This window comes from Mauremys reevesii, linkage group 7 (assembly GCF_016161935.1).
Source record: "Mauremys reevesii isolate NIE-2019 linkage group 7, ASM1616193v1, whole genome shotgun sequence".
Lineage (NCBI taxonomy): Eukaryota > Metazoa > Chordata > Testudines > Geoemydidae > Mauremys > Mauremys reevesii.
In genome coordinates, this window is record NC_052629.1 from 40,510,402 (window position 1) to 40,582,117 (window position 71,716).

Here is a 71,716-nt window from a genome sequence, read left to right on the forward strand (position 1 = left end):
CCCCTCTGATACTTAGTCTAAGTGGGCTGTTTTAAACTGGGCCAACTGCCCGTAGCCCCCAGGAGCTGTGCCGGCTGCAGGAGCAGAGCACCCCTGAGGAAAGTCGGCTGAGTTTGTCATCTAAAAACTTGAACATTTTCAAGCAGCTGCAACCCCTGGTAAGCGCCAGTCTGTGCCCTGGCTGCAGAACGAAAGGGTAGCCCCTGACCTGCTGTGCTAGGTAAGGGGCAGGGAGAACCCGGCCAGGGGGGCTGGTTGCAGGAGAGAGATGACACCAACCCACCGTCCCGTCAAAGCAATGCCAGGCTGAGGCGCTGTAGGTTCTGCCCTGTCTTGGGGCGAGGGGTTAACGGGGGGGGCCCGCAGGGCTGCCTGGGGGCAATTGGGTGCCCGGCGGCTGGAGTGTCGTCGGATCAATTCTGCCCCAGCAGGGGGCGCTGCGGCGGCCGCCTCCCTGGTGGCGGGCGGGGCCATTTTCTCCGAGCGCTGAGGCAGCGGAGCCCGGGCGATGGGGCCATTTCCGGGCCGGCAGCAGAGGCACCGCGAGTGGCGCTGCTCCCAATCTCAGCCTGGCCTGCGCGCCGGGGCCAGCCGCCGAGCCGAGCCGAGCCGCAGCGCCCGGGTGGGCTGAGCGTGGGGCGGGCCCGGGGAGGAGGCGAATCCCGTCCCGAGCGGCCCCTGCGCGGAGCAGCCGGGAAGGCGGCGAAGATGGTGAGCATCGGCCCTTTCCCCCGCTAGCTGGCGGCGAGGATCGCCGTGAGCCGGGCCGGGTCAGGGGCCGCGCCCGCTCGGGCTGTCGCCTGGGCTTTAGGGGGGTTTCAGGGGCAGCCCCGGCCCGGTTGGTCGTAAGTGTCCGTGTCTCTTGCGGCGGTGTGACCCCCCCCCCCGGGTGCTGTGCCGCCCCCCAGGGAGAGGGGGCTCTCGGGGGGAGCTGGTGACGACCGTGGGGTTAACCTGGCTTCTGAAAGGTGGTAGCGTCTTTACTTTCTCGGTCACACCAGGAGGTTATGCAGTGAGGTTGTACCGGCCGAGCTCTTGTCTAGACGTAGAAGTTGTACTGGTTTAGTGGAAATCTGATTTTAGTGAAATCGGTGCGAGTTTTTGTGTATCTCTGCACGCTCTTACGTTGTTTTAAAACCGGATGTGTTGGTGTAGCTTGCACCTGAAATAAACTGGGGTTAAACCAATATAAGTGTGTCTACCTGTGAAGTTACATGAGTTTAACTCTTGTTAAACCAGTGCAACTTTGTGTGTAGCTGTGGCCTTAGAAGAGTAAAACATATTGGACAAAGGCAGTCCTGCCCTGTTGCTACAGAGCGATTTCAGGCTCTGATGAGGATTTGCAAACTGCCATTCTTGTATATTTCACACAAGGCACAGTCAACCTGTGTGGAACTCTTTGCCTGAGGATGTTCAAAAAAGAACTAGATAAATTCATGGAGGATAGGACCATATATTGCCATAAGCCAGGATGGGCAGGGATGGTGTCCCTAGCCTCTGTTTATCAGAAGCTGGGAATGGGTGACAGGGATGGATCATTTGATGATTACCTGTTCTGTTCGTTCCCTCTGGGGCACCTGTCCTTGGCCACTGTCAGAGGACAGAATGCTGGGCTAGATGGACCTTTGATCTGCCTCAGTATGGCCATTCTTATGTTCTTAGATTCAGGAATGGGAAGTCATTGGAACTTCTGGGGCTTGTTAAATGTGTGAATAATTAAGTCATGCTTTGGAGGCAGTAGTTTCACAAAGCATTTCTAGTGGTGGGCTTGTTCAGTAAGGCAAGAGCACCTATCAGAAAGAATATATCCTGTGTTAGAGTTAACTGGGTTGGGACCCCTGCCATCTTCCTCTCTCTCCAAGGGATTTGCTTCTACAGCCGTTTCCCCGAAGTGTGTTTGCCCATCTAGACAATTAACACAGAGAACTGATCTTTTTCATCCATTGTTCCCCTTTTGTCCCCCACACCAGTATATATCAGAGAAACTGATCTCTTTGAAGAGTGATTCCTCTTTATTTCAGACACACCTGCACCTTCTTCATATTCTAGTTTTATTTATTAAGTGTTGTGGGATAGTAAGCTGTCATTTGACCGTGTCATGCGTTGCTCATTTCTGTGGCTTGTTGTGTGTTTTGTGTACTTAATTATTTAAAAGGTGTAATTTTGCAATGTTCCCTTGTATTAGGCTCTCTCAATCTGACTGCTCTCTTGGGGCTGTGTTCTGCTGCTATAAAAGTGAACTTTTTCTATAGCAACAAACAAAAGGGTTTTTGTGTGGTGGCCTGGGGAGGATCAGATAAGATGATATCCAGAGGAGATTAAAAGCAGGGCTAGAATTTGGGGATTGGGGCTGAAGAACAAGCATGTGGGTTGTTTATAAACCTGATTGCCAGGAACTGTATCCTAAAACTCAAAATCCTGTCTTTCCAAAGACAGCTATTACTTCTTGGATGTTACTCTGTTGTAGTTCAACTTATTTTCACATAGGGCTTGTCTACATTTGTCACCTCCCTGAGCACAGCAAGTCTGAGCACTTTAAAGCGCTAGTGTAGACTGGCTGTGAGCGCTGGGAGCTAATCCCCTCATGGAGGTGGATTACCAGGAGCACTGGGAGAGCTCTCTCCCGGTGCTCACGCGTGACCACGCACTTTCACTTTAAAGTGCTGCTGCGGGAGCATTCCTGCGACAGCGCTTTGAAGTTTCCATTGTAGCCATGCCCATACTCTCTTATATGACTCTGATCTCCTTTTCTGTATATAAGGTAAATATAGTGATTGGCAGACTTGTTTGACATTAAGAGTGGGATGGCTGGTTTTACCTCCCCTTACTTGTGCTGGGCAGCATCCTTAAATACGAGTTTTACAATGTTCTAGGAAGAGTGTTTCTGAGAGAGTGAAAATGCTCTGCAGAGTTTAGTACAGTGATTCCCTTGGGTAGATTGGTGATGGGGAACTATATGCAGAAAGCAAAGAGCTCAGATGTATGTGTGTATGCATGCGAAGGCACTTGCTATGCAAACTGCTTACCTTTTAGTGAAGTTTGGATTGTGGAAAAGGGAGTCTGAGAGACAGTGTGGGATTTTCAAAATCCAATCAGCAGTCAAAAATGCATTACGCAGTAGCTGTTCCCTCAGTACTAGTGTTCTGATTGTATTGTATGTATACCAGAGTATTTTGCAATAGCAGTGTCCTGGGTATGCATTTAAATACTAAATGCATGACCAAACATCTTCCTAAACCAGTTACCATGCTCTTATTTTTTAGCCACAGGCCCTTTCAAGGTAAAATATAGAGTATTACAGAAGGTAGAACAAAAGATTTTATGGTGACTGATATGATCCTACTTGTTGATTCTCTTATCTCTCTCTCTCCTCGTCTTGTGATCTGGTGGCCGGATCTGCATAGCAGGGGAATGTGACTTGTGGTTTCTGTTTAGTGTTAATTTCAGTGAAGTAATGTCTGGTATTGCCTATATATCCATTTATAGGATATGAGCAATACCACATTATATTGAGGAAACTTTGCAATAGCAAGGGCTGACACAAAAGTATGGCATGTGCAAGAGGTCACTTGACACAAACAGAACCTATTTTTTCTTTTGCCAAAAGTGATGGAGCAAGTAACTTCACCGGTTAGGCTGCTCTTGGATCAGGATCTCTTGAAAAATTGCTAGGTGTAGCATATTACTTACAGATTGGCATACCTCTGACTCTCTTCAAACTTGTAATATGTGGACTCTCTTCCACAGAACTTACATTCTAACAGCAGAACAGCATTTAACTGTCCTGCTAACTTTTTTTTGAACTACATAAACACTTCACAATATGACCAGGGTGTGACGATCTAGACTGTCCTTGTGTTCTAGAAGCCATACTGCATGATCAAAGTCTGTTTTGCTCTTAGTCCCTTTTTCTAAGAGTGCATTGAGAGTACCTTATCTTAACTTGTTCTTGAAAAGGCGGGACAGAAAGGACAGTGAGGCGCTCATTCTAAATGCCCGTGAGCAGATAATAAGTGGTGGAGGAGTAAACAGAGATGTTGAAGGCTACGTCTATACTACCCGCCCGGGTTGGCGGGTAGTGTTCGACTTCTCGGAGTTCGATATATCGCGTCTCATCTAGACGTGATATATCAAACTCCGAATGCGCTCCCGTCGACTCCGGAACTCCACCACCGCGAACGGCGGTGGCGGAGTCGACGGGGGAGCCGCGGACTTCGATCCCGTGGTGTCTGGACGGGTGAGTAGTTCGAACTAAGGTAGTTCGAGTTCAGCTACGCTATTCGCGTAGCTGAACTTGAGTACCTTAGTTCGACCCCCGCCCCCCCGCCCCAGTGTAGATCAGGCCGAAGTCCATAATCATGCTACAGTCAGAACAGATGCATGCTTGCTGGTGCGCCCTCCCCCCCCCCCCCCCGCAGGCGATACAGAATTGTTTTCCATTCCTTCCCCAAGCTTTTCCCTCACATTCCTTGCAACTGTCCAGAACATTTCGGTATCCCGTTCACTGCACTTCTTCAGACAGCTTCCAAAAAGATAGTTGGACTTATGCACAGCTGTGAGAGCCTCCAGTGCCCTGCACCGTTACCTCTCTTCCCACCAAAGCTTTTGTGTGTGTTAATTGGTGTTTAATAAAAACAAACTCTCTGAAAGGAAACCAATCTTTATTTGTGTACTACACATAGTGATTGCTGCTGGTAGTAAAACATACGTGCAGTTTCATCATTTGCTTATTACAAATCCTACTCAGGAATCATCACAAGTTTTAGGCAAAATAAGATAAATAAAATTAATGAAGCATGGAAGATTTCTGTTACTGGTGCTCATTATTGAAATGTTGCCTCAAAGCCTCCCTGATTTGAATTGTACCCCTGCGCCCCCCCCGTTGCACCTCTCTAATAGCCACTGTCTAGGCTGCTCAAAATCAGCAGCCAGGGGACCTGCCTCAGTGCTCCACTCCTGAGGCAAGTTTTCCCTTAGCCTCAAAAGATTATGGAGTGAGCAGCAGGCTCCTGTGACCATGGGAATATTTTCCTCATTTAGATCTAACCTGCCATAAAGGCAGTACCAGCGCGCTTTTAATCTGCCAAACGCACATTCCATGGTCATTCTGCACCTACTCAGCCTGTTGTTGAAGCGCTCCTTGCTGCTCTCCAGGTTTCCTGTGTAAGGCTTCATGAGCCATGGGAGTAAGGGGTCTCCCAGGATCACTCGGCATTTTAACATCCCTCACTGGACTCTTCTGATCTGGAAAAAAAAGTCCATGCTTACCATTTTCTGTACAGGCCAGTGTTCCTGAAAATGTGTGCGTCGTGCACCTTCTTCGTCCACCCCAGTGAAATGCCCCTGGTGATCAACAAGCACCTGCAGTACCCTGGAGAAGTACCCTTTCTATTGATGTACTCCTTCGCAAGACGGTCCAGAGCCAGAATTGGAATATGTGTTCCATCTATCGCCCCACTGCAGTTAGGGAATTCTATTTCCGCAAAGTTATCCACTATTTCACGCACTGCCGAGAGTCACGGTCCTTTGTAGCGGGATGCAATTAATGGCCTTGCACGCTTGCATTAACGCAGCCCCAACACTCGACTTCCCAACTTCAAACTGATTTGCAACTGACTGGTAGCAATCTGGAGTTGCGTGCTTCCATGCTGCAATCGCCACGTGCTTCTTCACCTAGAGGACTGCTTTCATTTTGGTGTCCTTGCACCGTAGGGCTGGGGCGAGCTCCACACATCGTTCCAGGGAGGTGGCTTTTCTCCTGAAAGTTCTGTAGCCACTGCTCGTCATCCCAGACCTGCATAATGATGTAATCCCACCACCCTATGCTTGTTTCCAGAGCCCCAAAACAATGTTTCATTGTGTGCAGGTGCTCCATGAATGCCAAAAGTAATCTGGTGTTGTTTCTTTCCATGGCACACAACAGTCAGGCAACTCTGATTCCTGTTCATATTGGGAGCTCATGATATACTGCATGACCGTGTGCAGTGTGTTAAGTTACCACAACAGTAGAGAGCAGTGCAGGATCCATCCTGTCACACAGAGATGGCGAGTGCACAGTAAACGGGCTGTTGAAAAATGCGAAAAGCAGTTGGAAATCCATGGAATGTGGGGACAGAAAATAATGGATCATGGGATGTTGAGCCCGTACCTATGATGTGTTGTGGTTCACTCCGCCTTCCCACATGTGGGATAGCTACCCACAGAGCACTGCTCTCATTGCCGATGCTAGAGCACCAACTGTGGTTGCACTCTGGCCACAGAGGGAGCATAGGGTGAACATGCAATAGTGATGTAATTATGGCACTTTTTGGTCAACATAAATTTTGTTGACAACTCCGTGTAGACAATGCCTTGGTTATTTCAGCCATTACAGGGTGAAAGCAGTGAGTCTCACAGGATTATTTTGTTCCTTAGAAAAATCTTTTAAATTGTCGAAGTGCTGCAGAACTTAATGAAACCAGCATAGACGTCTCCCTCTTCCTCATACTGCAGAGCCCATTTTGGAAGTAAGACTAAATTAGGAAACTTAATTAAAAAACTTAAACAACATAATCTCTCTGAATTCTTATCTGTGTTTCCCCATCTCTTTGTAAATAATCGCATACTCAAAATATTTTAATTCTTTCCCCTTCTCTTAAGAGATTAAAGAAACTTTTTTTTTTTTTTTTAAAGTTGCCAGTTTTGTTCTAGGGTATTTAATGGCCCGGCTGCTCTTTCTATAGAATAAATGCTCTCGTGGTATTTCTATCAAATGGGCTCTCTCAGAGAACTATAAGCAACACTTTTATGTTTTCTTCAGTTTTATAATGAAGTCTGTGGAGTGGAGAAACTGAAATTAAGGCTTCTCAAAATTGGGTGGTTTTTTGAGAACAGCATATGGCCTGGCCTGTTGGCAGCTGGCATGATTTGTAGTGTCTTGGGTTTTTGTTGTTGTTGTTTGTAAAAGAGCAATGAAATTCTTATTTCATAAAATGTGCATGCAAATATAACTTGGAAGTTTTGCATTTTGAGACTGTGTCCCTTCAAGCTGAGCAAGGAATGATCCATGTATGCAAAATGTCAGTAAGGGCATATGACCTGCATTGAGGCGTATTGCAAAACCTCTTGTTATTATGACAGTATCGGTATTTAGAAGGGAAGGTTTCTGTGTTGTGATTGTCACAGAGAAGGTGGATACTTAATATATAATAGTTTCATTCAATTGGAGATTATATTAATGGTTTTGCGTAACTACAGTAGTGCCTCAGGGTTATGAACACCAGAGTTACAAACTGACCAGTCAACCACACGCCTCATTTAGAACCGGAAGTACACAATCAGGCCGCAGCAGAGACCGCCCCACTCCAAGCAAATACAGTTCTTTGTTAAATGTAAACTACTGAAAAAATAAAGGGAAAGCAGCGTTTTTCTGCATAGTGTAGTTTCAAAGCTGTATTACATCAACATTCAATTGTAAATTTTTGAAAGAACCATAATGTTTTGTTCAGCGTTACAAACAACTTCCATTCCTGAGGTGTGCGTAACTTTGAGGTTCTACTGTATTGGTTAACTGTGCCAGGCCTTGTGCTAGAATTCATCAAAAAAGCACAATTACAATGGTCTAGTCTGCTTTACAATTGTCTACTACTAGATTTCAGTATCTAATGCTGCTGATACCTTTGCATGGTGCTGCATAAATGGTAAAGAGTTTTGTGCTCTAGAGAGGCATGAGAAAGTACATTATGATCCACAACACGCAAAGTGCAAACCAAATCAGTCAACAGGTTTCTACAGATAAGTCATAGAAAACAAAACTGAACACACTGGTGTTCTGTATCCGGAGAGCTTTCAAGTCTCTGCTCTTCTGTGACCTGGGAGAATGGGTTCACTTTGGGAATCTAGAGGTAAAGTCAATAGCCCTTAAATCAATCAAGAGCGTTATCCTCCTATTGGTAAGAGCTGCCACTTGGAAACCCATCAATTTTTTTCTTAAGAGACTTGGGGTAAAATTTTCAGAACTGCCTAAGTGACTTTGGCTCCTATGTGCCTTTTTCAAAAGTGAATTAGGAGCTTTAAAATGTTACCAAGTCTGTTGAGAGAGGATGTGCCACCTAGAAAATCATAGCCTATCAAAATGAAGCTGAGTCCATTTTCATAAGTAACTTGGGCTCTGTCCTTTAGGTGCTCTTGAAAACTTTACCTCTGAGAAATGTATGTTTTTGTAAATGCAGTTTATTTTAGTAAATTAGCATACACAACAATTTGCTGCTGATTCAGAGTAAATGCTGTCACTTTGCAATTGGAGTGTAATTCTTGTTTATCTAAGGTGGTCAGAATTTAATCTCTTGTCAGCTTTCTAGCTGGGACAACTGTAAGGGCTGACAGGTTTCTGGGGTTTGACTTTTTGATCAAAATCTTTGGTTTTGCATGTGAAATCTTAGCCTTTACTTATCTTTGTCTTGCTCTTGGGTTCCCTTGGGCACTTCATATAATTACACATTCTTTAGGACATGCTTAAAGTCGGCCCCTGTCTCGCTTTTAATGGTTTTGTTTTTCCTTTGTAAAGTGGAACTTAGAATTCTTCTGTTTTATTCTTAGTTACTGCTCTGTTTATTCTGCCTCAATATATTTTTGTGCTTGACCTATAATAGGCCTTTGCATAGCCAGTGATCCTGATTTGCTGGAGCGGTTGGTACATATGGGGGTTCTTTCAGTTTCTGTACCTTTACCTTTAGTCTAGCATAGAATTTAATCTGGCAAAGAAGTTTTTCTTTCTAAATGATAGCTTTTTATATTCATTTCAGTGTAGTGGTTTTGGGAATAAATTTAACATTCACGTAACTGAATAAGTGGCCGATCATAAAATCTAAGACCAGAAGAGACCACTAGATCATCTAGGCTGATCTCTATATATCACAGGCCACCAATACACCCAGCACCCACACACTAAACCAGGGGTGGGCAAACTTTTTGGCCGGAGGGCCACATCTGGGTATAGAAATTGTAGGGCAGGCCATGAATGCTCACGAAATTGGGGGTTGGGGTCTGGGAGGAGGGTGAGAGCTCCAGCTGGGGGAGCAGGCTCTGGGGTAGGGTTGGGGATGAGGGATTTGGGGTGCAGGAGGGTGCTCCAGGCAGGGACCTAGGGGTTTGGAGGCTGAGAGGGGGATCAGGCCTGGGGCAGGGGGCTGGGGCATGGGTGCGGGCTCAGGGGTGCAGTCTCCGGGTGGTGCTTACCTCAAGCAGTTCCCGGAAGTAGTGGTATGTCCCCTCCGGCTCCTATGCGGAGGCGCAGCCAGCTGGCACCACCCCGCTGCTCCATCTGCAGGCACCACCCCGCAGCTCCATTGGCCGTGGCTCCTGGCCAATGGGAGCTGCGGGGGGCAGCATGCAGAGCCCCCTGGCTGCCCCTACACATAGGAGCTGGAGGGGGGACATCCCACTTTCGGGAGCCACACAGAAAGCATCTGACCCCAGTTCCTGGCAGGAGCTCGAGGGCCAGATTAAAAGTTCTGATGGGTCGGACACGGCCCACAGGCCGTAAGTTATCTACCCCTGCACCAAACACAACAATCAAGACCAAGATATTACAGCGCACAGGAGACTAGACTGTTATGTACCACAGGCAGAGAACAGGAGAGACCGAGGAGCACCAGGGCCTGCGTCTCGCACAATGACAGCGAAACGAGTGTGAGAAATACCCAGATAATTCTGGCAAGATACCTGTACCAAGGTGCTGCAGGTGAAGGTGAAATATTTCCCAAGGTCACTGTCAGTTTGACCTGGGGGAAAATTCCTTCCCAGCCCCACCTATGGTGATCAATTAGACCCTGAGCATTTGAGCAGGAACTAGCCAGCCAAGCACCTGAGGGAATGCTCACTGTCACCTCAGAGCCCTGGCCCACCCCCTGAATGTTCCGTCTGCAGCTGTGGCAATCTTCTGATGCTTCAGATTTAAAAAAACAAAAACATCCCTCTGAGAATCCATTGGTGGGGACAGGAAAAATCCCTCCTGACCCCTGCTGGTGGCCAGCTGGAACCTTGAAGCATGAGTTTTAGTAACATAAACTGAAAGTGACCAGGGTTGTTGAGCCCTGCCCCCTACTATCACAAACAGCCCTGTCATACAGTTGCACTCATGAATTTGTCCAGCTCTCTCTCTCAAAATGAATTAAGTTGTTTGCTCCCAATTTCTGTTGGGAGGCTGTTCAAGAATCTCTCTCCCCTGATGGTTAGAAACCACCTTCTAATTTCCAGCCTGAATATATTCATGGCCAGTTTATATCCATTTGTTCTTGTGCCAGCATTCTCCATTAATGTAAATAGCTCTTCCTCCTCCCTGGTGTTTACCCTCGATGTATTTATAAAGAGCAATCCTATCTCCTCTCCGCCTTCTTTTTGCAAGACTAAACAAGCCAAGCTCTTCCAGCCTTCTCCATTCTCCTGATCATCCTAGCAGTTGTTCTCTGCACCTGTTTAAATTCATCTTTCTTGTACACAGTATTCCAAGTGAGATCTTACTAGTGCCTTGAATAATAGCATTAATACTTCTCTATCTTTATTGGAAATGCCCCGCCTGACACATCCAAGGATCACATTTTCCTTTTTCACAGCTGCATCACGTTAGTGGCTGCTAGTAATCCTGATTGACTCACACAACCAGGCCTCTCTCCTCCTCTGTTGCTTCCAATTGATTAGTCCCCAGCTTGTAGCAAAAATTCTTATTAGCTCCAAAGTGCATGTTCTTGCAGTTTGTACTATTGAATTTCATCCCATGTCTGTCACCATAGTCTTCAAGGTCATCCCCATCTTCATGTATGACATTCCAATCTGTCTTTGTATTGATGATGCCTCCCAGCTTAGTATAATCAGCAAACTTTACTAGCGCACACCTACTTTTTGTACCAAAGTCACAATAAAAATATTGAATAAGATTGGTCCCAAGACAGATCCTTGAGGAGCTCCACTGGTAACTCCCTCCAGGCCGATAATACTCCTTTTAGCACAACCTGTTGCCTTCTCCCCTTACACATCTTGTACTGATCCCCATCTTCCCTAATTTATCTATTCATTTCCCATGTGGCACCACGTCAAATGCTTTACTGAAGTCCAAGGATATTAATCTATTGCATTTTCGTTATCTAAAAAATCAGAAAGAGATCACGTCAGAATAACCTGATTTATGTTTTGTAAACCCATGTTGCATTGCATCCCCCTTTACCATTTACTTCTATGAATTTAATTATTCTTTCCTTCACAATATGTTCTAAATATCTTAAATATAGGCACAGTGTTAGCTATTCTCCAGTCATATGGCACACTGTTCAGAGTTAGGTGGCGCACACACATGAAGTGCACATGCTTTTCCTATCAGAGTTGCTTCATTCCTGGGGAGCTGGGGCCTGACATACCAGTTTTACCTACAACGTGTAGCCCCAGAATTAGAATAATACTTCTTCAGCAGACTAACAAATGTTTATTAGTTTTTATATATTTAAGATATTGCTTAATTTAATTAAAGACCTTGGGTAGGCATTCCTTGAATTAATATACAAATTAGATACAATTAACTTAGGTTTGAACAGAGACTGGGAATGGTTGCCACTACACTAATTGAATCTATTTCCCCATGTTAAGTATCCTCACACCTTCTATGGGTCATCTGGATTATCACTTCAAAGGTTTTTTTTTTTTTCTCCTACTGATGATAGCTCATCTTAGTTGATTGGCCTCTTACAGTTGGTATGGCTACATACACCTTTTCATATTCTCTGTATGTATAAATATCTTCATGCTGTATGTTCCGGTCTGTGCATCCGATGAAGTGGGCTGTAGCCCACGAAAGCTTATGCTCAAATAAATTTGTTAGTCTCTAAGGTGTCACAAGTACGCCTGTTCTTTTTTTAGGAATACAGTTGTTACTCAGGCATAATTCAGTGTAACATATGCAACTCCCTTTGGAATAGCAGACAGCATTGAACAATCATTATTCTAGTTTTATACTCTTAATTTCTGGCTGTCTGAGGCAGACAGTCTGAAAACCTGGTTAGATCAGGTCTTCACTAGCAACACTTCACTGGTATATTGTACTGGCAGAGCATTCCTACTATGGATGCTTCTTACATCTTTTGCCAGCATTGCTTATACCAGGCCTCCCCAGGGCAAAATCAACCATAACTGCAGTTTTGCCCGTATAAGCTGTGGCTAAACTCTTGGGCTTTTGCTGGCACAGCTGGTCAGTTAATCACACCCCTGACCAACACAGGTGTGATGACAAAAACTTGTAATGCAGACCTGGGTTTATTTTTTAGCTCCAAATAGAGGTCACTTAGCTAGTAGGGTCAATATTTAGGCCAGTATATGTTTTAAATTCTTACTCTGAGTAGTCACATCTGATACAATATCTGTTTAAAAAGCAAAGTTTGTTAAAGTGAGACAATAAGGAACATGATCAACTTAAATCTTAATACTCAAACATAAGAAATGTCTGATCAGTTAATATACAAGCTTGAAAAATAAGTGAATATCATTTAGCCACAGTTCATGAAATTTTCGACTAGCAATAATCACACCTCAGATTAACTTTATTGGCTATGATACTGCCACTGCACTATGCTGTCTTCAACATTGATCCAGCTCTGTTTACTGCTGACTCTCCTTGGCAGCAACAGACAGCTTGATGTGTAAACAAGGCTTTCCTACTTGAAAACTACAGCATTTAAATTGGAGTTTACGAGTTGACAGGTGAGTAGCATTTTCATGCCTGTCACGTGTGAAGAATACATCATAGTTCAAAACAGGCTAGTTTGTAAACACATGACCAAAACTATTTCTACACTTGCTGTCTTTAATTTAACCCCAAGGAGCCCAATGACATTGAACTGAAAAATAATAGCACACCGACCAAATAAAGTATGCACAAAGTCCTAGGTATTACACATGGTAACATAATCAAGTTAGGGCATAATGTCTAACAAACACTGCTTCATACAACATTCATTAGTTAGCTTGCATTCATTTTTGTCTAAAGTCTGTGTTAGCCATAATGTCTATTGAAACATCAGAAAATATTATTCAGTTCCTCTTTTTCAATGTTTTGAAGAAAAAGTATTCAGTATTTTGAGATGATTGTAGGAATTATAAATGGGCGCTAAAATGAGATGACTTAAGTATTCTGTGTATGCCAAGCTAGAAAATGTGCCTCCCAAATGCTGAAATTGTCATTCTATCATACTGTCACATACTTTGAGATGTGGGTATCTGCAAAATATACAATTTGGACTTTAGAAGTGGATCTAAACATACCCTTAATGATGTAATGAGCACAGAATTTCTCTTAGTACTTACAAAAAAAACCCTATACTTCTTTAAAAAGCTAGTCTTAGTCCTCAAACAATTTTATTGATCCTACCGGGGGGGAATCCTGTTTCCTTAAGAGACCTTATTTTTAGCTCTTCCTATAAGTGAATTTAATGTTAGTAAATGCTGTCATTTTGATACCCATGGAAACCTACCTTCTAGTTATTCACTGTGGCAGCGCAGAGCAAGGTTATCCACATTATCACTTGTGTGGTCTGTTAATCTGGTGCACAGGGACCTACTGAAGTTTTAAACTTCATTGCCAGGAAAATACTTTTCTGGCACAACTATGATGTCCAGTCTGGTTAGCTTTGGCTCAGATGTATAATTTCCTTTTGATGGATTTTTACTGTGCTGTCTGAGTGTAATTCCCTTTGAGGTGGAAGATGGTAACAGTTAATATGTTTGTGATAGCATGAGTGCTACACCTGGAACGAACCCAACCAACTAATGGACTTTAAAAAGTAGGATCATCAGGATGTCTTCCCCATCTTTATTGATAAAAGCTCTTCAATTGCCCAGGCTTCTGAATGCCTTTACATTAAAAAAAAAATGAATATTGCAAGTCCTAACAATGTAAATAATTGAATGTTTTATCAAATATTTGGACATTCCTTCTGGAAGGCAGGAATAAATGACCTCATGGTGAATTTCTCCTTTAGGGGACTGTTTCAGGCAATTAGAAACATAAGAACGTATCCGTGTGCTCATGAGTTTTGAGTGACTTGGAGTTTTTAAGGCATAAAATCATCACAGAAGCTGACTGACTCACGCCCTCAAATATAAAGCCTCTTGTGTTGCTCCCACAACACGCAAATCCGGATAGAACGGGTTTTTGTTTTTTCCACAAGGTTCTATAGTTATATAAAGATTGATTTAAATTCTGTCCAGGCCACTAAGCTTACCCAGCCTGGAGAGTGGGTTATGGAGGAGAATGGGGTCGGTTGACTTTTGTAAAGCTAGAAATATATTCCCTTTAAGCACATATGGTCAGTAGTTCCAGTGTTGCTGGAGGAAGAAGCAGCAAGAAAATAAATGCAACCAGTCTGTGAAAGAGATTACAAGGGAGGGGATTGTTATCTCTTGTATTCAGGCAGAGGACTGTGGTTTGCAGGATTTAATCAGTGCATTTCTGTACTAGTGTCCTGAAACTAGCAAATGGTACAGTTGTATCTGAACTTTGACCTCAGTAAAAGTAGAACTTGACTTATTGCTAAGGATACGATTTAGTCACGGAGGTCGTGGCAGTCATGGATTCTGTGACTTTACCAGACCTTTGTAACTTCTTTGGCTGTCAGCAACGGGACCTGGGGCTGGAGCTATGCACCTCCCCTCCCCTCTGGGACTGGGGTCAGGGCCATGTGCCCCTGGCCCGTGGGTGGCTGTGCACGCTCCCCTACTCTCCCTGTGGCTGAGGCTGCTGGAGTGAGGGCTGTGCCCCACCCACCCTGCATGGCAGTGGGACTCCAGCTGTCATTCCTCCCCCGGAACCCTGTGTCGTCCCCCCTCCCCATCCCCAGGGTTATTTTTTAGTAAAGTCACAGATAAGTCAGGGGCTCTTGTGACTTTTTGTCTATTGCCTGCAGCCTGTCTGTGACTTTTACTAAAAATAACTGACACAATCTTAACCTTAGTTATTGCATAAAAGACAGAATGGAAGACACACAGAATCATTGTCTAGGGCCTGTGCAAACCTGCCTCCTTGTATGCTCTGCTCAGAGGAAAGTGCGAAACGTGTGGGACTTGCCAAGTGTTGCAGAGTGCAGGGTTAAAAGGGCTGTGTGGATCAAGCTATTTAGCATTGCTGCTAGGAAACGGTGTAGAACTATGGTAAGGTTGAAAATAGCATTGCTACACTGACTTACAAACAGTCCAGTGCCAATTGGAATGAATTAGTGTGGACTCTGTCTTTCCTTTTTATACCGTTTGGTTTTATCCCGTTAAACTCTAAAATTAGTGATACATTCTAATTTGCTGATTACTTTTGGGCAGGGAAGCCCAATATATTATCAGTTGACATATTAAAAATGCTCAACACTTTACCATCCAGGAAGCTCAGAATTAATAAATAATGCTTGAATTACTTACTCCATATACACTCCCTCCCTATCCTGGTCTCCACCTGCCTTGTTTTTTGTTTTTTTTTTTTGGTCCCCTTTTCATGGTTCTCCTGACTGAATCAGCATTTCTTTCCTGAACTGAAGTTACTTTTTAAAGGTAGTAAACCAAAGGAAAATGGTTGGGGAGTAGGGGAAAATCCTCTTTCCCCCCCCCCCCCCAGTACTTGCTACCTCATTGCAGAGCTTTAGTTTTAGAAATGGAAGAAAATCTTGTGTGAGGTAAGGTTAACAGCATCAATATTAAGTATTAATAGTTGATAAAAATAGAACTGGAAGTGTAGCTCTGGAAATACTGTCCTGTAACAATGCACTGGAGTTTTTGCAGCAAGTACCACACCCAGGCATGCAATTGCTTATAATGACTTGAATTAGGTTGAGAGTTAAAGAACAAGTCTGAGCTGCGGAGCAGAGCACGGACTTGCTTGGCTATGGTAAAGTGGACCAGAGGCAGTGCTGAGCAGGCCTTTGCAGCATTATTGTGTATGCCTGTAGCCATCCTACCACTGACAGTGACGTCTTTCAGTATTGTGAGCTCATTGGTATAGTACCTTGTTAATACTTAGGCCTGTAGTGTAGACACTCCCTAAGTTGGTGGCTGATGTCCATACACACTCTCCTTCTGTTGGTGGTGTGTATCCTCATCAGGAGCGCTTCTACCCACTGAAGGGGAACGCGGGGGGAAGTCCTGGGAGCCAGGACTTTCAGCTCCCCGGTGGGGGTCCAGCTGCCCCCCTGGGCTCTTGGCTCTCTGCTCCTGGATGAGAGTGGGGGAAGGGGGGCATCCACCGGAATTTCTTGGCTCCCTGAGCAGGGAGCCTCGGAGCAGCAGCCTGTGTGGGGAGCTGGGCTCTAGCTGTCCTGCTTTCTTATCAATTTCATGGTTCCATGCTATATGACCAATTTCAGGGCTCCAGCATGGAGCCCTGAAATTGACAAGACAGCCAATGGCCAATGTAAGTAACACAGTGTCTACACAGGCACTGCGTTGCCCTACGTAAGTCCTATAACTCTCGTGGCAGTGGAGTAGTTATGTTGGTGTAGTAGGGCACTTACGTCGGCAGGACAAGGCTGTAGTGTGTATGCTGACATAATTAGGTTGACGTAAGGCAGCTTATGTCGACTTAACTGTGTAGTGTAGATCATTCCTTAAATAGAGAACTCTAATCCTTCTTGCTCCCTGAAACTCTAGAGTACTGCAGAATGTGGTAATTTCAATGGGAGTAGCTAGATGTTCGGCGCTTTTGAAAATTAGGCCACTTAATGTTGGTGCCTAAATATGGGATTAGGAGTCTAACTTTAGACCCCTGTTTTGAAAATCTTGGTCTGTGTGAGGTGAAATTTGCCACCAGAAATTGTTCCTCCCTTCACAGGCTTAACCGCTCTGGTTCTCTAGGTGTAATCACTAAAGTAATCTGTAATTTTCCCCAAAGAGCTTTATGTAGTTACTGGCTACAGTCTGCCCTTATCTTAAAATGTTTTGTCTTCTGAGAAATAAAGCTGCTGATTGTGGAAACAGAAGGCTTGAGGTCAGGCAAGCTAACATAATTGGAGAACATTCTGTTTAGATTCCACTCAATACAATTTGATATTATTGTATTCACTTAGTGAGTATCCTTGGTTCTAAAACCTCACTTAATTTCTGGTGGTACTCCAGCTTTCTCTTTGCTAAGAGTTTAAAATGGCAATCAAGAAAATAGTGCACTAGCAGCTCTTCCTCCTCTTAATGGTGTTCCAGATCTGTGCAATTTTCATGCACCAGCTACTGGACAATAAGCCAAAAGCATCAGTGTTTGTTTCTGTTCTATTAAAAATCCATGAAGGGGAGTAGATGTTCAAATTTCCAAGAAGGCAGTACAAGCAAAGTAAAAATTAGGGATTTGTGCCTTTACACTGTTAGTTGAACTGAAGATGAGATTAAAGGACACCTTGATTTTAGCTCTAAGTGAAGTAACAACTTTATGGGAACTTGGATAGTGTGAAATGTGACTACCTTCTAAGAGGCCAGTGGTAGTACTTCTAGCCTTTATCAGTAATGATTTAAGCTGCCATCCTTGTTTCTCTACAGGGACATTTGATATGTCTATAGTTTGTTCTTTGTCAAGCAAATAGATATTAATTCCACTACTTGTAGCTAAATGCAGCTCTACTGAAGCAAATAGAAACCTTTCAGCAAAACATTCTCTCCGGCCCACACTGGAAAGTACATGTGCATCCATACATTCCATCAAGTAGCTGTGGTGGATTCTTTTGTTGGGATGGTATGGTTTTGTTTGAGCTGATTAAACATTTCTAATCCATTTGGTGTTGTATGTGCTGCACAGGTTTCCAAAGTATGGTACATGTACGTTAACATTGCTTGCAGGGAATCCTGTCTTCCTTCAATGGGAGTCTCGCAACTAGAGCAGGATGGAAAATAGTTTCCTTTCCTGTGAAAATCTGAGATTTCAAAAATTTTCCTGTTCTGTATTGGAATGAAAGAGACCTTTCCTAATAATAATAGAGAGCTAGAGCAACACCCCACCCACTGCAGAGTAGCCAATACCCTGGCACCAAACTGAAGACTTGAATGTGGGTCACTCCATATCCCAGGCAAGCACTCTAATCACAAAGCTATTGGCTATTTTGTGGTGAATGGGTGTCTTTTATTTTAATTGCTATTGGGCCCAATAGTAAGATTTTCAGGTAATACAGTAGAAAAAGCTTGGTCCCTAATACATACCCATAGGCAGAATGTTGAAGTCATTGGGAAGTGCTCAAATAGAATTTTACTATTTACAGGTCAGAACTGCTCAAAACTTCTTGTTGAAGAGTGCTCCAAAAATGATTCTTTTTTTTTTAAAAGGCTTAACAAACTACCGTATATACTCGATCATAAGCCAATTCATTTATAAGCCGACCCCTCCCAAGATGGATAAGGAAAAATGGAATTTTTTTTATAACCCGTTCATAAGATGACCCTATAATTCAGGGGTCAGCAAACTTTGGCTCCCGGGCCATGGTGGGCTGAGATGGTTTGTTTACCTCGAGCGTCCGCAGGCATGGAGATAAACCTAAGTAAACAAAGTGTCCCAGCGCCCCAGCTGCTTACCCTGACGGGCCGGGACAGCAACTGGTGGGGAAATGTTTTTTGGGGGAGAAGCTGGGAGTCAGGGGAGTAACCCCTGTGACCACCCCCCACCTTATCTGGGGAGGGCCAGGGGAGGATGTCTCTGACCTGGCCGGAGTTGCTCTGTCAGGCTGGGCAGTGCAGCTGCAGCCTACTCCGGCGGGCCAGACCGGCGCGGCGCAGCTGCAGCATGTTCCAGTGGGCTGGGCTGGGCGGCATGGTCACAGCGTGCTGTGGTGGGCGGGGTGGTGCGGCACGGCTGCAGCCTGCCAGCCCTGGAGCTGCAGCTGCTTTGGAGGCTGCGGGGAGAGCAGCGTGGCCAGAAGCAGAGACACTCTGCCCCTGCCTCTTCCTTTCTGGCTGTGCTGCCTCTCCTTGCTCCCTCTGTTGGGGGGAGGGGCTGTGTCCCATCTCTCCCTCTCTATATCCATTCATAAGCCGACCCACTTCTCTGGTGCTTCCCTTTTTTACTAAAAAAAAATTTGGCTTATGAACGAGTATATACGGTACATATTGTAGCACTTGCTCCTCCTACGCTAATCAGGAACACAACTCATGACAATTGACGGCCTGTCCTGCTTGTGGGAAGTATGTCACAGTATTGCCAACCCCGAATGTTCTAAAATCATGAGAGGCAGTGGTGAGCTGGAGCCGGTTCCCACAGGTTCCCAAGAACCGGTTGCTAAAATTAGACCTCCGTGGAGAACCGGTTGTTAAAGGGCCAGGGGGTGGGCAAAGAACTCCGGTCCACGGGCCGGACCATCCTGTTGCTCCCAGGAGTCCCAGCTGGGGAGGTTGAGGCTCCCCGGGCCCTTCCCCTGCTTCCCCCCAGCTGCAGCGTGGCCAGCCGCTGGCACCAGCTGGGCAGCTCAGCTGAGCTCGGGAGTCGTCCTGCTGCCGCTTTTTGAGCGGCCCGGCAAGGTGTGTCTGTGTGTGGGGGGGTCCTGCTGCAAGCTCCAGGGCTGGCTGGAGCGGAGGGGGCAAGTGGCCCCACAAGGATGTCTCCCTCGGGCCCTCCTCCACTTCCCCCACCCCGAAGAGCCACAGCATGGCCAGCAGCTGGGCAGCTCAGCTGAGCTCCTGAGTCGTCCTGCTGCAAGCTCTAGGGTTGCTGGGGGGGTAAGTGGGGCAATTTGCCCCAGGCCCTGTAGGGGCCCCCGGCCCCACGGGTATGTCTCCCCCGGCCCTGGCCCCTTCCCCGCTCCCCCCCCCTTAAATCAGAACTTTTTATAGGGAACCGGTTGTTAAGATTTTGGCAGCTCATCACTGATGAGAGGGGCTTTAAAATCATGAGATTATGTAAAAATAATAGATTTGGTGTGTTTTATTTGCCTTCTTTTTGAGCCTTAGGGTGCACCGGGGTCACGTTTTGAAGTTTTCTCCACAGCCACAAGGGCTAGAAACTTTCTTTTTCTTTAAGAATGGAGGCTGAAATAATCATGTATCCCCTTGACTCTAGGAGCTGGGGCTTTAAGGAAAACAATAATTATCAAGAGGCTCATGATGAAATTCTGAGAGTTGGCAACACTGTAATATTGAATACCTTCTTTTCAGTAGGAGCTCTACCTAACTGGGAGGCAGTTCAATGTCTATTTTAGGAACAACTCTTCAATGCCCTTATTCGTAGTGATTTGAAAAGGTGTGGGGTGGGCTTACCTTCTGTAATATGTTGTGTGGTTTTTTTTCCCCCCCAGGACACCTTTGTTCCTTATAAGGAAATCATCCTCATGTATTTAGAAAAAGCAAGGAGTTTTGTGAATGGACAATGTGCTGGAATTGAACCCTGGCAACTGATTGGCTCGACATTTGCTTCTACTCTGGTGGTGGTGTGGCTGCACGGTATCCTCTTCCAACCAGAGAGTGAGTACCTTGGCACGGCTCTCTGGAGTCGGGTTTTCTAACGCGCTTGTGGGGACAGGGTTATTTCTCATGTAAATATTTTTCTGTTTATACATTTGTGAGATCTCAGTGGGGGGCCAGCCGAGGTCACTCAGTTAGGGGTGGCCTGCAAAGAATGGGGCAGACAATCCCCCAAACTAGTGGATATTTTCAATACTTAGATTTACCAAGCCAGCACAAAACAGCTTCTTTGTTACCTCACTGGTTGCCCAGAAACCAACAACGCAGTTCCCTTAAAGCGACCCAGTCTCAGCCCTCCATCCAGATACCCAAGTAAAATATAATGAAAATTTCTGAAAATCTTATTTCATCATATAAAAGAAAAGGTTCTACTAATCCCAAAGGATCAGACACATTACCTCCCAGGTTAATTAATATTCCAGATCTTACCCACATACACGCTTACAGCTAATTATTATTAACTAAACTAAAATTTATTAAAAAGGGAAGGAGAGAGAGTATGATTAAAAGATCAATATACATAGAGACATGAGTTCAATTCTTGAGATTCAGATACATAGCAGAGATTGTGAGCTTTGTAGTTCCAAAGAGTTATTTTAAAATTTAGTCCAGAGGTTATACGGGCAGTCCTCGGACTTACGACACAATTGGTTCCTGAAAATTGCGTAGTATATCGGAATGTCGTAACTTGAAACCACAATGCACTTCATTGTGGGACCGAGTGTCGTAAAGTCGAAACCAGTTGTCGTAAGTTGAATCAGGGTGTCAATTCAGAAATGTCATAAGTGCCGTTTGTCATAAAGTCGAGGACTGTCTGTAGTCCAATGTCCAATATTATATTCAGGGTGTTTCCAGCTGAACTGGGACCTCAATCTTGCAACTCAAACTTCTCCTGATGAAGCTTAAGCAGATCTGAGATAAAAAGGATTGGGACCCAAGGATTTTTATACAATTTCAGGCCTTCTTTGACAGAGTTGGAGTCCCTCGGGGAACAATAGGCCCCCATTTCCTAAGAATCATTGTTAATTATTCTCACAGATTAACATAAGGCAATGGCCTGTTTCTCCACCATTCACAGATGATTTGCTATACATTTCAAAGAGATGCATAGAGTGATCTCCCATGTTTACAATTCATTTAAATGCTAGGATGTTCTTTTGATCTCTGAATTATCAGAATACAGCGTCTGTTGATTACAGTGTTGACCACTACCCATATTTATGTAAATACATGAAAACACAAACATTATCTCCCCATATGTCTTTAAGGGTTGAATTTAAGTTCTTCATCCTGTAGGATGTTTAACCCTTTCTGGCCATGCATTATGACGTTATAAATAGGCTTCTGACATAACCCAGAATGTACCAGTAAAATCTCTGGTTATCATATTAAGGTCAATACGTGGCGAAGTTTCAGTAGCTAAACCATTCCATATTAGGGAGTGGTGGAAGACAGTCTAGAGTGTGCCTGTGTGATGCAGAAAAGTTGCCCTGCTCCTCCCCTCCCATTGGACTGCTGGTTTAAACACTCATTTGCTGGTCACTCCTGTGGATCCAAAGTCAGAAATAGCACAGAACTCAAAGGTGTCTCTGGTGAGGTTCATGATGGGGAAATCATGACACAATAGCAAAACATCAGGTGTGGAGGATTGTCCGGAACACATCTTGGGCTGAAGAAGGGGGCTCCCTTTCCTTTTCATTAATCATACACATTTACTGTCTGAGAGTCGGTTGTTATTTAAGGTACATACCCACATGTTTTCATCTCTTCTGAGCCTTTTTCCTTGTTTGAACTGTAAAAATTAAATGGGCTCTCTTGGTCTATTGCCATGCATTCTTCTTTATTGTGGCAAGGTGGTGATAAAGATCACTGGTCCTATCTGAGAGAGGAGGTCGTAGTGCCCTGCGAGTCCCATAGGAGTATGTAGTAGTTTCTAGTGGCTGTTATTAGGAGTAACAGCATATTAACTCGATGTTTAATTTTATGCTTCTCCCACAGTTTCCCGGGGAGGGAAAAGTACATTGAATAGCTTAAAACCCTCTTTTTAGCAAGAATAAACAGAAGATTTCTTGGCTCTGAGTTTCAAGCTAGAACAGTACTAGTACCTGAGTTTATTTTTAATATAATTTGTTTTTAAATACTATCACAGTGTTGGGAAATCTTAAATTAAACATCCTGAATTTTATGTAAGTATACAGTAAAAAATTGAAGAAACTTGCATTCCTAGGAAAAAACAAACAAACAAAAAGCAGATTATCAACAATGCATGTAATACAAATTCTTTCCAAAGTCTAAGCTATTATGTATTTACTGCGGAACATTAGTGCTAAAGTTAGCTGAGTTTGTATTCTCCTGCTGGTGTCTCAAGATTGCAAGATAGATAATATGAAGAAAAGAAGCAAAGTAAAGGAGTCATACTAGTATCAAAGGCCACGTCTATACTACCCGCCGGATTGGTGGGTAGTAATCGATCTATCGGGGATCAATTTATTGCATCTAGACAAGATGTGATAAATCGATCCCCGAATCGATGCCCATACTCCACCTAGGCAGGAAGAGTAAGTGGAGTTGATGGGGGAGCTGCGGCAATCTACTTGCCGCCGTGAGGACAGCCAGGTAAGTCAAACTAAGTTGCGTATCTTAGATCGATTTCCCCCCCCCCCCCCCTCTAATCTTAAGTCACTTCTCGGTGGCTAAAGGATCTGTGACATCCCTCTGCTGGATTAAATCCTGATAGCTGTTGAGAGACTGTTTTCCAAAGATGATATTGAGCATAGCTAACCCTATCATTGCTTCTCCAGCAAAGATCAGAAGCAGAATCTGGATTTCAATGAGATTTCTACATAACCCAGATGGAAAATTGGATATGTGTGGCACAAATCAGGTGACTTTGTCCACACCAAAAAGGAGATGATAGTTTAACCAGAACACATGTCCAGTATTCTCCTGGTACCTGGCCACTTGCTGTGGCAACAAAAAGCAGAGATTGTGTTGTCAGAGTGCAATCACTGGCCAGTAATATTCTGCATATGAAATGGAAAAATGCTTTCAATTAGCGTCTACTTCCTTCTCTTCTGAATAGTAGTCCTCATAGAAGTGAGGTGTGTCTCCTCCCGCCCCCCCCCCCCCATTTAGAACTCTGCAGACAGGTGGTACAGGTTGATGCTATTCATGTTTGTTCTCCTCCTGTCTCACCCAAGACATGCTGGACACCTGAGGTGAAATTATGACTCCGCTGAAGTCAAGAGAGAAACTCCAATTGATTTTAATAGAGCCAGAATTTCACCTCTGGTATTCCTCTTACAGCTTTCCTGTCCAGAATGCCAAATAATGCAAGAACATATGTATGTGGTGAAAAGAATAGGATGCACCCGAAGAAGTGAGCTGTAGCTCACGAAAGCTTATGCTGAAATAAATTTGTTAGTGCCACTAGTACTCCTGTTCTTTTTGCGGATACAGACTAACACGGCTGCTACTCTGAAACCTGTATATGGTGAGTTAGACAAAAGCCTACTAATAACTAAACAAGGCTCTTAAATCACCTTTGCAGGTAATCTGAGTCAGATTTGAATTTAATTCTCCAGTGTATTACATCTCTGCACCTCAATCCCTTCTTCATTGTTTCATTTAGCCAAGAATTCTTGCCATATATCAGCAATACTAAACTCTAGGGGTTTTTTTTGGTTTATTAGCTCACAGCAGGTTGCTCAATTTTGATTTTTGTTTCTTGTTTATCTCAGGTTTAACATCACGAAGTAAAAAATGGTTCTTTAAAACTCTAAGAAAACTGCCTTTTGTTGGCGCCATAGTAAGTATCTGAAGAGCTTTCCTTAACATTCAGCCAACTCTGTCTGTCCTATTTGTATTGCAATAACGCCCAGGAGACCTTTGTGCTAGGCGCTGGATAAACATGAAGTCCCTGCCCCAAAGAGCTTGCAGTCCAAGTAATGTTTCTGTAGCAGTATTGGCCTCAGAAAAGGGAGATGACACTTTCATTGCCAGTAATACCAAGTGGCTGAGTTTCTCCAACTCCTTTCTGTATATTATCAGGCTTTCTAAAAATAGCCTTAGGTGGTGGATGAAGGCCACAGAGTTTACTCCGGGTTATTTTTCTGCCTAACTTACCATTCTGTTTGTGTCCTCCACATGAATGTGGTAACTGAATCTTGTGTTATGCAAGAGGAAGAGGTTATTCTCCTTGTCTTTGATTGGTTTAGAACTCCTATCTGTGTTAGGAATAGCTTGGACTCTCCTCTTAAGAGAGCAGAAGCTATGTAATCATTAAAACAAGAAATACAATGGAGTGTTTTACTGAAACTTAAACCTATTTACTACAAGAATCAGCAATTGTCATGAATTCTTAGCATCAAGAAGGGTATAACTTCTTTTAAAATGCATTTGGTAATGACAGTACTGTGTTTGGTGGCATACAAGATACAGTCCCTGCCCTGAAGACATCAGTCACAATAGATAGACTAAATAAAATGAAGGATTCAGGGGCCAGGTTTGTCTTAAGTTTGTCTTTTGATGCAACAGACGAATGGTTTAGCATAGTGGTTTTCAACCTTTTTTTTTTTTTCCCCCTTCTCATTTGCAGACCCCTAAAATTTTTTTTGAATGGAGGTGTGGACCCCTTTGGCAAATCTTAAACATAGTCTGTGAACCCTCAGGGGGCTGGGGACCACAGGTTGAAAACCACTGGCTTAGCATGATAAAGAATGCTTTTTCTCTCAGATCTTCTCTTGGCATTATTACTGATGCGTGGAACTAGTTTTAAAAGCTCTTATCCAGCTCTTATAAGCTACAAGTATCTCCGCTTTTAAAGGGGTTGATGTGCTCATGCTGATGTCCTGACCAATACATTCCATCGTTTGACCTGGTTGTCATAACAAGTGAGTTGTGGCAGATTAATTCATAACTCAATATTGTATTCCATTTATGTCTGTTCCTTGCTTACTGGCAAAGTAGTCCTGGGCTCCCTACAACTGTTCCTTATTTTTACATGACCCACATTTTCAGGATAGTGCTACTGAGATGTTGGCCCATTGCAAAGAAACGGTTTAGTGTCTCATTTGCCTAGTGCGTCCACTGATCAGTAGAGTCTGACACACAAGCCTATCATGTTGCTTACAAGAGACCTTGATGTCCAGGTATTCCAATGTCCAAAAGTCTCTGTTACTGATGATATCTCAACAGCTATATTAGATAATGCTTCTGGGAGAGAGATCTGTGCTGCTGTGAGGGCAGATCTGGGCCTTCAAACTGTAGATTGGGGGAGAAGTGAAAGTGTCCTAATCTTATCTGTGTGTTCTTTCATTGTGTTATGTTATTGGGCAACATTTTTTCAGAGTTTCTAAATGTATATCTGATTTCTGAAGCGAGATGGTCCATAAAGTAATCCGTCTTGAAACTGTAACTGGTATAAAATCAGCTGTTTATATTGTCATGGTCTTTAACACCATAAAAAGGCTGGGGTGGAGGGGAGCCCAATATTTTGCTTTGCTATATTTGACAAACAAAATTATTTTCAAGATTCTAAATAGGCATTAAAGGATGAAATGAACATGCACAATATTTGACGGTATCTGTTTAAGAAGTTAACACAGTTCACAGTGTTGAGCTCACTGTTCCAGGCATTAGCACTGAATGTTCTGTGTACCATAAAATGTGTGCACCCTATTGTTGAAGGCATTTCATTTTCTTTTTAGATACAGAAGCAGTTTAACAAGGCCTTGGATGATGTAGCCTCTGGTTTGCACTTCCTGAATGATGGAAAGGGTTATATCAAAGCTTTGCCTGCGCAAGGCATGAGCCAACCTGTACTACTAGAGAAGATGAAGGAGTACAGCTCTATGGGTATGACAGTGAGCATATACTGGTATATATGCAGGCAGAGGTGCTGTCTTTCTGAATTGCCGGGGGGTGCTCGACCCCCCCCCCCCAGGCCACGCCCTTACTCCACCCCTTCCCACAAGCACCCATCCCTGCCTTTCCTCTTCCCAATCCCTCCCCTGAGCATGTCCCACCCTTGCTCCACCTCATCTCCCTTCCCCCACCTCCCAGTGCCTTCTGCATGCAGCTGATCCGCGGCAGGTGGGAGGCGCTGAGAGGGTGGGGGAGGAGCTGATCGTGGGGGCTGAGCACCCACTGTTTTTTTCCAGGGATGCTCCAGCCCCTAAGAACCCACCGAGTTGGCGCCTATGTATGCAGGTCTACTTCATAGGCCTAATATTAGAATTATGCTATATGCTTACACACCTATAAAGGTAACATGGACTCTGGTGATGGCTATAAATAGTTTCAGCTTAAATATTTTTCTTGGTGTTCATCAAATGTTAATTGATGCTGTCCTGTAAATGACTAATACCAATCCTCATGTTTCTAGTTAACTACAATTATTAACTAATACTCAGGAATCCCATAAAAAAACTCAGGTGCCCGGTGTTCTAATGTTGAAGGTAATGGAAAAGTAATTATGTTCCATCATGGTAGTGATATATAATGCAGACAATCTGGGTTTGAGGGTAATGGTTACAAAGGTAATTGGAAAATCTTTATTCTGTTTCACTGACCAGTCTGTCACAGTAAGGAGGAAAGGATAGTCTCCTGGTTGTCTGAGGTGGAGACGGGCCAATTTGACCACTACTCTTCTTGGGAGCTTTTTTCCAAAACAGATGCATCAATGCACTTTTTTTCCCTTCTCCTCCAATTCTAATCCTAAGGGAAATAAATCAGCTGTAGCAGTCCTGCTCTAATGAGCAACCCCACCGCAACAAATCAGTGAGCGTGCAATGGGGGTAAAACACTTTAACTGCCCTGATTGAAATAGTGAGGTCTCTTTTTATACTGGTGCAGTGTCCTAACACAAAGTCTTTGGCCCAGAAAAGCAAGACAGTTTCTTCTTGATTGACACTTGTAACTTGGAAAATATTTTGGAGTCAGGTCTGAATGTGCTTCAGAGCAATTAACCCAATGCTAAGCTTTTGCCAGAAGTATGGTTTGTTTGTTTTGTAAAGCAAAAAGCAAAGTACAAAACATTGCTTACATGAAATTTCTTGCTTATCTCTGTCACTGTGACTTGTAGTTTATATGCCATAGTGTTTCCTTGGCTTGGTTCCACAGACAGCATCTGAAACTTCACTGTTGAGTTGCTTCTGTCATTTGAAATCTCTACTCCAGTTAATGTATCTGCCACGTTCTAATCAGAAAATGTAGGGGTGGGGGGGGGGGGGGGAGGGAATTACAGCTTCCAAAAGAATCTGGTTAGGAGGACTGGCTAATATTGTACCATTCCTGGCTTTGGGACTTTCTTCTCAAAACAGTTTTACACTGCTAAATCTGAAATAAACAATATTACATGTAGGAAAATTTCAGTAAAATCAATCTTACTATTTTCCTATTCTCCAAACTTCTTCTAGAGCTTGCTGTGTCCTCTTTTTCTATGTCTGTTTTCTATGTCCTCTATTTTCAAAATGCTTTTTTCCTCAGACACCCTCAAAGGTGCTGTTATGCTTATACAAAGCTCACGCGATCTTTTTTAGGGGAGAAGGCAACACACCGCATTTATTGATGATGCAACAATTAGCATATGCTTTTCAGTCACACGCGCACACACACAAACACACCACGCACACTGTCCTGCCAGTCGATGTTATAGTTACCAGTCCGATCAACCTAGTGGCCAGCTAGGCTGGTCACCAGTAGGGAGGAGCCAGGTTCCATTGGTCATGACATGATGCTCCGGGGAAGTCTTGGCAGGACAAACCCAAAGTTTCATGGCAAGGCACCCTGTTTATATAGTGCTTTTCCTTCACTGGGGCCAATGAGTTTTGCTCCGTCATGCTGTAATCAATTGTTGTTTGACAAGTGCTTGTTTTCCTAAATTGTCCTTCTCATTCTTTCACAGCTATCTCTTCCCCATTGATAGGTGCCTGTCTCATCTTTAGAGTTGTCAATCTGCCCTCCTCTGACATTTCAATAGAGGCGTGTTGCAGCCTCCTGGCGCCCTTGCATCTGTCTCTGGTTCCTCCCTCGTACATCTGGTTTAGCGATGGCCTTCACACTTATCTCTTAACACACACATTCCTCATTCACACACAAAACAATTAATTTACACAGAACATTTTGAACAGGAACATTGAATTGCAATGCAGAAGAAAAACAATCATGGCATTCTTTTACTTATTTCAAAATGCTAAACCTACAACAAATTGGTGACCCTTAAAGGTCTGTCACAGCCTTGAAATCAGTCCAGACACAGATTCTCTACCAGTGGTCCATTAGGCCTTCCTTCCTGTTATCCTGCCAGCCACCCTTTTTGAATATGATCAAATCATACACCAATACATTTAATACATGCTACATTATTCTTCTTTATCCTTCATTCTAAATTATATTAATACAAACATAAAATCCTACTACTACAGTTCTTCCCTCTTCCCCCCTCAGTCTGTTTTTACCTTTATTGTTTACTTCTCTTTTCTCCAAAAGCTATTTGTGAGGGAGCCTTGGTCCTGAGTCCTATGTATGCAAGTGAAGTTGACACTCCCTGAGTTATGAAAGTTACCCCTTCCAAGTGGAAGAGGAACTTTTTTTTTTTTTTTTTTTTTTTTTTAGGGTTTTAAAAGGAAGATGGTATTGGGTAAAGCGGGGAACCGAATCCTGTTGAAAACATTCCCTGAAATGGTGTATTTGCGTTACAGCTTTGTTTTAGTGATAGAAGGTTACTCAGTTGGATGCTGGACAACATGTGGAGGTGCTTATTGGTAAGGGCACAGCCCTAGTTCTGCCAGACATACCTGCTATGTTCTGAAGTTGCAGTAATTTGCATGCATTTTTAGGTGAAAAAAGTTGCTGGAGTTTGCATTGCATATTTTAGCAGTACAGATTGGTTTGAACTGTTTTTCAAATATCTTGTAACATTGCTGAATGTTCTGTTGGTATAGTTTCCACCTTCAGTGAATAGAATCCAGCAGTGTGGACAGGTTTTTGGAACTTGAATGGGAATTATTGCAAAGTTGTTTACATTTACTACATATACTCTGGTGTAGTTGCACATTGCTCAACAATTGCATATTTTATAGCCATTGCATTCAGTAAAATGTGACGGAACACTTATGGCTTCTAATTTATTACTATGAAATGTTGTTTGTTCTAATCATCCTGATGCCAGGGAAGCAGGAAATATACTGGAGGAAGGGTTTAGCATTTTACATTCTGAATGCTTCCACCCAAGTATAGTCTGGAAGTAACATACTAACCACAGCTTTTTTTTTCAAAGCCTTTTTACATTATGAGCCAGTAATAGACAATCATACATAGGGCTTGCCAATTCTTAGAAGTTGCTAGTCAGTCAGGCCTGGTCTACGCTAGGGGTGGGGACCGATCTAAGATACACAACTTCAGCTACGAGAATAGCATAGCTGAAGCTGATGTATCTTAGATCGACTTAGAATCACTTACTTCATGTCCTCGTGGCGTGGGATCGACGGCTGCCGCTCCCCCATCAACTTTGCTTCCACCTCTCGCCGAGCTGTAGTTCAGCAGTCGATGGGAGAGCGATCGGGGATCGATTTATCGTGTCTACACTACACACAATAAATCGATCCCCGATAGATCGATCGCTACCCGCCGGATTGGCGGGTAGTGTAGACGTACCCTCAGGTACTCCAGTTAAGTTACTTTCTTTGCCATGATTTTAAAAAGTTGTTTCTTCATGTAATTCTGAGCTATTTTAATGGTAGTATGGAGGGAATTGTTAGTGCTAATCAGTAACTGAGAGGATCACACTTGTGATATGCATTGCTACTAGGATAGATGCTATTTTTTGCACTTTTGGGTAGCTTATGCAAATGTATGCTGTTTATGCTTTTTATTTTTCAGGTAAAGTACATTGGGAGGATGGGAAAGTCTCTGGGACAGTATACAGCGGGGAAGAGAAACTCACTCACCTGCTAGTGAAGGTAAATAAGTGTTCAAGTGGTATAATTTATGTGTGATTCACACAAATACATTTGTGGGATGAATATCCATAAACACCCTCATTCCCTATTTATAATTCCTATTTATCTTGTCTTGGAAGATGGTAGAACAAAGAACATTGGTCTGAAGCTAAAGGAAAAGATTAAGATAGATATGGCTGAAGGAAAGAGAGTCATAGCAAAACATTTGTGTCATGGAATAGATGACCAAAGGCTGTGGCTGTCAAAGCACTGTCACTGTAGATATTCAAGAACAGATTGGGTAAAATATTTGGAATGATAAAGCAAGTAACAAATTACAAGGGAATGGGTAAACTGACATTGGCTGACTGCACCTTGAATCTGGCCTGCAGCTACCTATTCCAGGACTAGGCTTCTGTGGAAGTTCTGACTTGGACAGCCTGTTGAGCTGGGTCCCACAGCCAAGGCAAATGAACACTTGTAACAAACTGTATAGTGCAGGCAATATTCAGATGGTAGTAAAATCAGAAGGCTGGCTTGCTTCATCCAAGTCCCTGTTGTGTCATAGCCAGGAACTTCTCTCCTTGGGAAGGTTGAAAGAGTTCTAAACAGCCCAAAGACCTATTTAGTTGCCTAGATCAGAAATTCTTCTCCCAGGAAGAAAGACCGTCCTTCCCTTAGTCAGCCCTCTTCTGGGGGTAGCCTTTTTAGTAATTGAAATGAGCTCCATTTGGGTACTTAACTCAGTGTTTGATTCCTATTGCCTGTTAATTGTCCTTGCTTTCAGGTGCTTGAGTGTATAAACCCCATCACAGCTTTTCTTCAGGAAATCTTGCTAAATTCTTTGGTTCTAGATAGATGGACACTTGTTCTGTATTTTGGCTGATTATGCTGTCACTGACTTCAGTAGAATTGGTTCTGGCGAGTGGAGAACAGAATCAGGCCTGCACTAGCTTTTGCTTGTCATGTAAAGCTGTGGTTGCAAAATACTTTGGTATTAAATGGTAGCTTTTGAGAACACTTTTGATGCATATCAGATGGACAGTCTTACTGCTTCTAAGAGTTTGTTTTCCCAGCTGAACCATCTGCCTGTAGTTACTCCAGAATTCTCCTGTGGCCACAAACTTGTCTGTTACTGTTGTAGATCTCGTTCTAAAGTTAATTATTCAAACAATTGTATCAACTATTTTTTGTATTAACGAGAGTTTTAGTTGCTCTTTTTTTTTTTTTAAAGAATAAAAACTGGTACTTGTAAAAGTTCATCTTGTAAAGCAGCCATTTGTTTTCTTTTAATAAAGGTAAGCTGAGAACTGGTGTATTTGCACCTTTATAACTTATTTAAACAACATTTGTTACTGAAAGCAGCCATTATATTCCTCATGTCATTGTTGCATAATCATACCACAGGCCAGATGTGCCCTAGGGCAATTCTGGAGTTAGCCACAGTGGGTAGACCGTGTGAGTGTCTCCATCACATCTGTAGCTTCAGTTACTTGTAGAAACTCCTACTACATCTAAAGTCTGCAAAACACTGCTTTGGGTTGCCTAAGACTTGCTGCTGCTGGTGCTCCTTGCTACTGTGGCTGAAAACAGCTCATTGAATTAGCTCACTTGTAATGCTGTCTGTATTGCCACCTTTGATTATTCCCATTGCAGAACTTGTTAAACAATAACCCAGATCTTGTTCTGCAATATATCAGCGTAAGACAGACTTGCTCCTTTCTTTCTGAAGGTTTATGAGGAGTTTGCATGGAGTAATCCCCTTCATCCAGATGTATTCCCAGGCCTGAGGAAGATGGAAGCGGAGGTGGTGAGGATGGCCTGCACACTCTTCAATGGGGGACCTAATTCCTGTGGAGTAGTAAGTAATCTAGAAGCTAAATCAGAGCCCCCCTTAAACATATGAACTTTCCTAATTTGACTCTGCACACTTCCTTTTCTACTAGCCTGTGCTAGGACTATTCCTGTATCATGTTAGGCTTTTTCTATACTAAAAAGAATTCTGCCAGTATAAACTGAGTCTCCATTAGGAGGCTTTTCCAGTGTAGCTATACCAGCAAATTCTTTCATCAGTATAGTTTTATACCAGTTCCCTGAAAGAGAGAAATTACTCTGGCATAGCCACATAACTATGTCTTAATGGGCATGTGTCTTCTGACATTGCTATACTGGCAAAACATTGTAAGCGTAGACCAGGCCTTAGATGGGGGAAGGGACACAATTGACTCTAAAATGTAACTGGCTTGGGGTGGTGTGTTTGAGGGCGGGTAGGTTTTCTTTAATTTTGCTCTAATCTAGAAATCTATCAGCAGGCCAAAACTAAGATTGCAAACAATTCCGGCTGGTTGGCTTGGAGACCACTAAGAAGCAGTCGAGGGTATTAAATGGCTTTGATCAACAGGGTGTGGTACATATTGTCCTTGTCCAATTTGTAAGCTGTCTGAACAAGTTGGCTTGCATGGTTTTAAAGCTTACAGGCACTGAAATTAACAATTCAAAAGCATTGACTGAATTAGTTACTTGCAAAACAAGTTTTAGTCCATGTCCCTCATTTCATACTTTCTAAACATTACACTTTTTGTTGTATTAACAAATGGGTCCTTCCCATAAAAATACAGCCCGTATTTTCTTATGCTCCTCTTGTCTCAAAGTTAGATTGTTAGCTTCTCAGGGCAGGGACTGTTTGTTTGTTTGTTTGTTTATTTATTTATTTATTTGTGTTTGTGCAGTGCCGAGCACAGTGGCATCAAGTCAGTAATTGACGTCTCTTAGCACTACTGCAATATAAGTAAGAAGTAGGCGGTGTTTGTAAGTTGTAGAGAACTAATTCTATTGTGGGCAAGGTACTAGTGGCAAATCATGAATTAACTTGTCAGAACCTGCCACACAATTGCTGCTGGTGACTGTGCTGGTGTACTATATGGCCAGTTGAAGGTGGTTTTTTTGTTTTTTTTTTTAATCTTTGTGTCTGAAAGACATTTACCCCCCACCTCTTATCAATACTGACTTGCAGTTGCATAGAACATTGACTAAATGTTCAGGAGGGTAGCTTGGATCACACCAATCTCTCTACAATTGTGGTTTTAATTGGTCTCTAATTTAATAGTTGTCATGTACTTAGCAGAATTTTGCAACACTTCTCTCGCATTTGGAGAACTTCACTCACAAACTTTCAACACCTAAAATGATTAGTTTTTTTTTTAATTGTTCTTGATAGCTTTAAAAAGTGTCTAGCTTTCGGTCTAAGTGCTATTATCTAAATGAAAATACAAGTATAATGTACACCAGCTGCTTCTCTCTTCATAATTGGAAAATAAATTATAAAAATGACATTAAGCCCCCAAAATACCCCCTAATAAAAATACCAGCACATGTCCTTCCCCCTTCACTAAAGCCTGAGTAATTAAACGGGCCTTGCAGCATGCCCTGAAACTCTGCAAATTGGGGTATAAGGCATAAGTCCTGCTTAGGTTCAAGCAGAAGCCTAAGCAAAGCAGTCAGGGAAGTGTTAAATTTGGTGTGGAAATTACATACGACCTCGTTGAGCAGTTACCCAATATGCAAGGCCAGTGGAAGAGCTGAAGGGGTTAGCGAGAAACTAATAAAATTGACCTAACCCTGTAATTAACTTCCTGAAACTAGCCTTGCAGGTATTGAGTTCCCCCAATGTGCAAGACAGGTGCTTTGAAACAGCAGATTTCAAAAATGGAATTAGCAGTTTGTGACTAAGGGACCCCTTGGTGCCTCACGATCCTGGGGAAGTGTCAGAGAGCTAAGGAAAGGCCCCTGAGAGGTGATGTGGAGGCCAGATGTTGTTTTGAGCACATAGTGTAACAGACTGTCTCAAAGGGTCAGAAGTGGGTCATAATTTCAAAACAGTAACTTCTAGGTAAGGTTTTGTACCTAAATATTTCATAAAGATTTCTGATGGCTCAAATAGTTGTTCCAGAAAGTTGTGCCAAACAGTTAAAGGAATATTTCTTCAGAGCCTTTTCAGACTTTCATGTTTTCCCCCCCACCTTCTGTTGGTCAGATTAACACCTAAGATCACTGTCTCCGAAGGGCCAGGAAAAAGCATTTTTATCTGTGCCTTCACTTTGTTTCTTCATGTATTTGACACTGCTGACCTTGTATGGGGCAGTCAGCTTTCCCTCTGTGTGGCTCTTTCAAACTTTAAAAGAGAAACGTTTGAGGCGGGATGTGAGGCAACAAAATGAGGCAGACCATGGACAGCTGTAGTGCTTAAATCTACTGTGATTATTATTTTTTTTTAAAACAAACTTGAGTAGTCTGAAAGTTGTTGTCCCTTTTTAATGTATAAAGTCTCTGATTTACTTTTATTCCACTTACAGTCTTGTAGTTTAAAATATACATTTGCTCCTGAAATTGTTGGCCATAATTGCTGTTTTTGAGACATATAGTCTGGCCATGTCTGGAGACATTACTGTCTGGTTTCTTTCATTCTGGATGAGGTGATCACTGATGTTACTAATCTGAAGTAGGGAATTGGGACTGCTAATACAATTTCAGTGATGCCTCCTCAGGTGGAGCATGTTGGATAAACATAGTAAAAATTCAGTGGCCAGGGTGCCGGGGAATATATAGGAAACGGTTCTTGTTTCTGTAACTGCTTTCCACTGTGGTCAAATTGATTTCCTTGTTACTCTAAGAAATAAGAAATCCCGAGAGAAATCCAGTTCTAATCGTGTATGACTTCTTGCAGCACTTTCAATGATACTGATGCTTTGGACGAGTGTAAAAACAAAATAGAGTAAATTATCAGTGTAGCGAATGTTAAATTAGATGCACAACTTCATTATTTATGGGAGTTGTCTTCATTCTGGACAGGTTTCTAAAACTGTTCCCCTGATGTTTAAATACTATTGCTAATCCCTTGTAGGAGATTTCAACTCACCTTCCCCCCCCCCCCTCCCCTTCCCCGCCCCTGAATTACTTTTTAAGATGATGCTCATCTTTCTGGAAATATTTCAAGCTAGTCTTTTCCAACAGGAAAACGTGTTTCCGGTTTTTTCTTAATCAGTTCTCTTTTTTGTGGCCCTTAATTTTAGGGGGCAGTAACAAGAGACTCCAGATGGAGGCTTACAATCAGTTCTGAATCATGTAATGTTCACTGCATAGTCTGGGGATTTCTTTCTCCTATGATGTGGGATTGGATTCTCAATGGCAAACTTTCTCTTTTTGTAGAAGTCCTTCTGAGAATGTTTATGGATTTCCCCTGTAATCCAGTGAAGAGGGGTTTTTCCATGTAACTTCAGTTAATGAATTTCCTTCCCCTCCCCCCCCCCACGTTAGTCAGCAAAATCCATGACATTTTAAAGACTAACACTTGGTCTGAGTGCAGTGTTTGTTCCTTCTGCTATTCTCTCCAAATTCCAGTACTTTGAACTTTTGTCAGGTAGCTAGCTTCACGCTGGAAATCGGCTTTTAAAAGTGAAATGTGAGCACCATTCTTGTGGACCTATCTAAGACTTGCCCTTTTGCAGGTCTGTAGGGTTTTATCTACCAATGATGAGACTGGATCACCTTGTGAGGCGTAAGTAGTGGGATTGACAGGAGGTTGGCTTGTAGTGGCCTTGTGTGATGGTGCCACCATGGATGCTGCACTGGATTTTGGTGTACATGCTTCCCAGCAACAAACTACAATTTGTTGATATCATTCATGGGGCTAGTACAATCTGGAAAACCTTGAAGATTTTTTGCCAGCTTTGTCTCCCATCTCTAAAGGTTTTATTTCCTAGTCAACAATTAAACTCTGGAATCCACAATTCTGCGAAAGGCCTTAAGATAGGGATCAGGTGGGTTTCTTCTTTTTAATGCAGAGGTAAATGGAAGAGGCATATGTTTAGGGTGGTGGTTCATAGTAACTTGTAAGGACCCATAAGCTTTTTTTCCCTTGAGAATGAGACAAGGATAGAATCTAACTTGTGATGTTTAACCAATTTTCACTTTTAAACGCTAACTTCAGATATATAAAGAGGTACTCTGAAGTTCTAAGGGAATCCATAAGGAAACAAATGACACATTTTAGAAGGGATGGAGGGATTCTGTTCTTTCTTATCCTCCATTTCCCAAAACACACTCCTGTTCTTGATTTTTTTTTGCATGTGCTTTTCTGCACTGGTTTCTGAAACCAGAGTACTAGGGTAGGAAAAACACAAAAGCAGTGTCTGATTTTAATCCTTTCATACTGGACAACTTCTGTTACTGTTGACTTTCCTTTGAAGGAAGCAGAGAGAAATATCTAAGAAGGCTGTGAGCTGGTGCTGAATCACCCTGCATTGGCCAGTTGCCAAACTCACCGCAGACACTAGAGGAAGAGAGCTCCTATGACGTGATTCAGGTCTTGTGTACACAAGAAACAGTCTGCCAGTATAGCTATATACTGGCATATCCGCCTAGTGGAGGCACAGCTTATACCAGCAAAAGAGTGTTTTTGCTGATATAGTTTATAACCATTCCCCAAACAAAATAAGATTTATTGGCAAAAGGACGTTCTCACTGGTATATCTGCATGAACACTAGGGCTTCTGCTGGTATAGCCATGTCGGTTAGGATCATAGAAAACCTTTAACACTCATATCTGACTATAGCTATGCTGACAGAAATCTTAAGGACTCTGCGGCCTGGCATATTGGGTGCAACAAGCTAAACTTCACAGCAAATAGGTATCTGCTCAGTTTGTCAGTGGGGGTGTTGTGCCGAAGGTGCAGGAGAGGCTGAAGAAAGATTGGGAGTTCCTCAGCGAAGCACCAGGACCTGGTAGTGTAAACCACTTAGCACCTAATAATATAAATGGAAGATTGTGGTAAATAAGTAGCAGAATGTAGGTGTTTCAATAAATAAGTCATGTTCATTTAAATACCACCAACTAATAATAAAGAGAAACAATTCTGTTAGTATAATACTACATTTAAGTAGGGAGGTCTCCAAATGTGTCAGCAGTCCCCCCTCCTCCCCCCCCCCCCCCCAAAAAAAAAAAGGTTAAGGGGCTTGCAGAAGAATTTGGGAATGGCTGATGTGGCTTATAAAACAGCATGTTTATAATACTCCTGCCACCACCTGCTTGGTTAACAATAAACACAGCGGTTTCCCCCTCACAATTTGAAGCTCTGTTACCTCAAGCCTTTCGGTTGCTGCTTTTGCAAATTATGAAGAGCACATTTTGTTTTCAGATCCCTGGTATGGATACTGCCTGAAGCAGCTGTTGCTGCTTGGCACAAAGAGCAGCAGGAATAAATACAGGGGGATTTTTTTGTTTGTGACCTTTATTCATGATATCTTTATGTGTTTAGTCACTGTCACACATTCGCACTTCCACTTAGTTTTGCAGATGTTACTTTTTGGGGTTTTGTAGCAGACCAGCAATACATCTTAAGGCATGAAAACATTGACTGTTACCTTTTTTTCTGATTTACCTTCCATTAGTGGTACTTGGATTGGCAAGCAGGGCTGATGATCCAAAAATAAAGATCTCCGAAGGCAAATTGAATGCCCCCTTCACCTTAGCCCAGTTAACTGGAACCTTTAGGCCACCCCTGACCCAGGGTAGCAGCGACTTTTATATGCAGCAGGCGGTCAGCAAATAATAGCTTACAGTCTAAGATGACTAATATGAAAATTAAATGGTTGGTTTTTCCCACAAGAGCACCCTGCAATGTTCTCTTTAAAGCTTTGTCTGTGCTTTTTCTCCCTCATGCTTATGCCTCTATGCTCCAAAGTTAATGGAGGCAGAATTAACTATATAGGTGGCTGTAGTTACACAATGATTACTGGTCTGTATTAAACACTTTTCCCCCATATGATCACCTCTCTTTCTCCTTTGTAAATAACTGAAACACTCTAAAAAGCTCTTTGTGACATTGGTGTGCTGTGCTATGAAGACCAGAAGTCTGCAGATTTTTTTGTGTGCTGTATTGTGGTCGAAGAAAGCACCACTCAGGTGCCCTATTGCCCTTTGTAGTTTCATTTGTGGTAAAACCATCTCTACCAACTTGTGAATGAGCAACCTATTCTGCCACCTGTCTTCAAAATGAAGACAACTTGTGTTTTAGATACACATTTTGTGTTGTCATGGTCCTCAAGCACTAGAAAGCTACTTTAATCTTTTCTTTGGTTTCCAGTTCACTTGTAGAACTGAGCCTTTCTTATGACGCTCTGGCCTGAGACCTCACTCAGAGCATTGGCATGTTAACCTCTCAACTCTTCCCTTCCCCTCCCACCCCCATTTCTGCAAATGTACTTTGTTTCATTTGTTTCTTCTATTCAAAATAGATGACCTCCGGTGGGACTGAGAGCATTTTGATGGCCTGTAAAGCCTACAGGGATCTAGCCTACGAGAGAGGAATCAAGCACCCAGAAATGTATGTAGCTACCTCCATGGCGTGTTTTTTCTTTCAATGATTTGTCTGATTTTATTGTTCCTGAAAAATGATCACCTCCCAGCCCTGGCTTGGGGCAGGTAGTATGCTGCACTCTTCTCTCATTTCTCTTAATCTCTTACGTCCCCCTCCATTCATCTGTTAACTTTGAGGGCCAAACCTAGGACAAAAACCCAAACTGAAAGAAATAATGCAAAATAGTACAGCAAGTTTTCAGCAGTCTGATAGCTTTTTAACAGTCTGTTAACATGAACAGCATTGCTCATGATTCATCACTTCTGATTTGAATTTGAGTGTATATGTTTGGGGCATTGACACACTTGAATCTAAAATTAGAGATAGGTGAGAAGCATCTCCACTTCCAACCCCCAAAAGCTTTGCCAATACCTAAATGCTCGCCTACAAAACCCAGATCATTTCAGCTTTGGACCTCTCTGGAGCAGAGTATAAAGGGTGTTGGAGTTTTGAGCTGGAATTTGAAAGACTATTTTATTGAGCACTACATCATCACGCTCCAGTGATTTCTTCTTCATACTCTTTTAAAGCTCATGAAGCAACAGTAAGCGTTTCTTTGGTAAATTGCTTGTGGAGGAAATATTATAATAGAGATAAGAATAGTGTTCTTTTGTCTTATTCCAAATTTCTAAGCCTGAAGGAAGGCGCTCTCTTCCTAACATTGTTGCAGATTGCTAAACAACTGTGAAGCATCATGAATCCAAGTTAATTAATCTTTTTGAGCCTTCAGTCACTGCCATCTATTGGACTTACTATAGATTGCATGTTACTTTCCTTTGGTGTACTTGCATCCCCATGTGTTTGTATTTTGATGTGATCCTGCAGAGCAAACCTCAGTGACATTGCACAATTTTCAACACTTTTTATAAACAGGACTTCATTTTGGAAGAGATAAGAGAACTTTAAAATAAAGAGCTGGAGAATTATGAGTTTTGTATTTTCTTCATACAAGTCAATAAAAAGAGAAATAGTCCTTTTGAAGCAGTTTCCTCTAACTATCCCTTTAAAGTTTGAAGTGAATGGTGGAACATTGTATATTTTAGTTCAGAAAAGCACAGGGCCTGTGTGCCCAAAATAATCTTTGGCCCGCATTTTCCTGGTGGTTGTTTTTTTTTTTTTTTTTAAATCATGCCTATAGGCCGAGTATCCTGCCTGCAAGGGATAAGGTATAAAAATGCCTGCTGTATGAATTTTGGCTTGCACGTGGATAGGTATTCAAATTCAACCTAAACATTCCGTGGTTGAAGTATTGCCTTTCCTTCTTTTCAGACTGGTTCCATTGAGTGTTCATGCAGCATTTGATAAAGCAGCTCATTATTTTGGACTGAAGATTGTGCACATACCGTTGACCAAGACCATGCAAGTGGATGTTCAGGTATTGCTCTTAGACAGCACTAGACACCTCTTCTGTGGAAAACTTTCAATAGTGTTCCTGAAATAGCAAGTATCAGAGGGGTAGCCATGTTAGTCTGGATCTGTAAAAGCAACAAAGAATCCTGTGGCACCTTATAGACTAACAGACGTTTTGCAGCATGAGCTTTCATGGGTGAATACCCACTTCTTCGGATGCAAGTGTTCTGAATATGAAATAGCAGTGTTCTGCCTATCGGGGATGGGCTGATAGAGATGGTGGTGATGAACAGTGCTTATTAGAAACAGCAAATAAAACTGCAGCAGAAATGGTTATTGTTGCATTCTACACTGGGCATGCTGTAAACAATTTAGATTTAAACTGTTCCTTTGACCTAGCACATTAATTTAGAATTGAATATACCCGTGTGTCTAGGCACTGCAGAAGCACTTTCAATTGGGTTTCAGACAAAATATTAGAAAACCTGGGATATAATCTTGAATTTGCAGGGGCTGGATTAATGGACTTAATTGGTCTCTTACGTCTATAATTGAAGTGCTGAGTGTGCTACTTCATTACAACAGCTATGAAATGGAAGTGACAGGATACAGACTACTGTAGTTAGAGTTCTTACAGAAAGCAGAAATGAACACCCCTCTACAGCCTGTGCACAAAGGTCTTCCTATATACACTGTTCATAGGCTCTTGTGTTTTGATTTATCTTAAATCTAGTAGCTTCATTTTTTTGGCAGGGTGGAAATTGGAAACTGGCGTGTGATTATCTTCTCTCTTTAAACCTTCAGGCAATGAGAAGGGCTATTTCAAAGAACACTGCTATGCTGGCCTGTTCAGCTCCCCAGTTTCCCCATGGAGTTATGGACCCAATTGAGGAGGTGGCAAAGGTAGAGTGCCCCTTGAAATACGAGGTTGGAAGGGAAGAGGGGTTAAATAAGACTTGACTATCCTGGGCATGTGTTTCCTTTGTAGAAAAGGATGTAAATGCAGAATTGTGACACTGCTGAATGAATCTGGTAGGAGGAGGAACAAGCTAGTGGGAAATATGGCAACGGTTTTGAAGCAGATCAGCTGCTAATCAACAGTGATGAGGTTGGGAAGCAGTTTGGGGCGGAGTGGGGAGTATCGGATTGTCAGGTTTTGGTATAATTTATTACATATTTGTTTAAAACTTGCCCCAAGAGCGTAGGATTTAAGTATTTGAAATGACAACTGGACATTGTTGTAAAACTGGCTATTTGGTGTTCTTTAAAACTTGAGCTGTTTCAGACAGTGATATGTCATGCTGATGAGGATTCTTGCAAAATGGCAAATTTTAAATGCATGCTTCTGTCTTCAAAAGTGGAATACACTGCCGGTCTCTTGTATCTTCCTTCTTCTGTTGCTGAAGATGCTTTATTGTCATAGGCTATTTCACAGTTGTTTGGCACTAGACTTCTTCACTGCAGGGCCAAGTCTGGGGAGAGCAGCAGGAGGATGAGTTGGGGTGGAGGAGAAACAGTTTCATTTAAACAAATATGATTAGAAAACCACTGAGGGGAGATTCAAAGGGTTTAGAAATACCTTTAAGTGGGCTCATAGCTGAGTGGTGGGAGGAGATAATATTAGATACATTTTTTATTTATATTTCACTTTATTTTTAGTGTTACAAATCAGGGGGACTCTAACTTTTTTTTTCTTAATGTGGACCACGCCTTAATAGTGTATCATGGACTCCTCCTCCCATTCAAGTCACATTACATTCCTGTGTCAATAACAGGACATGTAATACTTTTTTAGCAGTCTCATAATGGATTTTTAAATCTAGAAGCAAGAGAAACAACATCATATGGTTAGCCAGATCTTCTGGACCCCCCACCAAGCGCTCCATTGCTTGAGAATTGACGTAGTAATGCTTTCTGGACCCTTCTGGAGAGTCCAAACACTGTCTCAAATGTGAAATACAAAATTAACTCAGCTGTCCCAAGAACGCTATTAAATTTATCTTTTTGGTTTTGCTTGAGTAACTAACTAGAACCTCTTGTCTGTGTTTAGCTGGCACTGAAGTATAGAATCCCCTTCCATGTGGATGCCTGTCTGGGTGGCTTCCTCATTGCTTTCATGGAGAAGGCAGGGTTTCCGCTACAGCGACCATTTGACTTCCGTGTGGAAGGTGTGACTAGCATTTCTGCAGATACCCACAAGGTGAGAAGAGGAAGCAGTTGGGGGCATCTATCTAATTAAATGGTATTGCTTGCACCAGATGTACTTTCTGTAGGAAATTATAAGAGACAGTTACTGTTTAAAAGTGGAATAGCCGGGCCTGCCATAATGGACATTCAAGGAAGAGTTCTAATGTCAACCCTGTCTTTAGCATTCCTAAAGCACTTTGTATTACTTCCATTGCATTCCACTAGAATTGAGCTAAGAGGAGGATGTGGCAGAAATACAACAGGAATAAAATTGTGTGTGGCTGTGGGAACTTCCAGGGAACCAATGCATGTGCATGAGCACCTTGCTGGCATTAGGGGTTGATTTTAGGCATCTGGAGTAACATTTTTCTGCCTGGGTCTGGTCCAATCATCCTGTATTGCAACAGTATCTATTTAAACATCCCCTTTTTCTTATGGAACCAAATTCCAAAGCAGGTAAGAACATCTCAGATTCACTGCTGCAGTTCAGAAAAGATGTGCTTCATGATGGGTACAGTATTGTTTAGCCCCCTTTTAAGCCTTGTTCCTTAACACACAAAGAAACCATCAATGAAAATAAAGAGCAGTCCATTTAGGATAAAGAGAGGAAATTCTGCTTTATGCAGTATCTTGTTATTCTGTGTACTTTGTGTTGAAGCTGGATTTGAACTCTTCTTTGTCCTCTGAAAGTATATATATATAGTACTTGTACTTAATATATTTTTCTATATTTATCTTCTCATATCTTGTAAATTCAACAGGTAGAACGAGAATGGACAATTTTATGACCCCGTAATACTATAGCTGTGTACTAAATAAGGGGAATATATAACATCATGGTTCAGAGAATAAGTTGATTCCTTCCTGCTGTGTTTTGGCATTTCTCCCCAGGCAGCCTGAGTGATTGGATCTCTGCTGGTCAAAATTTGTCAAAATTTTTCTGGTGCCACCACTGTACCATAAAGTAGTAGTGATATCCAGGAAAGGCAGGGAAGGGGAGGTGTTAACATGAACTATTTCTATATTTGGATACTTCAGAACATGAGAGAGGGTGGGAATGTGGATGCCAGCAGTGCTTATCTAATGTGAGCTTGAATTTATCTGTAGTCTTTTACCTGTGTACGTGCTCATACATACCCTTTGCCTGTTGTTGTGTGTCTCTCTTGCAGTATGGCTATGCCCCAAAAGGCTCTTCAGTGATATTGTACAGTGACAAGAAATACAGGCACTATCAGTTCTTTGTTGCACCTGACTGGCAAGGGGGCATCTATGCCTCTCCCACCATTGCTGGCTCCAGGCCTGGTGGCATCATTGCAGCTTGCTGGGCAACCATGATGTACATGGGAGAAGACGGTTATGTTGAGGCTACTAAGAAGATCATTAGTACTGCACGGTTCATTGAATCAGGGTATGTTTTGTGGCTTTATTTTTTGTCATCCCTCTTGACCCTTTCTGGAACTTGAACATAGAACCCTCCCAAAGTTCCTTAACTCCTACCCTCCAGACTGAAGAAGCTAGAGTCCAAAGTCCAGTGTTACTCGATATGCTGTGGGCTTATCCAAACACCAACTAGCCATAAGTTCGTACAAAGGATGAGGGTGAGGAGGGGACCAGATTTCTGACAGCAAAGTTAGCAATAATGCCTTGGTTCAAACACAACCCTTCCCTGCAGCTTAAAGTTTGGGGTTGGGGGAGGGAAAAACGTGTAGGAATTTCTACCAAACTGCTGTCCCTGAACCTTGCTTTGGGGGCATTGTCTTTTGTATCAGCCACTAGCTAATGGTTTATGAAACGTGAAACTTTCCACTCCACTGGCTGAAAGAAGAAGCAGCTGTTCTCTCTGAAGACAACCTTGGTGCTTTTTGGCCCCAAAGGGCTTGTGCTTTTTGCTACCTCACTCTCTGCACAGCCTCTATTTGTCTGAGCGCTCTTGATTGTTGGTCTCATAGCTTTCCTGAGGGGTTAGCTGCAACAGCAGCAGCCATGTAATTCTAGACAGTTTTGTTGCTACCATAGGATTTGTTCTGATGCTTTTGGCAGAGCAGTGAGCAGCAAACACAGGCATTAAAGCTGTCTGTAGACTTACAAGAGGAAAATAACATGGCATCTTTGTTCAGCAGGTTGCTGTTAATCATTTGAGCTAAACTTTTTTTTAAATGAAAGGTTTAAATTTTCCAGAAATTAATGTCTTGCACCAGTAACCATCCCATGGGTGTCTAGTGAGTGACCAAGTTGTTCCTGTCTCACCATAACATGTAACTTCCATAGTGAATTGGCTCCCCTGATAAGAAAGCTTGGGCAGGGGGAGGGAGGGAGAGAAATGTTTGCCCTTCAGTAAACATCGTAAATACACAAATTCATTTTCCCCCACAAGAAGTGGCAGGGAGATAGTCATCCTTATGTACCTGAGACTCTTGGGAAACATGATTGTTTTGTATAAGCGGGGTTTGGATAATCTCGGTTCTATTCTAGTGGATTTATTAGCAGCACTTGATAATGTAGATCACTAAATCTACCTTTTGTGGGCATAGGTTAAGTTTAGGCTAACAGGCCGTGTCCTAGTTACATACTGATTCCCTGAACCGTTACCCATTCCTGAGGGATTTGGTGCCATGGATACTGTCTGTATCTTTCACTCTATGGCTTCAGCACTATGGAATTCCCTCCCTCTGGGCCTGAGAAGGCCCACAAAATAGTTATCTTCTATTACTGTTGAGAAAATAAATCACTTTTAACTGTTTCAAGGTTGCGGAAAATTGACAACATCCAAATCTTTGGGAAACCTGAGGTGTCTGTCATCTCTATTGGATCAGATGTTTTTGACATCTATCGGCTGTCAAATTTGTTAAGCACTAGAGGATGGAACTTAAATGTCCTGCAGTTCCCGTCAAGGTGAGTTGAGTGCCAAAATGGGAACTATTAATTTAGGCCAATTGTAGCCTAGCAGATGGACAAATACACCTGTGGTCAAGAAATGCCTTTAGATCCAAGAAGAGCAACTTTACAGCACTTCTTATAGCCAGTTCTCCCAACATCCCTGTGCAGAAGGTAGATAAGTAGCACCTTCACTTTACAGATGGTGGGAATCAAGTCAGAGAGGTTATGTGGCTACCCAAGGCCACACAGCGAGTCAATGGCAGTCTGGATTAGAATTTCAGAGTTCCTGAAACCCAGTCACATGTATGTGTCTCTACACCATGTTGACTATCTGTTGAGATAGATCTCTGGTTTTCAGGAGATTTGTAGTTGTCTATAGTCCTTAGCCAAGAGTCTCTGAAAGCAGACTTCTAAAATGTGTTCATAAAAAAACAAAACAAGCACAACCAAACAAACTGCACAATACAGAGAAAAAAACTCACTGAGGTGCAAAGTTGGAGGGGAACCTAAATTATACTAGTTCCTAGAGTTTTCTGGAAGCCTAGAAAGTTGCAAAATGTTGTGGATTTCTACAATATGTAAATATTCCCATTTAGCCTACTGTGTTTGAGCTGTCTGCATAGCCCGAGTAAACAAAATGGTTGCTTTTTATGTCCTATGTATGAAATGGCCCCTCTGGCTTTGTCAAGAGTTGGTTATGCACATCTGCTAACAACTTACATTTAGGCCTTGTCCTCACTGCTCATCAAAGCATGGACATTAAAATCTTAAGGAAGCCAAGGCAGTTCATAGCTTGAACATGAGTTAGGTCAAGGTAAACGCTGGGCTTTCTACTACTCTCCACCTCAACCTGCTAATGTGTGAAAACGACAAACTTTCTTGTCCTTGCTAGAATTCTATCTCACGTTAGTTAACATGTATTGGCTAACACAAGGTAAGTACACACTTCCTAGTGAAAATGCACACTAATTACAGAGCATTTGAGGGAGCTTGTGTTAAAAGTTGATTACATACAACAGTCTTGGTGAGTATTTCCCAAAGGGTGGAACTTGGTGAGTATTTCCCAAAGGGTGGAACACATGCCCCTCGAGGATGTGAAGTAGTACCTGAGGGGGGAGGCAAGGACAGATCTCTCACTTGTTCTCCAGATTCTCAGTTTGCAATTTAAAAAAAAAAATTCACTTTTAAAGAAAACCTTCAAAACATGAGGTTACGGTAGAGGTGAGATTATAGAGAAGCTGAAACAATAGCTCTGCGGTGTTAGCTGCCTCATTCATTTCAATGGGTGCTAGCTCAGATACTAATAATAGTTATCAGAGTTGAGATTTTAAAATATTTCAAAGCATGTAAGAAAGTAGAGGGAAGTATATTATGAAGATCCATAGAAGCATTTCCTAAAGTGTGTGTGTTGAGGGGAAGGATGAAAGATTAGCTAGAGAAGGGTGGGATGTTATAGTTACATGTATTAAGATGCGTGGGTCTTTAACAACATGTGAGGAGGTTTCAGAGGGAGGTGTGACTGCCATTTCTGTGAGGAAGGGCTCAGCTTTCAAAAGTCCGGGAAACTCCCTGGATTTATTGTATTTGAAGGGGCAATAGCAGTGAGTTACCTGCTTTTCGAAAATCAATCAGCCTGATTATTCTTTAGAACACCTAAGTATGGGTGCTGGCAGGCCCAACAGGTTATACCTTAAATTTTCAAAGGGGCCTCATCAGTCAAGGGGAGTAGCATGACTTAAACCCTCCTAGTTACTCTGAAAATGTAAGGAATAGTTTTCTGCCCTTTCCATTGTGAAATGGCTTATCTTTCTTCTCCCCTTTGCTTTTAGCATCCATCTCTGCATTACGCAGTTGCACACAAAACCTGGCATTGCAGAACAATTCTTAGAGGATGTCAGAGACTTTGTCTTAGAGATCATGAAGGACCCTAAAGCCAAGACCACTGGCATGGTAAGGAGACCCTGTACTACAAGAGTGAAGTTGGATTGAAATGATTAAATCTCTAAATTCACACATCCCTGTTGGGAAAGAGTTTTCCTATGTAGTAATTTTTTTTGTTTTTTTTTTATTTAACCATAGGGTGCCATCTATGGAATGGCGCAGTCCATCCCAGACAGGAACATGGTATCAGAGATTTCTCATGCATACTTGGACTGCCTCTATAGCACAGAAGTCCCTTCCAGTGACAAACACATGAACGGTTCTCCTGGACACTCCTGAATGTAGTAACTGGTACTTTGCCAGCCAGCTCTGATGTGGTATTCTGAATTCCTGGAGGAAGGAGATCATACTAAGCTACTGTCTTTGATCCCGCAAATGCAGGGGGCAGCTTTCTCTACTGAACTTTCCTCCCCTTTCTCTCTGTCTCATCCCTCTACTTTCTGAAATCAACTTTTGAGTAATTTAACTGTCTTTGTCTCTTCTCAATAGTTGGTTTAGTTTTAATTTTTCTATTGTATCACCTTAGTTAGCTACCAAGACTAGTCCTAAAAGCTTGGGTGGAATGGCATTGTTATGGCAATTGAATGTCCATTCCACAACCCCCTAACTCCTCAGGTATTCTGTCTTTGTTTATTCCGTACCGTTTCTTTTCCTGGAAGAAAAGTTGTGGATCTTTTTATATTGAATGCCCCACTAGAATTTGGGTTCTCTGTAATTGTCTGAAACATAGAGACACTGAGGCAACCTCCCCAGAAGTTGGAGGTAGAAAGTGAATTGAACACAAGTATTCAGTGACTCCTCCAACCATACTGCCAACTACAGTAGGAAAACGTGTTTACCAAATTGTGTCATGGGGAATTATATCTTGCTAACTCTGAACATGATGGTCGTTCCTTTTATTGATTCACCAATCCAGTCTTTGAATTCTCTACATATGGAGATCCAGTTAGATACAATTGTCAATTTATAGATAGTAATTTCTTTGGATGACTTTCTTAATGTAAGCAACTCTTCCTGAGTCTTGTATAAATTACAGTAGAAGTAGAAAATTCATTTTAAACCAAACGAGTAGGGTAGGGGAAAGAGTCTGAAGGTACTCCGCAAGAACCACTCTTTTTATACAGTATCATTGCTCTCCTGCCTCTTGTTCTAGAACTTTTACATTGCCACCCATAATGCTGTTGTATCTTGCACAACTCTGGAGGAGAGCAAAATTATTATTTTATTATATGTAACTTGAAGGTTTTGCACTATCCTAAAATGCTGCAGTGAAGTCAGTTGAGCCTTGCTCTGTGTAATGGCTGGGGATTTATGTGCAAACATATGGCACCAAAGTTAACTATTTTTACACCATGGTTTAATATGAAGAGATGACTTTTGTAAAAGAAAGTAGTGGTTTCTGGCTGCTCTTTGCACTGACTCTCTTTTAAGGCACATTTTCAACGGGCATTCACCAGTGTGCCTTGACACTGTTCCAGCTTTTCCTGAGACTTCAGGAAGAGTATGATGGATCAGCTGCTGACTGTGATGTTGCCATGGTCATCTCCTTATGGTACTATGTTGAAAATAATCCGTAGCAAATTGGACTCAGGTACAGTACACTCCACCCTCAATGTAATAGTCTTATTGAGCCAAGTGTTTTCAGTGTTATAAAGGTGTTGATATAGTGCTGAGCGTGAGGTGTTATGGTGGGATCTAATTAATATTGAAGGTATGAAGGTCTTGGGTTCTAAGGAGGGGGTCTCTATCAAGAATTAGCCCCACCTTCCCTACTTTTTTGCATTACTTTGTTCTTTATGCAGACTGCATTGAGTAGCCTTGTAAAATGGTTGCAGCCCCCTGAACAAACTAGAAAAGCTTTTGATGCTAATCATTGGTGTGGTTAGCCCTGTAGAGCCTTATAATTAGGGTGGAGTGCATTTTCCAATACTCGTTCTTTTGAGCCATTTCTGCATATTCTAGGCACTTCAAATGCAAACAACTCTCAAAAGAGGTGGTTGCATTATGCAATGCTTCCTGGAAAAAAAAAAAGCTGTAAATCTTAAAGAAGGGCCCCCCTTCACCCCCAGTACTGGATTTGCTTGCATCCAAACTGCTCCTGAGTGACTCAACATGTCTGAAACGCACAGTAGCTATGCAAAGTGAGAGTGAATTACGAGCCATTGCTAAAGCAAGCTTAGTGCTAGGTTCAAAGTCTGTGGACAAGGATATTCTCTTTTTAAAATATATCTGCTATTCTGTACTCTGAGTCAGTACATCTTAGCCATCTTATAGATTTCAGTAAGATAAGGTGGGCACATACCTACTTACTCAGAGAATTCTTTTCAGCCCTCTTCTTGAAACAGTTAATTCAAATTGCCAGATACTCCATTTGTGTCTTGCTGACTTAGTCAACATGTATTGGACCTACTAATTAGCATCCTGCCATCTGAGGATCACTACATCTTTCACAATATACTGTGCTTTGGAAAGGGATCTTTTATATAAATTCCCAGCTATTTTGATAGTTGACTTCCAATCCAGACATAAAAAAAGGGAAAAACAGTTCTAAAAAACCCTCTCCAATCCTCCTCATCTTCTTCCCTAGGAATTACATGGGGCTAACAAATCAGTGTTTCAATTCACAGGTTTTGTTGTTTTTTTTTGATGTACTTGAAGAGGTATTTGTCTCTGTGTTCTCCATTCTGGGTTTCATGTACTGTTTTAATGGTTGTGACTCTTGGATTATGTTTTATGTACATTTGATCTAGACTGTAAATGTAATCTGTTCTGCACACTGTATTTTACTAGTATGCAGTCTTTATTTGCCTTTGTCATTTTAATATAGAATCTGTATCAGCTTTATCATGCATACTGTTTTTAGAAAAATGATGACATTAATACATTATTTACTGGGTTTTAAACTCTACAGAGTGGATTGTAATCTGAAACTTGATGGTACTTTCTAGGGGCAGGAGGTTCCCAAAATATCAAATTCCATCTTCCTGTAAGTGTGTTTTTGTGTGTGTGGGTTTTTTTTGTTTTGTTTTTTTTCCAAACTAGGTATTTAAACACTGGCAGTGTTTCAGGGTGGAGAGGAATTAATGTGCCTGTGAAGGGCTCACAAGGAAGGTAGCTGCTTGCAGATGTTTGACCTTTATTTGCTAAATGGGACACTATATCCTATGTGAAGTGTCAGGGTGCAGTGGATACTGCTGAGCCATTGATTCCAGCTGTGCTTTCTTGATGCTTTCAAAAAGATTTAAAATACATATAATGAGAATGACACACATTAAATATGCACCCATTGTTTTTAAGGAGCCTCCAGGGCAGCATTTGCTCTGATGGTGATATTCTGTAACATTCACTCTCGCCTATTACTGGTTAAAACTCTGTAGACTGAAATTATTGAAGAGATGGCAAAATGTTGTAGTGGAGAGCTCTTTTTGTATTAAAATGGTTCACTTAATTATCCAAGCCCACTGTATTTATTGAAGAAGGGTTTTCTAAACCACTAGCCGGAATCCTTGGTGATCTAGCCATGATTTTGCAGGGAGGTGGTGTCTTTTCAGTGCTGGTACATGGCCTAGGCCACTGCTCCTGGCTTGTGCATTGGTGTGGTTTCCTGTTCATTAATGTGAATTACAGCTTTGCAACTGCTTTTCTTCCTGCTGCCCAGATAAGGGCATTGACTGTGACTGCTCTTAACATGTGGTGTTTAAGGGTATTAAAGGAAGGCTATATTAAGGAGCTATGGATTTTCTATAGTGAATTCTGGCGTTAGACAAATATAAGGGTTAGACCTGAGTCCGCCACTTGTAGAGCTCCTCTTAGAATGTTGGTCTTGTGGTTTTTGCCTTGACAAAATCAAATATTATTGCATCCATGAGAGATGACAGTACTACAGTGCCAAAATACCTTTTAGGGGAAGTCTATGCTGGAATAAAAGCCTCTCCCCCATTCTCAGGGTCCCAGAGCTTGGACAGCAGCGCCTGAACACGAACGTCTACACAGCAGTTTTACAGCCCTGCAGCCGGAACCCTGCCAGCCTGAGTAAGCTGAGCTGGGCCAGCCACGGGATTTAATTGCTGTGTAGACATACCCTTAGAGTCAAACTGCTTTCATCATACTCTGGCTTAAAGGCAGAGTGCCTTTATACTAAACACTGCACTATGCTCTTTTACATGTTCTCCTGTTTTTCAGAGTCCTACCACACCTACAGTACAATCTTGAATACTGAGTCTTCAAACCCTGTGAGCCAAGGATACCTTTCCCTATTTAGAATTATTGGATATTTATTACTACTAGCTTTACCAGCTCCGTTTCATGATGTCCCCTTCTGGACACCGTTTTTTGTAGTTTTTTGACCACTTCACTTTGAGGTACAGACGTATAAAAGCACATGCAACTGCTCCAGAAGTTAGTTATGCCTCAGGAAGCCTTCCCCATGCAATGACCTGGAGACATGTGGAGTGAATTCTAGGAGGAACGGGAGGAAAGAGTAAATATGAATAACTTGCTTAGTTTTTTCAACTTAGTTTGTTCAGTCAGTGAATGCTCCCTTCAATCTGACAACTGGTATGTTATGAGAACTTTATTGTAAACACTTAGATATTTTCAGCTGACATTCCTGGCTCCCAGCTCTGTATTATGGCCAGTTGCAACACAGGTAACCCCACATACCTGATATAATACTATTTGAACAAAGCTTACAAATGTAACCAAACTGCACATCACAGATACTGGTCTGCTAACAGAAGAGACCAGGGGACATAGGCTTCACTGTAGGAAAAAAAACAGTATAATTGTAAAGTAAGAAGCAAGCACACAACTGTCTGGGTAACAATAAACTCAAACTGCTTGCACTAACAGTTGTATAATATTACTCTCGTCCGCTAAAGGCCAGATATGCCAAAAGTGCCAGAGGTCAAGCAATTTTACACTGGTAGTCACTAGATCAAAAAAAAAAAAGGCAACTTTCCTCCTGGTGACTGAAAAGTAGGAAGTATTTTTACGCTAGGACAGCTTATTCCCTCTGAAACTTTGAGCTGTGGTGGAAGAGGAGCTGAGCATAGCATTGTCTTCTGCCTGGATCAGGAACTGCGTGGAACCGGCAAATGGTTCTAACTACAGTGTTAAGAATGAGAGAGGAGACGGTGGCTGTTCAGCCAATTCAGGCTTATGTACTCCCAGCCTCGTTCAAGACAGAGAAGCTGCAACTTGCTCTATGAAACTGGCCAGATTGATATCCCGCTCAGATAAGCCTGCACACTCATGTGTGCTCAGGATAATGTGAACCTAAAACAAAACAAAAATACCTGCAGTTGATGGAAAGGGCAGCCATATTCTAAACTTATCCCAACATTGTAAATGGTTGTCTATCTGAAGTAGTGTTAAGTACTTGCATTACTTTTTCCCCAGCAGTACGCATAAAATCTCTAATAGTGGGACAGCAGAAACAAGAGATGGGTGCAAACTTCATGGCACTCCAACTTTTGTGAGTTGGATCCACTACTAGAGCTTCATTGTGATGCTACGATACTATTACTGAGGATAGGCATGACTTATACAATTGTCTGACAGAGCGCAAAAATGTCTTGCCTCACTACATGTAAACAACCTCCTCACTCTTAACAGAAGGAACTGCTAAGTGTTATTTATTTGTATTGCCATAGCACCTAAGGGCCTGAGTCATGGCTCAGCATCCTATTGTCCTACAAACAAAAAACGTTATACTATTTGTCCATTCTTAAACCTGAAGCACCTTCCATGTTATGAGATCTAACTGCCCACTGCCATCCTTTACCTTGCTGTAAACGTTGAACCATTCAGGGTGGTGGTCCAGTTTTTCTGCCTGCAAAGCGACTCTGGTCATGAACCCAAAGGCCTGCCCAGAAGGAACAAAAGACAAGTTAGTTGTAAGCCAACTCTAGTGGTGGCTCACAATTATTTATGTTTGGCATATCCTTGATGGAATTAACTTCCTTTCCTTTTTGGGAATCCAGGCAAACACAAAACTTGCCTAACACTACATTGCATTTGCCTAAGATTTCCACAGATGTCCACCTCTTTGTGTGGGAAAAGTTCTGCAAAAAACATACTGACTGACTGGTTGAGTAGTTGGATGTCTTCAGTAATCGATACTCTCGCTCAGCCGGAAGCTTATGAACTGGATGCAGGAATTACTGGGTTAGATTCTATGGCCTCTGAAATGCAAGTGTTCAGAACAGATGAGAATGGTCCCCTCTGGTCTAAACATCTATGAACAGATTAAAACAGTTTAAATAAAATAAGCATTAACTTCCTGGGTGGGATCCCTAAACTGACATGCAGACCACTGGCAGTATGGACGTAGATGTCAGTTTCTGTACCCGACTGAAGTCCTTGAAATGGAACTCTTTGAAGATGGCATCTCTCCCTTCCACTTCATTCCACCCTACGGCTTTCAGGTTTGGCAGCAGTTGCTCCCTCTCATCAGTGCTTAACCTGTGGGCTTTTCCTGCCTAGGAGAGAAATAAAAAGTAGATGAATGGACCAAGAAGACACAGGCTGTTGGCATTTGCTTGAGCAGAGGTAAGACTTCCTTTCTCTGAATAAATAGAAAGTGGGTACTAAAATCAGTGAGGCACAGATAAAGTATACATGCAATGAGGCTTTCCTTACTTCTGTCATGAGCTGAAACACCCACCTAGTAACTTAAGCCCCTTAGGCTATTTTACGGTTACCAATGCTTCTTGGTCAGGACCTGCAGCACTCTAGTCATTTCAGGGCTGAGCTTGCCTTCACCATGTACCACAAACTGGGCTAAAATGAGTGATGGCTGTATGATGTGAACCATCTCTGCTATGTACTGCTGAGAGGCTCCCAAACAAGTATACTTTAAACTTCAACTAATACTAAAACTAAATTATCCTGTGGGATAGATATTTACGAGTTCTGTGTAACTGAAAAATTTTCAGAAGGGAAGAAAAGGCAATCCAGTACTCCTCCACAAAAGGATCTATCTGGACTGCAGCTTTGGTACAGAATACCCCTTTCAAAGTTAGGGGAGGGAATCCTCAAATTAACCAAGATTTATTTACTTTGAAAGCTGGCTGCAATATGCCATCCTACCCAAACTGCAGTGTTTTCCTTCCAGGAGGGTATAGGGAAAGTTGCATGAATGGAAAAACCATTTCATAGTAACAGATTTGTTGCTCTGTTAATGTTTAAGCAATTGCTTTCCCCACTCTGCTCTCCCTGGGTGTCTTTGGATCTTGGGAGGAACATTTTGTGATTGGTCAGATTAAACCAGTGCTTAAACTTTTCCATATTATGCTCCTACATTACAGCAGAAGTTTCAGAATGCCTCTTCCATCTAACTAGTAAATAAAGGGAGGCTATTTGTGACCCAAAATTGGGAAGGAGGAGTGATTATTTTGCATTGTCTTTCATTATTGTTGGCTAAAGCTGTTCCTATTTTTTAGAATAATTCTGCCATTCTTCATGACTCCATGCTTGGGTGGAGTAAGTCAGCCAAGATAAACTGGAGCATGCTTCAGTTTGAGATGAGCATAAATGGAGAAGTGGGAGTTGCCCAATAGCACCTATCCTGGGCCTATTGAACAGGGCAGGAGCAATAGGTGAGCTGGTGTCAGAGCCTTATTTCAGCAACCCAAATCCTTGCAGATTAGATGACGCTCTGTTTTATAATGGGCCTTTTAAAAACCCTAGCTTCGCTGGGGCTGAAGTTGATGTATTTTTTGAATTGCTTACACACACTTATGTAAGATGTGGAATCTTAAATGGTGAATAGCCAGGATGCCTTGGGAGAGTCTCAAACTTTTGATAGCTGCTTAAAATGGTGCATTTTGTGTGTGCTACTTTGAGCGTGTTATTCAATCTAAACTCCCCTCTGTCGTCTTAGTCTTTGGTCAATTATACTAGTATTTATTTTCTGAATCATCTCCACAAAGAAATAGAACCATGGTTTTCTCTGATTCAGGTAGTCTGAGGATGCAGAGCCCAAAAGGCTGGTCACTGAGCAGATACTATTTCTCTAGTATTGTGGGTTTCTCTTTTTGTGTGTGTTTGGGAGCTTTTTTTGTACTCCACAAGCCATTCTGTATGGAAATGCTTTGAAAGCCCATGTTTAAGCACACTGGACTATAATTACGCATGTAGGCAAAGGCACACTATAATCCTCTGCTAGACAGGATTTATCATAAATGTACCCACTAACCAGTTATGATGAGGTACAGGTATGTGTACCCTATAGTGACACCCAAACTTAAGTTAAAACCAGTGGATGGGCTATGGATAAACTGTATCAGAGAATGCAAGATGAAACACTAGGTTAAATGTGGTGCTACTGAATTTATTTCATAACTTCTCTTGAGATACTGATCAATGTCAGGTACAATTTAAGGTGTGTGATTCATTCAAAATGTATTTTGTGAAAGCATTCCTTGTACCTGTCGACCAACAAGCTAATTATAAGCACCCTCCCTGCTCACAAAAGCATTACTTTTTAATGGTAGCCCTGTATTTCTGTTGCTCACTTCAGCCCTGTCCCCCATCAGGCTGCTTTGTTGTGTGATCTGAGGCAGGGATTTTTTATTATTATTATTATTATTGAAGATGCAGTGTAAACACTGCTCAGCACAGTAAAACCTCAGCCAATGCCCTTTGTGTGATCTCTAGATAAGCTTATTCTAGGTATCTTAGCAACCAGGATAACGTGGGGAGGAAGCTGACTTACCATAACGCCATCAGAACCAGACACTTTCTCCTGTGCGGCATAGACACTAGCTAGAAGGGAAAAGCTGTTAACACACCCCATATGCTGCATGTTTGTGAGTGAGGTGGAGAGAGAATCACTTAGGTTATTTCAGCACTTTGAAATGTTTTCTGGCTGCCTGGTAATCTAGTGGTTAGGGCTCCAGGCTGCCAGGCAGGAGTGCAAGTACGATTCCTCCCATCTGACTTGCAACAGTGGAGGAAGAACTGTCTGGCCAGTGTGTGGCTCTGATTGATCTATTGCTGTCCTCTTTGTGTGCTGTAAAATGGCTAGAGACACCTGGATGCCTGAACAGCTGCGAACAGGTTAATAGTCTTGTCACTATGGAAGTGCGTCAGGCTTCTAGGCCAGCATTACAGTGGGGAGGGACTATGTTGAAAACAAGATAAGCTAGTGATGACTAAGCAGGGTACAGGTGTACTTTCCCCTTTATTATGGGAACATGACCCTTATGGTCTCCTCACCCCATGCTTCCCCTCCCCCACTGTGCAACGGTCTCTTACAAAACAGCAGCTGTTGTAACAGAAACTGCATCACCATAAAATGCACTGTGGTGGATGACAGGTCCTCAGTTCTGCAGATATGCCCTAGTTGCCTATAGTGAAATGAACCGTGTTCTTGTTCCAACAGGATTGGCTGACTTTCCCCTGGCTTACCAGTGTATCTGAGCCTGGCAGTTCTTAGGCAGTTCACTCTCCTTCACCTGTGACTCTGGATCCAGCTGCTTCTGCACTGAACTTTACTTCCCTATTGAATTAAGGCGGTAATGAAGCTATGGGATTTTCTAAATCCTATCTTTACAATTGGGAGTATCCCAGACACAATTGCATGTCTGAGTAGCTCAAAGCCAGGGTGAGGGGCCATAGGAGGTTTGGGCAAAGAGGCAAAACAGTAAAGCCAGTCTCCCTCATTAAGGCTAGAACTTGCTATAGGATAGGGCATAGCCTTATGTCGGTCCCAGTAATCTTTAGCTTCTGAATCCTCCTGCTGCCTCCCGTCATGACAGGCACACAAACTTGCCCTCCTCCTAGTTACCAAAGCTGCTTGAGTTCTCTTAAACCCAAATGCTCCTGTGCAGCCTCCTCTCCCGCTTAGACAGTATTAGAAGTGTCCTAGTTTTCTGTCCTGAAGTCTGGCCCCACTAGGCTGCTTCTTTGTCAGTACTGCCAGCTAATGCCTTCCACATGCTCTCACTGGTTAAAACATGTTTCCCATTACAGCTAATTTAATAAATCTTAAAATGTTTTGCTGGATTTTCCAGCAGCCATGTTGTTTATTCCTGTCCAAAACAGCAGACTTGCCACACAATGGTGCACAGGAACCAACTCGACTAGTCTTTGCAATTTCATGTGAACCGTAAGAAGAAGAAGAAGAAAAAGACATACACAAATCCAGCAATTTCCTTTTAGAGTTTGCTTGGTGCTTATGAAAGTGAGAAGCCAATATTACTGGCTAGAGGTAGATATATTGCAAGCAGGGCAGCAAATAACCAATGTGACCAGAGCAGGGCATCTCAACCCTGACATGCAGCATCCTCTGCTATTGTAGTGCTCTGCCCATTCCCCTTAGCCCTGATCTGTAATTTCTGTTGTTCTAAGCCTGGGATCCCATGGAGCTCTGTTAATAAGATACAAGTCCAACCTGCAGCATCCTTGCTTTAGCTGTACCAGAGCCCTGGCCCTATGCAGCTGGGGAAAAAAATGCAAAGGTTTTCTATGCAAGAGTCAGTGGGGCTGTATATAAGTGAACCAAGCGGTGTTATAAATTTGTACCAATGTGGTTCACAAGATAGTGATTGCAGTGGATGCTGCATCTCTGATGGAGTGTTAATGGGGACTACTCATATTTGTAACTGCTTTGCAGAAAGGGAAGCCCAACAACACCCCCCGAGAGATTCCCATTGGTGAACACCCACTTAGTACTGGAGCAGCTGCCTATAGGTTTGCCTGGGTTAGTCATTACTGAAGAATAAAGCTTTGTTCTTTTCTCCCTCCTCTTGTACAATAGAGCAGCTGGCTTAAACCTTTCCGCCTTTCCAAATAGCATAGCTGTTATTTGCAAAGCAAAGTCTGGCCTGCGAAGCCGTGACTTACCATGGCTGTAGATTGCCTGTGGACTCAGTAACTGGTATTCAGATGCAGCAAATGCATGTGTATATATACGAAAGACCAGATGAGCAACAGGCAGAGGCACAGCTTGTCTGAGCTCTTCTTGCAGATGGTAAAGGGGAGCGGGGGGGGGGCGGGGGGGAGAGGAGGCGTGGTAAGTGTTTTAAATCCACCCACTACAAACAGCTGCAACTGCTCTCCAGGTCCTAATGATTTACCAATAGCAGAATCAAAGGGCAGAGATTGCCTGTTTTCTGCCGCACTCTGTCATGGACACAGCAGGACCTATTGGCTGTCTATTGAGGTATGCTAAAATTGCTCTGTGTTTGCATCTGTTTTATGTAGAAGCATCAACAGTCTGTGTCCACCTTTCCTTTCTCAGATGGAGACTAACCGTTTCTGCCATCACAGACGCCTTGCTGAAGCAAGAACAGGATAATGATTAAAACAAAGCTTACATGTATAGTTGTTGGTGGGGATACATTTGATTACATAAGAGGGTTGTTTGACTGATCACGAGATAGTGTGATAACATCTTATTTACCCTTCCCTCCTGGGATTGCACAATACAGTTTCTGAAAATTAACACACATGAAAACTTCAGGAGGGGCGGTTCAGATGGCAATAGAGGCCAGCCTACCCAACCTCTTTAAAAACATGTAAATAAGGGAAGAATCTGCAGGGTGAATAGCACACATCCATAAGGCATTCACTTCCATCACCAATAGAGACTGAAATTATATGCACTCAACTTCATCCAACTAGTGATCTCAACAGATCCTTCATGGCAATCTCAAATGCTCTTGTTTTGGCAGAGCCACGCACAAGAGTCTCATGATCTGTTCATTTGGAAAATTATTCTAACTCAATGTTGCTGAAGCCACTGAGGCTCTAATGAAATACAAATAAAAATAACAGTCTTGGAGTTTTATGTATAACTCTGTGTATACTTAATGCACAGTTTTTCTAAAACAACATGCTTGGACAACTTAAAACATTTCCCTACCCCGCCCCCCCCCCCCAAGTAAATGTGTGTGTGTGTTAGAAAAAGTAGAGCTTGAGTTAATCATTACATCACCCACTACTGAAATGCAGTCATTCCTGGTGTATAATGCTGCAAGTGTTTGACTGGACAAAGCAATGTTACATGATGATGTTGGCAGGAAATAAAGAATACAATATCCTATTAGATGGTAGATGGAATTTATTGAAACAAAATGGAATTGTTCACATTTAGATTTGACCAAGGCTAAAATCTGGCTCTTGTGAAAAATGCAGAGGAACTTCTGACAAAGACCAGTTGGGGCATCTGGGTATGTCAGGGTTAGTGAGACTCAAGTCTGCAGACTCTGAGTTTGTAAGCCCAGGGCTGGAGCATCTCCAGTCATTGGTGATCAAAGGTTTTACAGTTTCTGGACCTGGCCCCCAAACCATGACTCCAGCATCCCCATGAAGATCCAAGTCAAATTACCATATCCCAGGCTTCCTAGCATTCTCCCCTGCTACGGTCTCAGTAGGCCTTGGCTCGTGGTGCAGTGTAGGAAAACTTGACTCTCCATCCTGCATGTTACAGGAAATGGTTGCAAGCTGCCAACACATCCTGCTAACCCCTCTTGAGGCTACCAGAGCCAGCAATGTGGAGAAGTCACCACTTGGAGGGCTTCTCTTGCTTGGGCTTTCCACTTCAGTTTCAGGAAATGGGCAGATCATCCGCGAGATGCTGGTGGACATTCCAGTGGCTGCCTCTGATCTACCAAAGGTTCCTGACAGAGGATGAGAATAATACAGGCATGGAAGACTCGAACTGGCTGATGCTGTTTGTAACTCTTGGTATAACTGCTGATGCCCCAGATGTAGATTGGTGCTTCTGTAGCAGGGCCACATGCACAGACTGATGAGATCTCATCATCATGTGGACCTGGGGCGACCAGCAGTGGCTCCAAAACTTTTTCATGAAGAAAGCCACATTTTTGGACCTTTGTGACCAGCTTGCCCTGACTTTCCAGCATCAGGACATATCGGTCCAGAAGTGGGTTGCTATCATTTAGAAATTGTCTACCCTGGACTGCTAAGGGCCTCTTGCTAACCAGTTTGGCATTGGAAAGTCAGCTGAGGGTAAGATGGTGGGGGAGGTTTCTCAGGCAATCTGGTGTGTAATTCCACCAAAGATGGTGGGCATAAACAACAGCCTTGACGTAACTGCTGGTTATGATAGAATGGGGTTTCCAAACTGTATCGGGACATGAGCACATAAACCATAAATGGCCCAACTCCACTGTTACACACAGGCTGATTTATGGACACCAACGTGGGCTGCACTGGAAAAGTTCATGATACTAGGGGGTTTCTGATGATTGTTTGTCTACATTCATAGGCAGGACACTTCCCACCATAGGACCTTGTCATAAACAGAGTTACTGTCCCCATTCTTATCCTGAGGGACCCCATGTACCTCCTTTCACATTGGCTTATGAAACCATACCCTGATCTCAAGAGGTGCAATTACACTCTCAGCAGGTTCAGAATGGCGCTGGTAATGGACTCATTTGGATTGGTGTCATCAATGCCGTCTGTATTATTGTGGCTTGCTGTGCTCTTTGCAATCTTTGTGAATCCAAAGGTGAGCCATTTGCCCCTGAAATGGAGCTATGACAGCCAAGGATTGCTGAACCAGTACACTCAGCCAGAAAGTGCACTCATCAGAGCTGGGGCAACATGCATCAGGGATGCTCTGTGCTCCCACATTATGGAGTTGCATTGACCAATGGCAGAGGGAGAATACTATGTTTAGGATTGTTACAGCAATGTTTACAGTAACTGAGGCCACATCATGCAATAAAATGGGTGGGGAGAGTTGATTGCCATGCATTATACTTATGGATGACATGTCTGCTTATAAACATGAGTGTATGTGTACTGGGGGAGAGGGGCTCATTGCCATCCATTAGCGTTGTGGATAACATGATCACTTACGCAGTGGGGAGGAGGACATGTGGCAAAAACTGTGAATTTACACTATTGATTGTAGATAAAAGTACTTGGAAACTGCTTGGCTATTTCTTCCCGGTTGTCCCTTACTGTATGTTTCTTTATTATTTGAAATACACATTGTGATGTGATGATAAACATCTTTAATAAAATAGGTCTTTATTTGTGAACATGGATGTATTTAAAAAACAAACAAACCCAATATTAAACCATTGCCAGGTAGGCCAGCTACCATTGCCACACCAAAACACCAGTAAGAAATCAACATCAAAACCATTAATAAAACAAAGTGCGTAAATCAAACATTGAAGAGTGCCAACAAATACATCCCCTAATATTTGCGTGTCCCCATTCTCTTCCTTGTACATTTATTGTAAACAGTGCCACTCCACAGCTGTGAAGGCCTGCACTGGGCTGGAGGACTGCATGGGGCATATTTGCCCTGTCCAGCTGCTAAGTCTCAGTTGCATAGGCCACCCAACCATGGAATTGTTAGGAGTATTCCTGGGCTGCAGCCCATGGTACCATGGTTGGGAGTCAGGCCAGGGTGTAGGTGCAGTAGGAGCCAGAACACTGGTGGCCATAAGTGTAAGCAGCCTCTCAAACAGATCTTTCTGCTGCACTTTATCTTCCTCCCTCAACTGATGTTCCAGCTCCAGAAACTGCACTACAAGCCTCCCCTCATGCGCTGCAATTCCATCGTCTTGCTCTGCAGCCTGTTTCTGCCTTTCCACGGGCCGCAAATCCTTCTCCCTCTGGTATTGCACCTGCTTGTTGGCCCTGTCCAGAATGTCCTCCAGAAGTTCATCATGGAAACACTTCTACTAGACCAGTTTGTAACAGTTCTGAATCCGAGGGACCTGCTGGCGTGTGCTGATGCAGCTGAGGTCAAAAGGCCTAAATGCAAACATCAAACAGTGCATTAGTGTCTCAATTACTTCAAAACAGGTCTGTGCATCTGCAGACAAAAGTGCCTTGGGGAATCTCAGGGCCAAAAAATAATACCATAAAACTGAGCTTCAGTGTACTCTGAGAGGAACGCTTCAGTTCCCAGCAGCTCTGTGGATGCACCTGAGTTAACCACAGTGAAAAGAATGCACAAAAATATTAAGTTTAAAATGTATTGTTCCTTTGTTTTAAAATTGAAGATCAGCTTTGCTGAGGGGGAAATCTCTGGGCAGGGGTGAACTTATTACCAAAGCTGCCTCCATATTTTCAGGCATTCCACATTCTGGAGGACGTGGCCATTCAGGAACTTTACAATTGTTATGGCATATTTTACTCCAGGCTTCCGGTGGCAAGCCACTCATGTGCCACAGAGGTTTTCAAACTTACGGCCAGTGGAGTGTGCTGGTGCCCTATAGTGGTTTTTAGTCTTTCTCTGCAGCATGGGGCACAGGTCACTTGCAGGTTTAAACTAACGTAAATGGTAGATTCTCTGTAACTTCAAGCCTTTAAATCATGATTTGAGGACTTTTGTAAGTCAGCCAGAGGTTGTGGGTCTGTTACAGGAGTGGGTGGGTGAGGTACTGTGGCCTACAGTGTGCAGGAGGTCAGACTAGATGATCACGATGGTCCCTTCTGACCTTAAAGTCTGAGTCTATGAGATGGGCTTGGAAAATACACCCTTACCTGAAGTTTGACTATCTATCTGCAGTTCCTTCTATGGAGAAAGTTTGTGACTGCCAGCAGCTAGAAGTGGGGCAGAATTCATGGGGAAATCAATGGGATGCTGAGTTAGTGTCCGCATGGATTACTGTCTCCCACCACAGACTGATTTGAATGCATCTACATAGAGTCTACATCAGGGGTGGGCAAATGTTTTGGCCCGAGGGCCACATCTGGGTATGGAAATTGTATGGTGGGCCATGAAAGTCAGGAACTGGTTCTCCAGGAAGAAAGTCCTGGGAAATGATGCTTGCTGAAAGAGCCCACAAAGGGTCCGGGGAAAGGGGCCTAGAGCAAGGGTTCTCAAACTGGGGGTTGGGACCCCCACAGTGGCTCACAAGGGTATTGCCTGGGGGGTCATGAGCTGAAAGCCTTCACCTCAAACCCCGCTTTGCCGCCAGCATTTATCATAGTGTTAAATATATTAAAAAGTGTTTTTAATTTATAAGGGGGGTTGCACGCAGAGGATTGCTGTATGAAAGGGGTCACCAGAACAAAAGTTTGAGAACCACTGGCCTAGAGACAAGGCTAGGTAGGAAGTAGTCTAGCAAAGCAGCAAGGAGTCTGAGGAAACAGATCTTAGCTACTCGTCCCTGGACTGGGAACCTGAGTACAGGGAGGGCTTGGCTTTCCCTAATGGCCGCTGAGGAGGGTGGTGTGAAACACCTTGTTACAAGGGGTAAGGACCATTGAAAGCACAGAGACCAGGGGTGTAAGGAAGACTGGGCCCAGAGCTGAGGGCTGAAGACCTGCTGTAAGATCACTGGACTATAATTCAGGGGACTCTGTCACCTCAGAAGAGGTGGGAATGAATGTGACCTGAATGGAGGGCTGCATCATGAGAAGAAGCAGAGCTGGAGGACAGCCGTCTGTCATACCCAACTATGAGGTGAGTTACACTCCTACAGAGTCCTATAGCAGCTGTAGTATCATTTTGCCTGGTTTTTATGTCAGGTTGACAAGTCTATAATTACCTGGCTCATGCTATCTTACCCTTTTAAAATATTGGTACAACATTAGCTTTTGTCCAGTTCTCTGGAACTTCCCTGGCATTCCAAGACTTACTGAAAATCTGGACTAGTTGTCCAGAGAGCTCCTTGGCCAGCTTTTAAAAAAAAACTCTTGACAGCAAGTTATCTGGACCTGCTGTTTAATATCTCCCTGAGTTACTGTTGGAATGGAAAGTATTTCATCGCGTGATAGGAATACATCTGCCTTTTTCCCAAATACAGAACAGAAATATTTATCGAACCTGTCTGCCTCTTATGCATTATTACTGACAATTCCATCTAGTATCTACCACTACCAAAGGAAAGGTTGATGCACAATGCCTTCTGGAGCTCCCCCTGGCATCCAACTGGCCTGCCCCTGTCTGGCATAACATAGTCCCAAGTGCTGATGAAAATAGCAATTTTCACTAGTTCAAACCCTAAGTAATATACAATTGATGCTGTTGTTGCTATAGGGATAGAAGACTTCTGCCCGTTTCCCACAGGATCCCCTCTCTGATGTTGTAACCTGGTCCGTACTCACTGATGTTGACATCTGCCAGACCTGAAGGGGTGAATGAGTTATTGTGAACATCAGTACCCCTGAATATTTCACGCTGCATTCCAATGAAGCTCCGAACACAGGAAGGACTTTGTCATACTAGTTTAGCTCAGCTCCCCATTGTGAAAGCTCCCAGGTGAGGTGACGTGCACTTTCTACTGGGGATGAACTGTAAATTGTATTTGAAATCAAATACTTTAATTAAAATGGGCATGCCTGGCTCACCTCTCTTCCTGGAAAAGACATTTGTGACTCCTACAGGAAAGAGGCTCCAATATTTAAGATGATCAGTTACCCACTTTCCATCTGCAATCCGGGTTTAAGAATCACCTGGAGTATTTTGCTGTTCAAATTTGAATAAACTGTTCTCCTTGTTTGAACAGTGTCACTCTTTTCCTAGTAGATGGTGTTTGTTTACCAACCCCCCCCCCTCAAATTCCCTCCATTTTGTGAGGTGGAATAATAATCACACTTTGCTTCAATCACTGGCCTTGAGCTAGCGGAGGGCAGTGGGTTATTGTCTGTGCACAGAGGGGGAAGTGTGTTTCTGGGTGGGAGGAAAGGGTTGATTTTTAGGACTCTATTCTGCCTTTGGTTTGTCCATTTGAGGGACAGCAGCTCACATGTTGAGGGGAGAAGAGAGTTTTTAGTCAGGGGGATAAACAACCTCTACTAGAGTCTCAAGAACTGTATGTGTGCACGCATGTATTCTCAAAAGTTATTTCTATATTAGGACCTTTGAATAATCAATCCATGTCCGTATAATGGAATTAAGGCCATCAGAGTTAAGGCACAGCATAGGCAGCAAAGATACAAGCTTCCCCAGACTAGCCCCCTAATATACCTCAATACCAACTTGGAGGGGCTACTGTTAGAGAGGTGCGGGTAGCTTAGTCTCCAGGAGCATTTACCTTTGACCCCTCTGCTTGTATTTGTAACTGGGGTATAACAGGTTTAACTGGAGGACTTCTTTAGCTTTGGGGATTTATGGAAGTTGTGACAACTTTACGATGACCAAGGGGGCCAGATAAACAGAGATGAATTGTTAATTTTCCCTATGAGGCACTCTTGTGTCAAGTCACTTCACCAAAGTCATTGAGGACTCAGGATTCACATCAGAGCAATGAATAAAACAGATTAGAGACCCATACAAACTGGGACTTCTCTAGTCAACTCACATACTGTGTGTGTTAATTTCAGACGGGGGGGTTGGCAGTGCAGGGGGGTGGTCACAGCATCAATTTGTCTTTCCCTTGGGCAAAACTAGATTTAATATATTGCATTAAAGGGGAATACAGCTGCAAGTGAGTCGAGGACGTTAACACCAAGAGTGGAGAGGAATTGATTAGGGCTGTAAAAGCGATATAATAAAGAGTAAGAAGACGAAATAAAGCTAAGGAATCTAGACTGAGCATTGTGGGGCGGGGGAAGAAGGGGAACTGCTTTTCAATGGTGGAATAGTTTTCCAAAGGAAGTGGTGAAAGCACCATTCCAGCACACTTCTGACTATACTGAAAGGGCTGTTCCTACACAGGCAGGGCATAGATAACATGTTCCAATGGGTCTTTTCTAGAACACCCATATTTCCAAGACTTGGAGTGAGAATGAATTTGGTGCCCTTGATTCAGTCTTTGCTGCCCACAAAATGCCACTCCTGGTATACTTTCTGTTTTGTACAAAAGATATTTGTAAAATCAGGGTGTATTACCCCTATGTTCCCCCTTTTGGGATCCATTGATCAACATGCGAATGTGGGTGGAGGTGGTGTTGGCTACTGTTAAGGGTTTCCCAAAGGTAAAGTGAGTTGTGTAGGAATGCCTGTTGGTGAGATCACAAGGTCTGCCTTCCTCTCCCACCTCCTCTAGATAACCCTGGTTCACAGACTAGCCAGGGTGTTGCTGTCTTAGACTCAGAAAATTTAGTTTTGAAATCTTGTGAGGATGAGCCAACCCAGAGTAAATGTCCACTAGGTCATATAGTTCATCTTTGTTCCCTGGGACTGAAGAAAAAATGTCCAGTTTTTAATGATTCAAATGACAAGACTTCTGCTTCCCGTGGGAGACCACAATGCAAACGAATAGACCCCACTGATAGGCAGACTTTCCTGATATTCAGCCTTTGCTTCCTTTGCTTAATGTCAGGCTGTTCTCTGTGGAGATCATAGATTACAGGAACAGAGTTTGTGAAGGTAGCACTTGTCTGAGTGCTGGGATTTAGTATGTCTCCTCACTCCATGGGTAAAGGTAAATATGAGTAGCAACATAGAAGTCTAAGAAATGTAGCTAGCTGTCTTGTGAAAAGTTTTCATTTAGGTGTTGCAATGCCCTCTTCCTGTCACAAGGGGTCAGAAAAACGCTAAGAAGTTGGAGAACTCCCTGAAATTGTTGTGTACTTGTGCAGAGAGACGCAGTTTTAAGAAACAGAGTGCAGCTTTCATGTTGAGAGGTTGAGAGGAGATATGATTGCTCTCTTTAAATATATCAGAGGGATAAATACCAGGGAGGGAGAGGAATTATTTCAGCTCAGTACTAATGTGGACACGAGAACAAATGGATATAAATTGGCAGTCGGGAAGTTTAGGCTTGAAATTAGACGAAGGTTTCTAACCATCAGAGTGAAATTCTGGAACAGCCTACCGAGGGAAACAGTGGGGGTGAAGGACCTCTCTGGCTTTAAGATTAAGCTTGATAAGTTTATGGAGGGAATGGTTTGATAGGATAACGTGATTTAGTCAATAGGTCAATAACGTGCCACCACTGGTCATTAGTACCGAGGGTCAATGTTGGGATATTGAAAGTCTTTTTCCTGAGTGTCTGGCTGGAGAGTCTTGCCTGCATGCTCGGGGTACAGCTGATCGCCATATTTGGGGTCGGGAAGGAATTTTCCTCCAGGGTAGATTGGCAGTGGCCCTGGAGGTTTTTCGCCTTCCTCCGCAGCATGAGGCAGGGATCGCTTGCTGGAGGATTATCTGCTACTTGAAGTCTTTAAATCAGGATTTGGGGACTTCAACAGCTGAGTCAAGGGAGAGAATTATTTCAGGAGTGGGTGGGTCAGCTTTTGTGGCCTGCATCTTGCAGGAGGTCAGACTAGATGATCATAATGGTCCCTTCTGATCTTAAGTTCTATGATTCTATGATTCAATGATGTTAAAAGTGATAGTTAACTCTATCAGTCCAGTTAAGAATTTAAAGAGTAGTTTATGCTCAGAAAACTAATGCTGTGACAACAGCCCCTTGTTACTGCCCGGATCTGCTCCCAAAGTGTCTTCTGAGTCATCTCTCTTTTGGTGGCTGATAGTAGTAAAAAGAAATCATTTTAATCTATCAGCACTGTGGAGACAATAGAGCTGTAGTAGTTAAAAAATCAGTTCTAATTTGCCTTGCCATATCATCTTCCTGTAAATTCTACTTTCCAAATCTTTATTACTTGATACTGATGTAGGATGCAGAAAGAATCCAGCTTGAGTTCTTCCGAATATCAGGCTGACCTTGAGGTGCCCGCTGTTAGTAAAAATGACAGCTTGGGGTCCCATGTTTATTTCCCTGGCCTCAACTCCATCCAGATCCAAAGCCAAGTCTCTGGTTTGCTGAGATTGTGTGGCAAAGCAGGAAGGGGTGGTATGAAGGAGGAGCTCGTTATGGTTCTCAGATTCTCTGTCCAGTAGGTAAGAGCAGCCCGGGAGCTGCTCTAAATTGTTCCAGTTGGCAGTAGTTCCCAAGGGAATGCCCAATAGCTGAATATAGCTCCATTTCTACTCTTTCCTGACGAGTTTATGCTGCATTTTACAAACTCAGTTAGTATGTAGACCACACTGCCTCCACTGTTTGTCCAAAGCAGGGTAAAAGTAAATTGGAAAATACATATGGTAACTCTAAGAATCCAAAATACCAGTATGACTTTCCTGTTAGGGGTTGTAGAGTAAGTAAATAGTGACCCATGTCAGATTATGGGGACAAAAAGGCCCTTCTACAGGTCTGACAAGATAGGAGGAATTAGAAACTGTGCCCTCCCACCGGCAACAGAGTCGTCGTAGTATTGATTCTCTGGATGGACTGGGAAATGTGCTTACCCTCTACAGCACAGTGGTGCTGTGCTAGTTTCTACCGATTTCAGGTACCCCTCCCCTCCTGTTACCATAGTATCTGAGCGCCTCACAATTTTTAATGCATTTCTTGTCAACATCCCTGGGAGGCAGGGAAATACTATTCTCTCCATTTTACAGATAGGAAACTGAAGAGCTTTGTCCAAGGCCAAACAGGAAGGCCGTGACAAGTTCCAACCCATTCTCCCAAATCCTACGCCAGAGCCCCAATCACTGGGCAATCCTGAGCAGCATCAGTACAGACTAGAGATTGTCAATGCGTGTGAAACCCCTGGTTGCTTTACTGTATGTTGAGTTTACTGTGTTATGAATTAATAGTAGAAACTTATTTTGGATAGCTTGGACTAAGGCCCTTACCAAGTTAAACTATTCAAAAGGGTGGTGGTGGTGGCGGCTGCGAGTGCTACATACTTAGCAGAGTGGAAAATATTTGGTGGTAAGAATTATCTCAGGAGTTAGCTAGGTGGCAATAGAGCCTCCCATATTGTTGTCTCTATACTAATATGACTTTGGGAGTATAATCTTTGTTACTGGTTTGAAGGTCCTGCTGTAACGAAATAGTGTTTGCTGGATGTTGCTGCAGCTTTCTCCATATACGATACAAGCCAAGGCCCCAGGGGAAAAAGTGTTAGAAGCCATAATTCTGGGAAATAGCATCTCCCCAGTCACACAGAGGTGATTCCCTGGGTGGTTGGCTTAGGGCTGAAGGAGGTGAAATTCCAAGGGCCCTTTGAAATAGAAATTGCCCAAAGGAGATAGGGATAAATAGCATCTTTGGGAAGAGAATTTTCCTAACTGCTAAGTAGTTTTCTGTGGCTATCCACCCTGTCAGGCCCTCAGGTTGAGGAATCAGATTATGTACATAGTGCAGAGGGTGCAGTGTGGGCTAACCAGGTTATTGGACAGCTTTGGACGTCATGGATTGAGGAGTTAGTGCCTAAAAGGGGAGAAGGTCAGTGCTGAATTTCTTCCATTGGTTCTTTGCTGCCTGACTGACACCAGAGGAATGGAATTACATCCTTACTAGTTTCTAAGCCCCCCCCCCCCCAACCCATCAGCCGATGAGAAATAGGGTTTACTATCATCTTGGGAACTCTGTCATACACAGGGCATGTCTACACTACAAAATTATGTTGACCTAAGTTAATGTGAGCAATGCACTATACTGTCTATACTGACACTGCGTTGACCTAGCTACATCAACACTGACTCTCTGCCTCTTGTGGAGGTGGAGTTATTATGTCAGCATAGTGGGCGAGTTACATCAGCAGGAGAGATATTTTAGTGTAGATGCTTAGAGTTAGGTCAACATAAGCTTCCTTATGTCAACCTAACTAATCTAGACCAGGCCACAGACTGCCAACCTCCCTAGCGAGGCACAAGACATAGTCCTGACAGGTTGTGAAAGAAAGGTTGGGTATTTTTGCCTAATTCAACTTCACTTACTCTTCTCCACATAAGTGTCAGCAGTGGGACCAAGAGGTCAAAGGAAGGCATGCCTTGGAAGTGGGCTTAATGGAGCTTTCGGGGAGGGTAGGGGCAGTAATATGAGATGCTGGTAGGGAAAGGAAGGATCACAGAGCTAAAGGAGAGGGGCCTGATGATGAGAGATTATATACCCTGAGAGCAGCTACCAGCACAGACCTAGGAAAGCAGCGAGTCCAGGATTGAGATGCTGGCATACGAGCCGTTCCAGCTTAACTGGGAGGTTCCTGGTATCTGAAATACTAGTAATGGCATTTCTGAGCAAGCTCTTCACACTTTAGCAGTGTTAATGATGACCTCTCTTTTGTCAGGGTCATCATTCAATAAACAGTGTGGAAGCTTCCACTCCTGTCTGGAGTATCTGTCTTCAGTAACCAGCTGTTGATCGATAATTTACAATAGATCGGTAGAAAAAGTAAATGAAATAGATATTGACGAAATGTCTGTCTGTACCCATCTATCTATGTCCGTACAACCATGTGTCGTACAACATTTCAACCTTTGCTTTCAATATGTGATCAAGCTGGCAAAGTTGATTTCAGTTTAGAATAATTACAATTGTCAGTTTAAGTAATTAATTTGTGGGTCATTAGCTCCTTTGAGACAGGTCCTCAGTTTTGCAGCTGAAGTTGCCCTCTGTGTGCCCCGAAGCTCAAATTTGACCTAGGATTCCCCATGTTCTATATGCAGCAGCTCCATTAGTGCCAAGCTGGAAGTGACTTTTTCAAAGTTTTTTCTTGGCATACAGACTGTAGCATAAAACTAGCATGGATCCTTCAAAGTGCCTTGACTTAGATAAAGAGGTGCTATTGAATTTCACATCCCTTTTGATCTTGTAAAGAAATGTCAGATTGGGGAGAAAAATGCAATAAGTTTGTGAAAATGTTTCATTAATTTTTTCAAGGTGTAGTTAAGTTCAGCAGATTCCAAGTTGTAGGATCTGGATAAATGGATGGCAAATGGGATCTCTTAGAGAGATACGGTAAGTGTCATCCTCACAGTGTCAGAACTGATATATAATGAAGCCTGGGATCAAAATGGTTTCTTGCTGACCCTTGATCTGGGTGACTAGTGCTTAATAAAACTGATTGCTCTGCCAAATTGTTTGTTGACCTCCAAAGTGTAGGTGACACTGAATTTATTACAATCAATTTTAATTCCTAAAATGAGAATATTAAAACTTTGAAAAGCTTTCATTAGTGCCATAAAAATTGGATACATTAATGGGCCACATTTTACATGCAACTTGTTGAAAACAAAGGATTCATACCAAAGATGAATTTGACATGGTGTTTGTACTGCCTCTGAGGTACGTTCTCCCAGTGAAATCTGAGAGGCTGCATGAGTTCCGTTCTGGTACAGCAACCGAATTAAATTAAGAGGAGGAAATCAGTAATGTAGTTGAAAGTAAACACCGGTGAACTCTGTTTATCCTCTTCTCATTTGGAGAATATGGAGTTTAGTTTGACTGATAGCTCACAAGCCACCATCACTAGAAATAAGTGCAGTGTATCAGTGGAATGCTGAGGATATATCAGTTGTAAGGAGGTTTGTGGGTCTCTTCCCTTCTGACAGGACAGGAGGCCACACCCTCTCGCTGCTTCTCAAGTGAGGCACAGCTCCTGAGTCCACCTGGTGATTAGTCCAATTAGCTGTTAGTCCTTCCTGCCCACTCCCTCAATCAGGGCAGTGAGCATTTAGCAGGCCTGGCCAACAATCACCCCAGGCCTTAATTAGCCTTCTGTCCCTCAATCAGGGTAGTTCACATCTCAGGCTGAGTCCATCCAATACAGCCCAGCAGTTCAGGGTGGAGAATTAGCTCCTAACTGGGAGTGACAACAAATGCACCTGGTGCCCGAGCTCCAGCAGGCACCAGACCAATTCAGGTCTCCTAGCCTATTAGTGGGGAGGTAGCCACCCTT

The 71,716-nt window shown here is 42.8% G+C and overlaps 2 protein-coding genes and 1 pseudogene across 2 annotated transcripts; 1 reads left to right on the forward strand and 2 right to left on the reverse strand.

Annotated features, from left to right (window-relative positions):
- The first annotated feature begins 500 nt into the window (after window positions 1-500).
- On the forward strand, window positions 501-50,585 carry SGPL1 (sphingosine-1-phosphate lyase 1). Its single transcript, XM_039482014.1, has 14 exons — window positions 501-711; window positions 20,259-20,424; window positions 24,165-24,232; window positions 26,133-26,280; window positions 30,307-30,386; window positions 32,098-32,226; window positions 38,658-38,746; window positions 40,049-40,154; window positions 40,934-41,032; window positions 42,180-42,329; window positions 43,486-43,724; window positions 45,062-45,208; window positions 47,023-47,143; window positions 47,273-50,585. Exons 1-14 carry the CDS (start codon window positions 709-711, stop codon window positions 47,411-47,413), a joined length of 1,686 nt encoding a protein of 561 aa, XP_039337948.1. The 5' UTR covers window positions 501-708; the 3' UTR covers window positions 47,414-50,585.
- On the reverse strand, window positions 12,442-12,596 carry LOC120369571 (annotated as a pseudogene).
- Window positions 50,586-51,692: 1,107 nt separating the features above from the next.
- On the reverse strand, window positions 51,693-58,117 carry PCBD1 (pterin-4 alpha-carbinolamine dehydratase 1). The gene is made up of 4 exons (XM_039481294.1): window positions 57,986-58,117; window positions 53,485-53,616; window positions 52,920-53,000; window positions 51,693-52,411 (listed from the first exon to the last, which is right to left on the reverse strand). Exons 1-4 carry the CDS (start codon window positions 57,986-57,988, stop codon window positions 52,313-52,315), a joined length of 315 nt encoding a protein of 104 aa, XP_039337228.1. The 5' UTR covers window positions 57,989-58,117; the 3' UTR covers window positions 51,693-52,312.
- Window positions 58,118-71,716: the final 13,599 nt, after the last annotated feature.

What these genes read in the sequence shown, in the direction of transcription:
- SGPL1 (XM_039482014.1), top strand. An exon ending in TTTCTGCAGATACCCACAAG is followed by an intron (nt 42,330 to 43,485) that starts GTGAGAAGAGGA and finishes TCTCTCTTGCAG; the next exon opens with TATGGCTATGCCCCAAAAGG. An exon ending in GCACGGTTCATTGAATCAGG is followed by an intron (nt 43,725 to 45,061) that starts GTATGTTTTGTG and finishes AACTGTTTCAAG; the next exon opens with GTTGCGGAAAATTGACAACA.
- PCBD1 (XM_039481294.1), bottom strand. An exon ending in ATTTCAAGGACTTCAGTCGG is followed by an intron (nt 53,001 to 53,484) that starts GTACAGAAACTG and finishes CCTTCTGGGCAG; the next exon opens with GCCTTTGGGTTCATGACCAG. An exon ending in GGTTCAACGTTTACAGCAAG is followed by an intron (nt 52,412 to 52,919) that starts GTAAAGGATGGC and finishes GTTTTGTTTTAG; the next exon opens with GTTCACATTATCCTGAGCAC.